Source organism: Hoplias malabaricus, chromosome 3 (assembly GCF_029633855.1).
Source record: "Hoplias malabaricus isolate fHopMal1 chromosome 3, fHopMal1.hap1, whole genome shotgun sequence".
Taxonomy (NCBI): domain Eukaryota; kingdom Metazoa; phylum Chordata; class Actinopteri; order Characiformes; family Erythrinidae; genus Hoplias; species Hoplias malabaricus.
This window is the reverse complement of record NC_089802.1, coordinates 30,677,919-30,747,518: the sequence shown is the minus strand read 5'-3', so window position 1 is coordinate 30,747,518 and position 69,600 is coordinate 30,677,919. Positions and strand designations below refer to the sequence as shown.

Sequence of the window (69,600 nt, the reverse complement as noted above, 5' to 3'; positions counted from 1 at the left end):
GTGTGTCTTAGCCACAAACAATAACCGGAAGGCTATTCCAGAGTTGAGAGCCTTGTGAGAAAAGGCTCTTTCTCCTGCAGTGTTTTTCTTAAAGCGAGGAACTAAGAGTAGACAGGCCTCCTGTGAACAAAGTGTAAGTAACGGGTGATAAGGTATGAGAGGTTCCGAAAGATACTGCGATTTAGAGCGATACAATCGCAGCGATTATTTTATCGCGAGGAGTATTTTATAGTCAATGTGAAATTTTTAGGGTAGCCAGTGTAGGGACGAGAGAACTGGGGTCATATGCTCCAACGTTCTAGCTTTGGCCACTCTGACTGCTGCATTTTGAACTTACTGAAGTTGTATAATGTTTTTCCAGGGTGTGTTTGCGCCCAGTGATTCCAAGTAGACTCCGGAACCACTGTTGCCCTGAACTTGATAACATGAATAAATACATGTTAATTTATTTTTTAAAATAACATTTAATTAAAATGTACATTCTTTAATAACAAAAAAAAATAATGTTCTCTTTTCAACTTTGTTTTTTGCTTTTTGAATTAATTAAATATTAAAATCAAGAACATAAATTGAATGGTTATTACCAGACACACATTTTGTCAATCCAAATCCAATCGAAATGTCTCTCTCAACATCCTGCTCATAAAAAAGCTTTGAGCCTTTGGAAAATAAACAGTAAAATGAGTGTGTGGTAAACAAATAGGCACATTATCATTATATGATCAGAGAACCCTACAAACAAGGAATGTAAAAAATTCAAGATATTTTTATAAGTGGGAAAACATTTAAACACCTAAATATGTGTCTAATTCTGTGGAATAGCCAACAATACATCAATCTATATGTAAAAGCTGCCAAAAGTGGTACAAAAGGATTCGCAAGGAGTGCCACTACAATATACATGGATTTATTCACAGTCCTATGATGAATTACAACATAATCAATTTCTGTACCATGTTCTAACATACTAATGCTACAAGTTAAAAGTATTTGTGGAACAGATGTCAGTCTTGCTTTTAAACAAACACCAATCTGATAACATCAGAAAATAAGATTGTTGTAATAATACATTACCAATCTGTCATAGAATACCTTAATTGGTAAATAATTTTGCTTTTTTGTTAGTGTTACGACCTGATCTAGGGCAGACCGCAACACAAAAAAAATGAAATAAATGCAATGTGTGATGAGTGCAAAAAAACCTACAACATAGGACAGTTTTGTGAAGTGTATTGAGGCGATTGATACAGTTTTGTGACCAGAAAAGTGACTTCAGGAGTGACCCAGGCTAAAACAACAAACAAACCCCACACTAACTACTTTTATGTACACTAACTAACCTGTGAAAGACGACAAAAACAAAGACAATGTGCTAACCTTACACCCTTGCTGTGTATAAAAAGAGACAAACCCCAGTTCCCAAAACAAAACGGCAGCCACTCCCTACAACTGGTATTAGTTACAAATGTGTACAATGATAGACAGGCAACACTCACAAAAACATTCAACAATTAACAATTCAAACACGAATCGAGTTTTAACCGCGAAAAACGTAACAATTGAGTGAGGAACCATTCCTCCTGGGTGTGACGTAACTCTCTCTTTTATGGCTGATGGTTGAAGCCAAACCATGGACACAAATTCCGGCATCCGGCATGCAGTCAGTCAGGAACCCAGGACTGGATCCTAGAACATATGGACAGGACAGGACAGAGATACGAGAGAAACATCCATGCCCATAACATCAGTTTATGGGTTTTTTCTTTACTCCAAACTTAACAAACTGAGGTAATTTTCTCCATTTCATGGTAGAAGTAGTGTAGTGTAAAAGTAGTCTTTATCCTGCTTTGTTTCAGTACACGGGGAGATGTGGTTAAACGAGAAATCGGAGTAAGTTACACACGCAATGGAAAGCCCTTAATACTGAGATTTCAAATTCCTTTAACACTTTTAATCCAGTTTTCAAGAAATCTGAGAATGTTGTCTAAGCAGGTTTCAGCAGATACTTGCTCAAAATAAAGTGATGACTGTAGTGTAAATACACTAAAGAATGAAATGTAAAATATATTCTGTTACGTCTATCTGTGATCTGATTTTGATCAATTTCATAACATTTTAATACACATATGACATGCCTTTTGTTCTGTCTGGTTTGGAATCTGGTGATTATGGGATTATTGTCAGTAAATGCCTTTGAAGGCATGGGATTTGTAAGATTAATCTGTAAACAAAGGTTAGGATGACAAATGACTTTTGACATGCATTCCTCCAGTTTTTAAATGTCATACAGCTACGTACAAAATACCAGGCACACCCTTTGTCTGTCAAATGTCTTTATTCATATGCTGTTTCTTGGAAGATTCGACACAATATGTGGCCAAGATCTGCAGTTACTTGCTCATAGAGTTTGTACTAAAATTAGGGGTATTCACAATTTTTGGCAGCCATTTTGTTTCAGGTGCTACTTTCACATTTCTGGGAAGGCTATGCATGTTGAATGACACCACTCAAGTCTTTCTGAAGGTACTGGATGGATCTTCACAGCCCAGTGATGTGGGTTTATAACCCTCTTCTTGGTACTGTGCATGGTTATTTTTGGGGTAATGTACAGCTTCTCCAGAGTGTTATAAAATTGTGCATAATTCATTGCATAAGTAAGAGGAAATGAAGAACCACTTAATCGAGAAACTGTGCAGATGTTCACTTTTTCATTAAATATATTTGAATCATTTAAAATGCAATAAAGGGGCGGCACGGTGGCGCAGCAGGTAGTGTCGAAGTCACACAGCTCCAGCGACCTGGAGGTTGTGGGTTCGATTCCGGCATCCGGGCGACTGTCTGTGAGGAGTTGGTGTGTTCTCCCCGTGCCCGTGTGGGTTTCCTCTGGGTGCTCCGGTTTCCTCCCACAGTCCAAAAACACACATTGGGAGGTGGATTGGCGACTCAAAAGTGTCCATAGGTGTGAGTGAATGTGTGTGTTTCTGTGTTGCCCTGTGAAGGACTGGCGCCCCCTCCAGGGTGTATCCCTGCCTTGCGCCCAGTGATTCCAGGTGGGCTCTGGACCCACTGTGACCCTGAATTGGATAAGCGGTTACAGATAATGAATGAATTTTCTGAATAAAAATGCAATAAAACCTGTTAAAGCTGTGCTTGAAGGAAGTGATATGAGATCATAAATAAACGTGACAAATGTTTTTACGGTTAAGCAAGTTAATAAATAGATAATTTGTTGTTGCCTGTTTGATAAAGTACACAAAGATTTATTTAATTAATACCGTTGAGACACACACAGCACTGCCTGTCACAGATTTCCTTATTAAATGTTACAGTCTAAATAGTTATGTGCAATTTTATATTCATTTTTCTGCATCAGGAAAAATAACCTGACAGAAAGTCAGCTGTTCCTTCACTTTTTGTGTCTTTATTATTTTCTCAGTAAGGCTGTCTAGAAAGAACCATATCCTTTCAGACCCACAGTGTTGTGTTGTTCTTCTCACAGTGGAAGGGCAGTCGTGAATGTGTTCAGATTTAAAGTGAAAGTGAAGATGTATTTTCTTATCTTATTAAACTTCAGATAAGATCACTTAAATAAATTAAATCTAAATTCCTGACGGTTTAACTGGAAGTAAAGAAAATACAGTCTTTGATTATTAGTCACAGATCCTGATTAGAACATTACACTGTTGCAGTAAGTAAAAAATAAAGGCAGAAAAATTGTAGGCTGTTTGCGTTTGTTTTAATTAGTATGGCAGCCATTTTGTGGAGCAGTCAGCATCTGACATCAGTTGGTTTGTGCTAACTATATACTGTAGTGCAGTAATAAAAAACATGAGGGTATAAAATGCTGTATGATAGCCCTAACCCTTAATAAATTGTGAATTCAGCTACCTGAAAGTTCTTCAAGACTATTTTCAGCTGCACACACACTTTCTATAATTTCTAAAGTAAAGCATGGAGTGAATGGAATGAACTTAGGATCTATAAAGCCATCACTGCCTTCACTGAGCCCAGTGTTCTCTAGTGACAGGGCTCCATTTTATAATTTGGGATGAGTTGAATTGGTGTTTGTTACACAGATCTAATCTGGGTAACCTCCATCAGTATTTGACCTCACTAAAGTTTTTGTGCCTGTGTACCACTCAGCAATCCTGGAAGTGTAGGTTGTAACTGCAGTAAAAGAGAAACTTGATCAGGAACATTTGGCCATATATGGTGCTTTTTCACCTTGATTTGGCTTGGTACTTCTTCGTGACCACGACAAATCTGGTACCTGAACCATGGAAGCAGGTACTTTATTAGCCTATTCTCGCACCTGGTACGAAGTGAGCTGAGTAGATAATAAAGGTGACATGTAAACCTTGCAGAGCACTGACTGGTCAAAGAGACTTGTCAGCAGCAGTTGCATTTTGTTTTTATCTGTCTCACAATGGCAGCTCGTAAAATTAAACCTTGGTGTTTTGGAAATGTTTAAATGCTCTTGGAACAGTGGTCAATGATAAACAGTTAGAACCGGGTGTTCATCAATAAAAACTGTGAGAACCGGAGTGCAGAGCCATGTTCAGTGAAAAAAAAAAAAAAAAGACCACAACAATTTTAAATAATGCCTAACATTATCGCCACTGTTGTTGTGATTTGCAAAGCTCACAATTCCAATAAGAGGTGAGATTTTGTGACATCACCACCTATATTTTGCAGGAAAAAGTGACCAGGTAAAAGCATGTTGAGCTATCAAAACTATGTCAAGCCGATACCATGCAGTGGAAAAGCACCATTTCTGAATGTGTAAATTGTTGTATGTTTGAATATTTTTGCATGACACTTCATTAATTGCACAAATACATTTTAAAAAGCATAGTATACATTGAATTATATCAAATTGAGCAGCTGAATAAGTAAACAAAACATCTTTAATCATCATCATGACACTGAAGCTCAAAAGATTACTCCAAAGAAATAGAGAGAAATATTTGCGCTGCGTAATGGTATATAATCTTCATCTGTGAAGTTTTTTGCCACTTGCAAACAGTTGCTTTCTAGTATTTTAGCAATTCAGAGCTCTATTGTTCTGAAATATTATCTTTAAAATTTGTTTACGAGTGCACCCAACTTTCATCATCAATCAGAAACATAATTCCATATGTAACACTTATGACAGCTAACAGCTTATGTTGATTTTATTGTGCTAACTGATGAGGGGAGAACGAAGAGACCTGTATATCCACTCAGACATAGATAGATAGATAGAGAAAGAGAGAGAGAGAGAGAGAGAGAGAGAGAGAGAGAGAGAGAGAGAGAGAGAGAGAGAGAAATCAATTATAATATTTTGTACTGCAGACTTTGCCTGTGAATGGCATAATAGACTCTAAGACTAGACTCTATAGGCATAATAGACTCTATAGACTCTACTCAGCTCTAGGCAGATTTTGTACAAGCCAAAAATAAACATTAAATCATGAAATCTTGTTGAAGACATAGTATAGTTTATGTTTGTTTTTTTTTCCATAATTGGACACACCAATTGGGGGTGGGTGATCATGAATCGACACCCCATTATTCTGACTAGGTTCTGGACCCACCTCAACCCTCACCAAGGTGAAGCAGTAGGCTCCGGACCCACCACAACCCTGAACTGAATAAGCAGACACTGATGATGAAAGAAGGGCGGCACAGTGGCGCAGCAGTCAGTGAATGAATAACGATGAAAGAATGATTGACAGTCAATCATCATAGATCACACACGCTGACTTCCTAAGCAACCAGGTTTCTTACAAAAACAAAAACATCTGGCCTAGCTACATTATTTCTTGTCTTTTTGTTCCTGGTTTTGTGTAAAGAATTTTGGCCTAGAGTGCAGCCCAAAAGAATCTGCATCTGTTTGTATGTAATCAAACATTTGGTATTTATTACTAAATAATATTCGACATATGGAAAAAACAACAACAACAAAGTTAGACAAAATAAAATAAAAATCTACACCCAAGTAAATTTTTCACAATTTACTATGGCCTGGCAGCTGTTTCATTTCTTGTTGTCATTTGTTCATGACTTTTCCCCGTTTCAGAATATGGTTTATGATCATTTACTGTGATGTGAAAAAGTGTTTGCCCCCTTATTTTTTTTGCATGATTGTCTTAATGTTAAATGTTAATCTTAAATGTTTCAGATCATCAAAAAAAATTAAGAACTAGTCAAAGACAACACAAGTAAAACAAAATGCAGTTTTTAAATGTAAGTATTTATTATTATGGGTGGGACAGCAGGTAGTGTCACAGTCACACAGGGGACCAGGAGGTTGTGGGTTCGAGTCCTACTCTGGCTGACTGCCTCTGAGGAGTTTGGTGTGTTCTCTCCGTGTCCGTGTCGGTTTCCTCTGGGTGCTCTGGTTTCCTCCTACGCTCCAAAAACACATGTTGGTAGGTGGGTTGGCTACTCAAATGTGTCCAAAGGTGTGAGTGAATATGTGTGCGTTTGTGTCACCCTGGGAAAGACTGGTGACCTATCCAGGGTGTGGCCTTGCACCCAGTAATTCCAGGTAGGCTCCGTACCCACTGCGAACCAGTACTGGATAAGCGCTTACAGACAATGAATAAAAGAAAGTTTCCATTTTCTGCAATGTACTCATCTGCATCAGGGAATATTGGGTGGTTTATTATATATGTTGTAATATGGGTATTTATACATATTAGTATTTTTTTGTTGTTAATTTTAAGAGGTAATGCATTTTTGCCTTGTTTCCCTCCTTCCTCAAGCTTTAATTTTCTTCATTCATTCATTCATTCATTATTTGTAACCGCTTATCCAATTCAGGGTCACGGTGGGTCCAGAGCCTACCTGGAATCATTGGGCGCAAGGCAGGGATACACCCTGGAGGAGGCGCTAGTCCTTCACAGGGCAACACAGACACACACACATTCACTCACACACACACCTACGGTCACTTTTGAGTCGCCAGTCCACCTGCAATGTGTGTTTTTGGACTGGGGGAGGAAACCGGAGCACCCGGAGGAAACCCACGCGGACATGGGGAGAACACCCTAACTCCTCACAGTCAGTCACCCGGAGCGGGAATCGAACCCACAACCTCCAGGCCCCTGAAGCTGTGTGACTGCGACACTACCTGCTGTGTCACCCCTACCTGTTGTGCCACTGTGTCGCCCCTTTAATTTCCTTATCATCTTAAATCCAATAAGTTTTTTCAGTAATCCATCCTCACAAGTCCTGTCTCAAAAACCAGGTGCATTTTTCCAGCTATTTTAAATGAATTCGTGAAGTCACCATGTAATGTAACATTGGGAGCTAGACCCCAATTACCTCTCCACGGCTCCATTTATTCCCCTTCACTCTCTCTCCATCCCAGTGTCGAACGACATCGCATTTTGTCTCTAATCCACCTGTTTTTCTGCCACCAGGGATACTGCTTTCATCGCCTCCAATGACAAAATATTTCCTGCAACACCTGGTACCTCATCTACACGTTCACAACCTACCCCTAGGCTTCATTCGGTGGTCGAGGTTCCAGACACTCAGGCTCCGGATCCAGCTGCATCCAGCTGCTCCTCCTTTATGCCGCTCTCTTCGTTCCAGACGCCGAACTACTTCTCCTGCCAATCCCGTTGCTCATGGCAGGCCCTATGTTTCTCATGTTTCTCCCATGTTTCTGCAGGTCAGCCTGCAGAATGCCTTACGAGACAGCGATATCCTGGTATCCCGGATTTCCTGCTCAGCCAACAAGAAAACACTCTTTTTGCTGCTCCAGGCTTCCTCTATCGGCCCTAGGCATGCAGCAGCCCAGCCCACCGCACTCTATAAGGACACATCGATTCTGCCTCCTCACTGCAGGGGCTGTCCTCGCCGGCCACCCCCTGGAACTTTCACACTACCTCCCAATGCAGCAATCCCAGCCTCGGACCCTGCAGCCACTACAACACTATAGGGCCCTTCAATCTTCAACTAAGTTCCAAGCTCGCCCACTGCTACTCCTGCCCCATACCTGTTCATCCATCCCCTGCTCCTTATTTATCCCATCCCAACCACTCCCATTTCAGGCTGCACTTTCTCAGGCCCCTCACCGTCTCTCTCTCTCTCTGCCTACAGGTGTCGCTGCTGCCGCCACTTCATCCACAACTACTATTGCGCCACATGTTACTACTTCCAGCTTTTGTGATGGAAGCTCTTGTGACACCAGATGATTTGTAACAACTTTAACTCAGGAGGATGTTTCACATCCTCATGTAGATTCCTTCACATCTGCACATACTGTCCCAGCTGCCCCCTTAGACCACCTAGATTCGGCAGCAGCTGACTGCTTCAGCTGCTTTTCCCTCCCATCAACGTGCCGGAATTCACCACCTGACTCTCCCATCATCCCGACTCCACTTTCACCCGTTTCTTTCTCAATGACCTCCTCCTTGGTTTCTCTCTCAGCCTGGCAGTCTTCCCCAAATTCTCTTTTTCCGCTCGCAATCTGCTATCAGCTGAAGCGTAACCTGAGTGTCCTTTCGTCACTTCTAGACAAGGAGGTCTCAAATGTTTTTTATGATAGGCCCCTTCTGCATCAACCCTAGTGGCATTGGCACTCGGGCAAAGTATTCCGGCAAGAAACGCATCATCAGAGATCTCTCAGCTCCCCACTGCTCCTCCATGCCATCCATCAATAGTCTCACCTTCAGGACAGATTATTCATGCGTTTGGATGGCCAAAGCAGACATCGTCTCCGCCTTTAAAATTCTTCCACTTCATCCCGATTTCTGGCACCTTTTTGGCGTGCACTGGCACGGCTTATGTTATTTTGCAGTCTGACTGACTTTTGGTTGTAAGAGCAGCCACAAGATTTTTGACTGGTTTGTCGGTCCTATCTTGAATATTGCTAAAGGTATATCACTTGCCCTATGCCATCCACCTCCTTGACAACTTACTGTTGCTCGACATACCATGACACCACCTAGGTGTTCCCCTCTCAGCAGCGAAAAAATGTAGTCCCATTAACACACTCAAGTTCCTTGGCATTGCCCTGGATTCTGGCCTATTCCAAGCATCACTCCCACGTAAAAAAACAAGACTGCATCATCCAGTTCCTCTCTGACTTTCTTACTCAAGCTAATTGCAATAAGCATCAGCTCCTCTTTCTGCTGGGTCACCTCAACTTAGCTTTGTGAATCATCCCCCAAAGTCACACTTTTTTTTTCACACCTCTCCCCCCTCTGTCTACTCTCTGTTCCAGGACATTAATCTAGACTCTGCTTGTAAATCCGAGTGGAACTTCTAGCTCTTCCGCCACTGGAATGGCATCTCTTTCTTCTATGATGATGCTCTTTCCAATCCCGAAGACCCCTCCATATTTATGGATGCCGCTCCTTCTATAGGTTTTGGTGGCTACTACAACAGCCACTGGTTCGCATCTCGTTTGGCATTAAGTCATGCACCACTTCATTTTAAGGGCTTCTCACATTCCCGGCCATTCCAATCCAATAGCTGACTCTCTCTCTCGCTTTCAATTTCAGAGATTCAGAGCACTGGTGCCATATCGGACCCTCATCCCACGCAGACACTGCCATTTTCATCTTCCCACTTCATGCCAGCTCTGCCATCTTTCAATCATCTCACAAGACCTCATCCTCCAGGCCATAGCGCCCCACACCCTCTCTACATACTGGACCGGCTGGCTAACCTTCAGATGTTTCCACGAAATTCATAACATTCCGTTTCCATGCTTTCACTTCCAAACCACCACCTCATTCATCCCTTTTGCCAGCATACACTTCTCTATCCGGTCATCATCTATCAAAGTCTACCTAGCAGCCACCAACAAACTTTTTTCACAAATTCATCCATGGTTCTCCATATCCTTATTCCCTTCCCCATCAGGTCACCCTGCTCCTCTGTGGCATTAAAAGGAATGAGCCCGGTTTTCACCCATGGCCCAATGGCTTAGTTCATACATCTTAGCTACGCTCAGGATACTATTACACAGTTATCTGTTATACACTCAAAGCCATGTTCCTACTAGCTTCTTTGTCTTCCTCCGCTGCTCCGAATTCATAGCAGCTTCTTCATCCTACAATCCTTCATGCCATCCCAACCTCACAAATCTTCACATTTTTGACACAAACAAATTGGTCTTCACTATAAAACACAGCAAAACTGACCAGTTTGGCAGAACCCCTCCAGTATATCTGTTTAAACTGTCTTCGCTACTCAGTCCATTTGAACCACTCCTTCGCCATCTTTAGACCCGTCACATTCAAGCCTCATTTCAACACGAACCACTTTTTACAACCAATTTCGGATCAGTCGCCACTTGCCCTTGGTTCCATCTCCGCCACATTCCTTCTCTCAGTGGTTTTAATCTCACTTAATACTCTGCTCACTCATTTAGAATCAGGGCAGCTTCCTCAGCCTATCACCAAGGAATTCCTGATCACACAGTCCCTGGTCACTGGTCTTTGCAAGCCTACCACCGATATATCCATACCCATGCTCACGTATGAATTTATTTTAATTAAATTGTGACTGGAAAGAGAAACAGGTCAACCTTCATACTGATGGCATGACTTGATTACAACAAGGTGTAGGATGAGAAAAATATGTTTTATCAAATTTTTTTCTTATGCTGGAACAGCAGGTTTATCAAGTTTGATGGCTACATATTTCAGGTGTGTTTTACAAGACAACATAAATATATAAAGACAGGGAATCATAGCCCTATCCTCAGAGGTTGAACAGAGCTGCTTTACACACTGACCTATTAACTGGTAAGTGTTTGTTTCATTTCGTTGACTTGCAAATACTCTCTTAATTCAATTTTCATTGCTTCATTTGTATATTAGAAATGCTTATTACATCTAGTATCAAAGCGTATTATCTCTTCAATGTAAATGTATGTTTCGTTGTGTTACGTTTTATGTGGCACTTTAAGTGATGCTGAGGTCTGAGTTTCTGAGAAATCCATCTGTTTAATTCCTTGATTTCTAAATATTCTTTTGCGTTTGTTGCCTTTTCTCAGTAATGGCTTATTAACATTTTCATATCATAACAATTTAAAATCACAATAGCAATATAAATAATATTTGTTATCATTTTACTGAGATTATTATGCCATTATTTTGTAATATCTTATGAATACTGGAAAATGCAGCTATATGAATTTAGTTTTCGTAGATTCCAGCCACTGCTAGTTTAGATTGGGGAAATCGTTCAGAGAAAAAACTGATGCATCATAATTGTTTTTTTTTTTATATTTGTTTACAAGCTAAAATTAACATTTTCTTAAGGAATGCAAATATTCTGTTTAAAATACCCTTACTAAAATCCCATGGCTGATATCATGTTGTTAATTATGAAGTGACTGGAACTAAAAAGCACTGGGTGGAACAGACTGTTAGTATTTACTTTCTCAGAATTTGATCTATGACCTGTTAGTGTTAACTTTGTCTTGAACACTGGGTAGGACCTTGAACTGGACAGGATTATCTATAGAAAAATAAAAGAAGAAATATATTACTTGGGAAAAAGGCAAAATATTATAATATCTATCAACATTAAAGAATTAAAGTATAGTTACAAATGTATGACAGAGGATAACAGTATGATTTTAATAATTTAGAAACAGGACATTTTCTTTGCAATTGGCAAAGGTAGGAAAATGATTAAGTATCAATAATTTTCCTTATTTCTATACTAGAAAAACATGGGGGACCACAAGAATGCACCATTGATTCATTGTCTGTAAGTGCTTATCTAGTTCAGGGTCGTGGTGGGTCCAGAGCCTACCAGGAATCACTTGGTGCAAGGGAGGAACACATCCTAGAGGGCGACACACACGCACGCACACAGGAAAAACACACCAAACTCCTTACAGACAGTCACCGGGACTCATACCCACAACCTTCAGGTTCCTGGAGCTGTGTGACTGCGACACTAAAACAAATATGAAATTTACTATACTAAGTCACCTGAAACACAATATGATTTTGTACTGTAGTACAAATCGTATTTGAGGACATATTAATAATATTGATTTTATTAGAATGAAACATCATCCATTAGGTAATTCAGAGCAGTATAAGCACCTTTATAATTAAAACAAGATTTACATTACAATTTATTTTGTAGCATATCTATAGGAGTGTTTACTTTGACATTTTAACTTATAGTAAACAAATGCTAAATGTATTTAAATATATATTAAACCCTCACAGACACGGGGAGAACACACAACCTCTAGGTCCCTGCGACGCTACCTATATTTTTGTAAAAAAGTAGCAAGTTGTTTTGTTTTTAACAAATTTGAAGAACTTGGTTTGGTTCCAGAATTTTCTCTATTTATCTGGTTATTTTTCAAAACAGGAAAAGCATGCTTGATATAATATAAAAAATAATGTATTGGCCAAACTAGGTGTCAGATGATCACTATGAATATAATTTTCTTTAACATAGCTATCACACAAAACCCACACTGATACACTACATCAGAGCGAAGTGATTAGTGCAATCCATCAAATGACATGTTAGAATATTATTTTTGAACTAATTCACATGAAAAACAAATTCCAGGAACTTGATATATAGACAATCTGTGTGATCTCAATTTCCTTGTTCCTGATTATAAGACTGCTCATAAAATTTCTCACATCATTATCTAGACAACAATGCATCATCTGACTTCATCTTATTGTTCCACTGGAAGATGTGGGATGTGGAATTAATTACAAATTGAATTATGCATATATGTGTATATTTATATTTATATTAAAATATTAAACATGAACAACCGGTTAGTTTATTATCATTAACTCATAAAAAGCAGTGAGCCTTTGAAATTAAAGTGTGCAATGATGTAACTGTCAACGTTTTTCTTTGTTGTAGATACTTTGCAAGATGAGTCCTCTGCTTCAGCTCAGTTTGGTCGCCCTACTCTTTGTGGGTAAGTATGTACAACATTCATTCATTCATTGTCTGTAACCCTTATCCAGTTCAGGGTCGCGGTTGGTCCAGAGCCTACCTGGAGTCATTGGGCGCAAGGCGAGAATACACCCTGTAGGGGGCGCCAGTCCTTCACAGGGCAACACACACACACACGGACACTTTTGAGTCGCCAATCCACCTAAGAATGTGTGTTTTTGGACTGTGGGAGGAAACCGGAGCACCCGGAGAGAACACACCAACTCCTCACAGACAGTCACCCGGAGAAGGAATCGAACCCACAAGCTGTGTGACTGCGACACTACCTGCTGCGCCACCGTACCGCCATGTACAACATATCATATACATACAATATATTAACATTAACATTTTCTAGTCTTATCATTTTAATTCAGTGCATGAGTTTAATCACCAAGGAAAATTCAACTCCTCAACTGCCTTCTAGTTAGCAGCAGTCTGACATTCAGAGGGAAATGTCTGCACACCTTTTATATATTTGTTCATTTATTTTAGTGTGTTAAATAGTGACTGTTACTAAAATACTCTATATTTCTCTCACTGAAACTAGAGTTTAAACCTAATAATCCGAATATGGGCACTGTAACACAGGAAATGAGTCTGCGTTTTCAGTAATGACTGCAGGAACCGTTTAACAGTCACTGGATTTCGGCGATAGTCTCGGGGCACTGGCGGACTCAAGTGCTCTTTGCAAAAAACAGCTGGGTAACCGGCGTTAGAGCTCATTTTTCTAAGGTATAAGCTTAGGCTTACTATAGATAATGTTTAGTAACGTATTACTGCACCAATACAACAAGTTATGTGTTTTCTAACGACAAGCCTAAAATAAATATCGCTAACTTTTAGTCAGATAATGTTTAGCAATATGCGCTAATACCATGTGTGCTCTTTTATGAAATGTTGAATGAGAGTGTTGAAATAAAACGGCCAGAGTTGTTACAAAAAGCTTGTAATTAAAAAATCTAAATATGCATAGGTGTTACGCACTGCCATAATATTTAATAACTACTTATTTTGATACTTAGTTTGGGATTCTCACCTTCTACCAAAAAAGTAGCTGTATGCTTTTAGCCTTCTTTTTCAGGACTTTAATTTTCTCTCCGTTAAGGAGTTTACAGAATTTGTTCCGTAATGCATCCACTGGACTGTATCCGGTGAATTAAAGACTTGTCCTCTGGTCTCTCCCCAAGTGAGATTTGTGGTGGTGAGAAGTCGTTTTCTTACGGATTTCAAATTCAAATTTTAACAGAAAATCCTTCCTACGCATCGACGCAGACCACAACATCTGTGATTGGTCAGTTGTCGGACGGACATTTTTTAAGTTGAATCTAAGAACTATAGAAACATGAAGTCCTCCACACTACAAAGACTGCAGGCATAAACAAATTCACGGTGAGGGATGTTCTCAGACATGGTCTGGACGTCAGGGATGAATAAAAACACTGAACACAGAAATCACAAGACGTCTCTGAGGAAAAAATTAAACGCAAGGCCAAACGTGCCGACTTTTTATTTGTTTCTTTACTGACACCTCATGTAAAATATGCTTTGTTCCAAATAGTGATGTGTCGGTCGCGAACGAACCGGTTCAAAGAGCCGGCTCTTGTAAGTGGACGATGAGAGTCGGTTCCCGTCTCAGACCGAGCCATTTTTTTCTAAGGCTTGTCATTCAACCAATCAGAGAACAACAAGCAAAGCTACCAATTAGCGAAGGGTTATACCACTAAGCAGGGTGCTTGGTGGTGTGTGCAGTGCTCGCACATGGCAAACAGAGAGACACTTGGTTTTCCTGAATGCCAATCTGCCTTCCAAAAAATAGTTGAAGAAAATGTTAAATCAGTTAAATGTTTGTTGACAGTTGTAGTTGTTTTAATCATTACTGTTGAATGCTGCTGTTTTGCACTTTGCAGAGTATTTGTTTATTTTATTACCCAGAAATGGATGATTATTTAATTTAATAAGCTATTTTGTAGTACCTACCTTTTGGGTTCCATTGGCTATATTTCAGAGTTTACAAGTGATTTTTATTAATGTGTTTAAATAAAAAACAGTTATTTATACAATTGAATGTGTGAGTGCAATCAGTGAGTTATTACAAAACAGCCATAAAAACAATTGGCCATTGCAACACTATTTATTATTTTTAATATTGAACAATAATATGTTGTACATATAGTCATGTAAAATTTAGGTAATATTGTTCTGTACCAGTGGAAACAAGTGGTAAAACAAAGAGCCAAAAGAGACGGCTCCCCAAAAAGAGCCGAAATTCCCATCACTAGTTCCAAACAATGTCCTACTCACTAAATAGTAGACTTTAAAGATTTATAATAATAAAAATACAACACCAACACTACATTGAGTTCGTTAAATTCACTGCATCCACTGCACGAGGACCCATTTATTTATGTAATATGAGATATTAAAATTGGGTAATGTATGTGTATAATTAACGTCTGATAGTGGTAGTTTGTGGATTTAAATGTAAGGATAAATTAATCTACAGTGCACTCATTATCTCTCTCTCTCTCTCAAATTAGGTGGAGTGACCAGGACCTATGGAAAAGGTAAACTATTCTCAACTTAGTTACTATTTTTTGAACATTTTTGAGAGTTATTATAAATAATTATTATAATATTTTAAACATTAAAAACTTATTCTAAAAATAGTCACTGGTTAGAAGATCATCTCTTATTTGTTTAAATTTAAATATAAAATGTCTCTGCAATAAATGTCTTAAATCTGACTTTTATTAATTTTGCATCTGTTTTAATTTTGATACAGCAGTATTTGTACTGATTCCTCATTAGAAAATAGATATTAAATGATTTTTCTTAGAGCGGTGTCACATTTGGTTGTGTGTGTGTTCAGGATTATTCTGAAGGAATAATCAGAATATTTTATCAGATGGGTTAGTTTTCGGAGGTAAATTACATGATATTATTTAATATTGTCAGTCCAGTAAATTGAATAATCCAAAGAATAAAATTTATGTGCGTCTTTGTTTGAAAGATAAGTGCAATGTTATTAATAATTATTCAAACCTTAAGGTTCATGTTTAATGATAAATATCACACGCTGTTTGTATTAAAACAATGTTAATAAATAATCATAAAAAAGTAAAAACATTTAAAAATTGCAGAAGGGTATTCAAATTTCACATCTAAATTCTAAATGTAGTTTATTTATTCTTTGTCTTTCTCTTATGCCCTATTCTGACGTAAATCATTTTACCTGGGACAGTAGGGTAATGTTATTGTTACCAGAGTATCTCCATGATTTTAGTCCCATTGAAATAAACCATTTTAGTCATTTTTCCTGAGTGCATGCTCCCTTTTCAGGAAAGATTCTGGAGGTTTTCACCTACTAAGATTCAGAAAAGATTCTAATCTACAGAAAAACAAACAATAATAATAACACTGTACAAATTGATATATGGGAGTTTTTTTCTGGTTTACTGAAGAAAGGAGGTGCTTGAGGAACTCTAATGTACAGCACACTTCAGGCTACAATTGTGTTCTAAACGTATATATCCTACTCAGTAAGACACTACTACCATAAAACAGTTTTATAGGTATATATACAGTAATATAGGCCTAGAAATCTAGAAATTGTGTGAAGGATTATAACTGAATGAAGTTTTTTTGCAATCCTCTCTAGAACAGGAGTCATAAATAAGCGGCCTGCAGTCCGAGTCCGGACCCATGCACCTGTAACTGATAAACTATTAAGAGCTGTTTAATTTTGAACAGAGATTTAAATAATGTGACTCTTCTAGTTATTACAGTTCAGGTTTATGGCTCCAAGAAACTCACAGACTAATCACATGCGTTTCTCCATATTGCATGTGAGGCTACTAGGCCAATCAGATCCGTGCATTATTATGAGTGCTGTGACTCTATTGAGTGAGACATACAGACATATGTTTTTTTTCTCTCTCTCTCGTGACCATAGGCGGACATGGAGGTTTTGGACAAGGTAAACTGACTGTTAATTTAATTCCTTTCTGTGTATTTCCTGTTAAAACAAATACACTGTGTCTTCTATGAATACTTCGACAGAAAAGGGAAATTCTGATTCTTCCTGCTAAAGAGATAGTAAATGTAGTGGAACAAAGCTTTTGTCACATAAAATCATCACCTATTGTCTGTAAAGAGTGCAGGAGAATATATAAATTCTTCATATACTTACAGTATGTTTATCCTCTCTCTCTCGTGACCATAGGAGGACATGGAGGTTTTGGACAAGGTAAATTGATTATAATTTTAATTCCAAATATGTAAATAATCAAAGCATTATATTACATATTTTCTGTGCATTTCCTGTTAAAATAAATACACTGTGTCTTCTATGAATACTTAGACAGCAAAGAGAAATTCTGATTCTTCCTGCTAAAGAGATAGTAAATGTAGTGGAGCAAAGCTTTTGTCACATAAAATCATCACCTATTGTCTGAAAAGAGTGCAGGTGAATAAATAAATTCTTCATATACTTACAGTATGTTTAAATAGTATAGTGTAGCAAAGCTTTAAAGAAAGTCAACTTTCAAAAAGCCATGTAATAATTCAAATATGTAAAGGGTGCTAAAGGGTACAAAATATCCTGCATGTATTTACAATATATTTATTCTCTCTCTCTCTCTCTCTCTCTCTCTCTCTCTCGACCTTAGGAGGTTATTTCGGATCAGGTAAATTGATTGGTATTTTAATTTACAAAAATGTAAATAATCAAAACATTTTATTACATACATTCTGTGCATTTTATGTTCAAATAATACAGTGGTCTCCATAAATACATAGATAACAAAGAAAAATTATTTGATTATTCCTGTTAAACTATAAATATGGTATAATAAAGGTTTTGCCATAAGTAACATCACCTAATGGTTTGGGGGAATAATGATATTCTGTATCATTTATGAATATCATAGATTCGTAAAATCTAGATGATAATGTAGCCCAGGACTACACAAAATGTAGAAATGGGATCTTCCACTGAAAAGAGGATATAGTCCTGGACTAGGCTTAATCCTTGTCTGGGAACTGCCCCTAAATATCTTTAAATACTGAGATAGTGTGATTAAAGTCTTTGATTATTCCTGTTAAAGTAAATAAGGTGTTAAAACATCACATATGGCTTGTACTACAGTGATATTTAAATTAACTTTATATAGTATTTGTATCTTAAAATTAGAGCTTAATTAAAGCTTCTAATTTATTGTGATGCTGTACTGTGGTGTAATATGGAAAATAGAGCCCCAGTTCTTGCTACTGCAAGCTCAGCACTGCAGGAACTGCACTATGTAACTTTTGGACGCGGTTAGGAAACCAGAAATGTGTAATTTATGTGTTCTGTGTCATTCTATATCCCCCTCTCTTACTTTCTCTTTCTCACATTAGGAGAGGGCTCAGGTTATGAACAAGGTAAATTCACTGATATTTCACATCCAATATCTGAATTGTTTAAATAATATATTGCATATCAGATTCAGAAATATGAAGAATCATGTAGTTTATTTATTCTCTATCTTTTCTGTCATTTTCTCTCTTTCTTTTAAGATGGGTCAGGATCATCTGAAGAAAGTAAGATAACAGACTTTTAAACTGAATTACATTATTTCTGTGCACTTCATCTACAAAAACATACCTACATTGTCCTCAATGAGTGCTGGAACACTGAGATTACATAGTGCACTAAAGCATTTAGCCCAAACACCAATAAAATAATGTTGAGATTTCATACCTTAAGAAAATCAAATGCTAAAGGGTATCGATATCAGGAAAACACACACTCCCAAAAATTAGAAAAAGTTGGAGTTTTTTAGAGAATGAATAGATAAAAAGTAATGTATGATTTATGTCTCAGATTTTGAAATTAAGGCCTGTTTGTGTTTCTTTTATCAGAAATATGTGAGGATCTGAAATGCACTTATGGTGAAATATGTCAAAAGAAAGCTGGACAATTTGGCTGTGCCTGTGCTTTGCCTGCATTAAGGAAGAACCCTGACACTTTCGGTAAATGTTGTCTTTTTTTTATTATTCATTATACTGTTGTACCTGTTTTTAGTGTTAGGGGTATATGAGAATATCTGTTTACAATACCAGCAGGATGTACTGGAAATGATTTAAGTGAAATGTAACTTGCACAGATACAGAAATAGCATAAAGTTGTAATATATTGGATGAGCCAAATTGTTGCCTCTGTTTAAGTGAATTAATATTTACAACATGGATATGGTGTAATTCTGAAAATGAGGGAGATTTGTTTGTCTCAGCTTCCAACACACCAGAATTTAACAAAACTCTAAACTACATATGAACAGGCGCAGATAATAAATCATGAATTCACTGTGTTCACTAACAAACCAATGGACTCAAAAGGTAGAGATTACATTTTCTCTGCCCTTGTACTGTGTTTTTATGCTTTGTTCTGCTTGTGTTTGCCACTGGGATTTTGTGTGCGGTCATGTAACGGATTGGCTCTGATTGGTTGGTGAGATGCAGTCATGTGACAGAGCCTCAGTCGATAAAAATAAGTAGTGAGCAAAATTTAGCTCAATGCAACAGAGTAAAAGTACAGCTTCTTCTTCACAAATATTCTTAAGTAAAAGTGAAATGTATGCTGCATTCAAACTATTCATTAAGGTAATTTATCCAAAATGTTACTCAAGTTACCCATATCTGAGTAAATGTATGTTACCTCTGCCCACCAGCAATTTTTTTTCCATTTAAAGTTAGTTGTGACTCATTTCTCATCCATGAAAAAAACAACACCTAACAGATGTGCCGTCAGAGCGGTGGCATCAGGGTTTAGAAAGATAATGTGTCCTTAGTTCATTATAGGTTAAGTACATTTTAATGTTAAATACCCCATAAAATGCCACATTTTAGAGTTTTTATTCCTTTGCCTTGTCATTACTCATTTCTTTTTCATTTGCTGATTCTGTTTATCTCAGATGCCATACAGCACTGTGAAAGTATTTCTGGATCTCTCTCACTGTCCCGCTGTCAGCTCTTTGAAGCTGGATATCCTGCATATACCCTTCATCTGAATGATCGTGATTGCAAAGGGGAGGTCTCAGGTGGCAGAGTGGAATTTAATTTTAATGTTGAAAAAGAAGACTGTGGCACAGAACTGAAGGTACAGTATCCTGCTGAAGAAAAATATAATTGTTCACCCGTGATCTATGGAGGTATATTTGGTGCAATACCCCTGAGCGCCTTTGACAGTGAAATTTGTAGTTGCAGAATATAGTCACATGTGAATCAGTAAATTTGAAGTCACAGAGAAAATCACTTCAGGAGTTGCAAAGATTTTTAGAATCTTTTTTTTTTTTCAATGTCCTGGCCCTAAAATTCCGTCGTAGGTGTCAGCAGCAATGCCGAATGATTCTTTACCTTCTCAGTTTGGCACCAAGGGACATGTGTACAAACTCCTCTTATTGGTCAAAGGGGTTCATCTCTGAACACTGCCTGCCTCCCAGGTCTACAGATGCACAGATTAGTTCTGTACCACATTCCATCTGATATATTTGATGCAAATGTGAGAGTGTGCGGAAGTAGTCACGTGTAAGTGAAGAAGACAGCATTTGAGACTCGTAGCCACAGGTTCGAGCAGGTGCAGTCATTGACATGTTGTTTGTGCAAGAAAAATATCACCTCCAAAAAAAATTTGAAAAATATATATATTTCGGAGGAGACTTTCTACAGGTGTGTAAATCGCACTGCACAGATTCACATTTTGGTTTGCGAATGTGCAAGTTTTATAAGAGTGTGTGAATGTGTTATGCACCATATATACCGCTACAAATGATCCAAAACTGTGAGCGTATGATATTTTTGTACTTGTGTGTGTAGAACTGGATTTGTGCAACTGCAGTGAAGAGTTTGTGAAGGTGTAACTGTTAAGCTGTACTTGTGGGAGAGGAAAAATTGTACAGTTTTGCAACTCCTGAAGTGACTTTTTCTGTGACTTCACATTTACCGATTCATGTGTGACTATTTTCTGCAACTACAAATTTCACTGTCACAGGTGCTCATGGGTTTTGCACCAAATATACCGCCATAGTGACCCTTTATTTAGTGTAGAGTTGTGTTCCTGTTTGTCAGGTAAAAGTCCATAGTGTTACCTTTTACTCTGAATATCTCAAAAGCTAATACTCATTCTGTCTACAGACTAACAAGACCCACTTCATCTACGAGAACTCTGTGCGGAAATCCAATAGCCATAACTCACATGAAGTGATCAGTCGTAAAAGCTGGCTGAACATTGAGTTCTCCTGCGTGTATCCACTCATTAAGACCATCTCCATGCCCATGTCCATTGAGGCAAAAAAAAAGTAAAAATATTTCTAGCATCAGGCTTTTATTTTATTACAGTTTCTTTAAAATTTGACACGTTCTTTAAAATTTGTTCATTTTTCCCCTCAGTGTGGTCAACAAGGACCTGCCTGGTCTAGAGGGTACATATACGGTCGAGATGTACCCCTGTGCTGATTCTTTATGCAAACACCCATACAGTGGTGAGCTGACGATTGAAGTAAATAAGCCAGTCTATGTGGCAGTGAATGTGGAAGGAGTCGACAAGGATGCGTTTTCTGCTGTGCTGGACAGATGCTGGGCCACTCCAGACAGTAACAAAGATAACAGTGTGCACTGGGACCTGATTGATAACGGGTAAAAACAACACAGTAACTTTCCTCCTACAAATGTATCTGCTTCATTTTTATCAGAGTCACGCTGGGTGTGGAACCTCCTGAGATTCATGTGGCCCAAGAAATCAACACACCGTGGACAGGGCTGTAGCCCATCGCAGGGCACATCAGATTTTAATTTGGTCCTCTTTTTATTGCGAGGACTGTAGATTGAAGAGTTTGTTCCCCAAAACATGTCCAAGTTAATACAAAAATTATATTATATTGAAATGTTCACTTTTGAGTGTCCCTTAAGCAGATTGTCGTGACCCTTAGTATTAATTAATACTGTCGCTCCCTCCTCTATATTAATCTTTAAATCTTCTTTCACTCTCTAGATGTCCCAACCCTCATGATGCCACTGTGCAAGTGTATAATAATGGGGCCTCAACATTCAACCGATTCTCCTTCAGCATGTTCACCTTCACGTACAAGTCAAATCGAGTTTTCCTGCACTGTGAAGTTAAACTGTGCCGACAGAAGCATGGACGCTGCGTTCAGGTGAGCTGGGCTCTAATATTTAGCTAGTAATTGGCCAGTTATTTTACATCAAAGATCTTTTTAAAGACACTAATTTGAAAGCAATTATGTGGTATTCAGTTCTTACACTGATTTCACAAAGCGATAACCACAGCAGGATACATAAAATAATCCACTTCTTTTTATTTCATGTTCTCAATTTTTTATTTTTTTTTGCAGCGCTGCGACAATAGTAGTGAGGAAAAGGATGACGATGATTCAAAAAGACACCGCCGATCTGTGGATTTCCATGACACAGCTGCCATCAGCATGGGCTTCTGATTTGCTCATTTACAACCTGCACTCTATTAGTGTTATAGTATCATTATTTTAGGTGTTCTATTGTTTACTCTCTTTAATCAAATATGTAATTACTTACTTTGAATTTAATATTTTGATAATTTTTGACAAATGTATGTCACTGTCATCACACATACTGGTCCCTTTCTGTGAAATTTGAAAATAAAATAAATATCTATCTTCAGCATTAATATTTTGAATGTTTGCATTTATTTATTTTTTTTGTAAAAATTTTCATCCCATCTTCAGAGATTACTGTTCATTCAATGTCTGTAACCGCTCATCTAGTTCAGGGTCGCAGTGGGTCCAGAGCCTACCCGTAATCACCGGGCGCAAGTCACAATCCTTTACAGGGCGACACATTCACTCACACAAACACATTCACTCACACCATAAAAAAATACATACCTAAGGACAATATTAATCATAGCAAATATGTAAAAGTACAGCACAAACACAAATATACTGTTTGAGATGAAAGCAGAATATTATTGCATTTGTTTATTGCTACATGGAAACACTTGCAAATATACATCAAATCCTTTATATCTAGGGTTGCAAAGAGGTGGAACATTTCTGTTAAATTTCTAGTAATTGTTGGTAACTTTCCATGGAATCTTTTAAAATATTTTAAAAATGTAAACTTTCCATGGGACAATGAATGAATGAATAATTCTTTTTTTACAAAAACCCATTGAGTCAAAAAAAAAATATAGGGAGTTAGCCTATGCTAACCTTACTAAGCTAAACTCTTGCTAGCCTGCTAGCTTTGGTAAACTAGTCTCTTAAATGAAATTGATTACTTAAGATTTCTGATTTACCAAATAGCAAATATCTGTGATTACACTTTGATTTAATAGTTGCTTAATGCAATTACTGTAAAAAAAATGAACCTTATCAAAACCTACATGATTATTATATTATTCTAACTGCTATACTAGTCCTCTAGTCCAAATGTATGCTTCAGTATGTGAGTGTCAGGTTTCTAGAAATCATCTGGACATATGCTGTACACCAGTGGTGGATGCTGGTCTTTCAAAGAGGGGAAGCTCAATTTCGGCCTACATCATAAAATGTGTCGGTTTATTTATACGTAAATTCTACCCTCCGTTACTTTTCAAGAAAATGATCTGTGACCCTGTCGTACCAACAAGGCGTCTTTTCCAGGGACTTGACTAGTGTCCTCTCAATGGCCAGCAGAGCTAGGCTGCTTAAACGGCCTTGGCCCATGTGAAGTGTGTCTGCCTGTGAGTGCTTTGTGATGGTGGAGGGGCTCAGCAGCACCCGCTAGAAACTGCCATAGAAGTCAGAAAGAGTGATAGAAGTCAGTCTCCAAACACAAGCAGCTACAAAAAAACCACCAGAAATAGAAGCTCGATTTGTCGCTAGTCGTTTTTAACAAAGAAAATGCATTTAGGATTAAGAAAGTCTCAGAACTGGTTAAGAAAGTCTCAGAACTGGTTCATCTCAGAACAAAACGAAAATGTAATCGCTACACAAAATGATCGCTGATTCGCTCATTTCGCTGTCAATCAAAAAGGGATTCAACCTCAGACAGATCATCCAATCATCATGCCGAAGCTGAGCGTCCGGGCCAGCGCACTTCCCCATAGACCCCCAGAGACGCTGAGCGTCCGAGGGGCGGGACAGAGCCCAGCATTTATCCAATGACTCGTCTCGTTTCGCTGCACGTCGCTGCTTCGCTACTGAACTCTGTGGACGCTGTTTAAAGCACTGTGAGGCTGTAATGATTGAGAGGAAAGCCGCGTCTTTACCAGTGATAAGAAACTGATTCTGAAAAAAAGTTAATCGCGCTGTAGTGCATATTTATTCAGTGACATGTACACACAACAGTATATATTTGATCACTTATTTTTTGACATTTTAGGGGAAGCTGAGCTTCCCTTGCAGTCTTGGAGCAACTGCCTCTGCTGTACATGTGATTTAGGAATGAACAGTGCATGGTCTCAAAAGTGTGTAATATCCCTTGTGCCTGGGAATGAGGAGTAGCTTTGCTATTCAACAGATTTGGTATCTTATCTAATTATTTTAGCCAAGTTTATGCTTTATACCTGTTGACAATAAAAACCCGTTTCTGAGACCAAATTTCAGAAACTGGTGCTGAAGGAACAGAAAAGTTAGAAAATAAGCTAAATGAGACATTTCTAAACTGTTTAGAAGCTCAGGAAGTGCTGACAGGCTAACACCACAACATAACTTTTTAGCCGACTTTTAAAGACTACGAACAGAAATTTCAACCACCACACACATGCCATAAATACCGCCCTCATTTTGAGATATTATGGTATACAGTATAATCATTATACCGCCCAACCCTAACTCAAGCACACATTAACACATCTAGACATCTAGATCTCTTTGTTTCTCACTCACTTACACACAACATAACACACAATATCATTATCTGTGCCTTTTTTTCTGCACAAAATGAAATGTTTAGAAACTTGTTAATTGAAATGCTGTAGATACTAAAACTGGATTGTGGTATTGTGATATTGGTTTAATTGTCTACAAAACAAATCATATTTGAACATTGTTGAGCTCATATTTACAACCAAAATCACGCACAATTTTTTTAAGTTGCAAATTGACCATTCACATTATGTCATGTCCGCTTGGCTAGCTCATCTCTCATGGTGTATGGTCTTTCAGTATATGGTGTATGACATGTATCAAACCAGAGTATCTGTGTACACACTACAGGATTCTGAGTCATAAATTTTTAATATTTCATATCTACAATTCACAATTCCTAACAAACTTGGGAGAAGTTCAGAGGAGTAAATATTAGATATTAGATACTCCAAACACTACATGATAATTTGGGAAGATCATGGTTTACAATCACATTAAAATATGCAATCATCATGAGGATCAAATCAGGTTCAATTTCAACTTGAACAGAGACATTTGCAAAGCCAGGATGACAGAAGTTGGACTTCATTGATTTTCTGTAAAAACTGCAAAATGTAAAGTAGAAATATTTGATATTAATTTCTGTTTATGATTTTATTAATAAAAATAAAATATTTTAGTTTGTTAATTGACGTTTCCATCTACTGCAATGTTCTCATCTATATCAAGGAATTCTGGGTGTTTTATTATATATTTTATTATATTTATATTAATATTTGTTAGGTCACTTTACCCTCTTTGAAATCTTTCTGTTTAAAAAGTTTATAAGTTCTGTAACATTGCATCATACCTTTACTTTTTTCCTCCTTCCACAAGCTTTATTTATATCTTCTTAAACCCAGTCAGTTTGCTCAAAGTAATTTTTACAGCAAAGTATTCCCCATCTCAAAAGTTCAGTCAAAGAATTTGTGAATTTAAAATATATAAATACAATTGTTATTTTTGATTGCACTGAAAGAGAAACAGGTTCAACAACTTCATACTGACTGCATGACTTGATTCTAACAATGTGCGGAATGAAAAACTTTTATCAAAGGTAAAATATTTTCTTATGCTGGAACAGCAGGTTCATCGAGTATGATGGCTACATATTTCAGCTGTGTTTTGCTAGACAACATAAACATATAAAGACAGTAAATCATAGCTCTATCCTCGGAGGTTGAACAGAGCTGCTTTACACACAGATCTATTAACTGGTAAGTGTTTGTTTCATTTTATTGACTTGTAATTATTCTCCTAATACAATTTCTGTTGCTGCATTTGTATATTAGAAATGCTTATTACATCTAGTATCAAAGTTAATTATTCCTTCACTGTAAATGTATGTTTCCTTGTGTTACGTTTTATGTGGCACTTTAAGTGATGCTGAGGTCTGGGATTCTGAAAAACCCATCAGTTTAATTCCTTGATTTCTAAATACTTTTTTGTCTTTATTTGCCTTTTCCCAGTAATCGTTATTAACATCTACATATCATAACAATATAAAATCATAACAAAATAAAAATTTGGTAGATTCCAGCCACAGCTAGTTTAGACTTTAGGGAAATTGTTCAGAGGAAAATTTGTTGCATCACAATTTTTTTTCATAATTGTTTCCAAGCTGAAATTTTCATTTTCTTTTAACCAGGAATGAAATATTTTACTTAGTGAAAAGAATATATGTAATATAATTATATATTATGTAATATATAATATAATATATTATATCATTTCACCATAGTATTAAATAAAATCTTAATGTATTTATATAGTGCTTTTTTACAATTGATGTTGCCACAAAGCAGCTTTACAGATTTGGTATCAAAACAGATAATATGTATCGAGTGCAACAGTGGCAAGGAAAAACTCCCTTGAGTCCAGAGGAAGAAACATTGGAAGGAACCAAGTCTCACAAGGGGACCTTCTCTGGTCAAACTACTGATAGAAATGTATCAATAGTATTACATATTCCTATAATAGAGGAACATGAGGGTGACCACAAACATGCCACATCATTTTCACATAAAAACAATGTGGGTTTCCTCCGGGTGTTCTGGTTTCCTCCCACAGTCCAAAAACACATGTTGGTAGGTGGATTGGTGACTTAAAAGTGTCCGTAGGTATGTGTGAATATATATATGTGTATGTGCCAATCTGTGCAGGATTGTTGCCCCCCCCTCCAGGGTGTGTTCCTGCCTTGCACCCAGTGATTCCGGGTAGGCTCCAGACCCATCGCCACCCTGAACTGGATAAAAAAAGAAAAAGACTTGGTTTGGTTACAGAATGTTCTCGGTTTACCTGGTTATTTTTTAAAACAGGAAGAGCATGCTTGATATAATACAAAAAAACTCATCATCATCATCTTCTTTTCCGCTTTTCCATTTCAGGGTCGCGGTGTACAAAAAAACTACACTATAAATATACTTTTCTTAAACATAGCTATCTCAAAAAAGCCACACTGATACACTACATCAGAGCGAAGTGATTAGTGCAATACTCCTGAAAACAAGTTTGAATCTTTTTGCACTGATTCGCATGAAACGAAAATTCCAGGAATACCTGTCTTTGACAGGAACTCAATACAATGACTGAATCTGTGTGATTTCAGTTTCCTTGTTCCTGATTATAAGACTACCTCTAACATTTCTGACTTCAGCTTATTGTTCTACTGGAAGAGCAGAAATGTCTAATGTGGGATTAATTGCAAATTGAATTATATAAATATGTGTGTATTAGAGGTAGGCAATATGGCCCTAAAATAATATCATAATGTTTCAGTTTTTTTATTATTTTTTTTTTATAACGATATTCTTGGCGATATGACAACACACTGAAAACTACTTTTATAAATTTCAGGAACACACTATTGCAACAAAATTTTATTTTAATATTAATTATATTAAATTTTATATATTTAAAATATATGGATTGTATTAATTGATTTTATTCATTAAAAAGTTATTTTTTCTTTTTTTTGCTACATTTTCAAATGATTATTATTTAGAAATCTCTAATCATTTGCTTGTTTTGTAAACAACAGTAACTCATCAAGGCTCTTACATTGTATAAAATAAATATTGTAGCATATAAATCTACCACACAACCAACATGCAGACAATTTAGTGCATGCATTTAAACAGCAAACGTAAACAATTATACAAAAAATAATCTTAAAGCATCACAGAATAGTTGCTGTGCTGAGTAAATATGGGCTGTCTGCTTTGGCTCAGCACGGTGGTGCAGCAGGTAGTGTCGCACGCTCCAGGGACCTGGACGTTGTGGCTTCGATTCCTGCTCCGGGTGACTGTCTCCTCCGGGGGCTCCGGTTTCCTCCCACAGTCCAAAAACACACACTGGTAGGTGGATTGGTGACTCCAAAGTGTGTGTGTGTGTTGCCCTGTGAAGGACTGGTGCCCTCTCCTGGGTGTATTCCCGCCTTGCCTACCTTCCAGGTAGGCTCTGGACCCACTGCGACCCTGAATTGGATAAGTGCTTACAGATAATGAATGAATGAATGCTTTGGCTTATTCTAACTGCATTTTTGATTTCCCTCATCCTCAACCAGATGCTTTTGCTTGAGGTGGTAAAAAAGATTAGTTGTGTTTCCCCCTTCTGTTGTTACAGGCTTTTTTCATTGCTTACATAATATCATGGTTTATTGTACATCTGATATATTGTAATCGAATCACCCACAAATGACTGAGGTCACTCCCTTTTTTGGGGAAATTCCTCCACCTCAAAATCACTTTCCACCATACTTCACTGTGTCTAAATACCCCATGTAAAGAACGTATGCCATATTATAAGAAACTGCATGAGGTCATTACATAAACAAGAATATCGCAATATAGATTTTTTTTTAAATGATGACAATATTGTGAACAATAATATGGCACAGCCCTAGTGTGTACAATGTTGTTTTCCCACAAATTTTAGTGTGCATTTTAAAATAGCTGTGCCTACAATTATATATTAAACATGATCAACAGATTATTATCAATAGCTCATGAAAAGTAGTGTGTCTTTGAAATTAAAGAGTTCAATGGTGTAATTGTTCATTTTTTTCTTTGTTGTAGTTTTTTTTTGCAATATGAAACCTCTGCTTCAGCTCAGTTTGGTCTCTCTACTTTTTGTGGGTAAGTACATGCAATATATTTACATATATAAAAACTTTTACTATTACTAGTCTTATATTAATTCAGTGTAATGAATTTAATCGCCAAGCAAAATTCATATTTCCACTCCTTGTTGGCCTTTTAGTTAATAGGATCCTGTGACATTTGGAGGGAAATATCTGAAAACCTTTTATTTGTACATTGAAGTTAGTCACAGGTTGTGAGAGTGAGAATTTACTAAAATGCTCTATATATATTTCATTAAAACGCACAGTTTAAACCTAATATTCCAAATATGGGCAATATCAGACAGGAAATGAGGCTGTGTTTTCAGCAATGACTGTAGGAATTGTTGGGCGTTACACTGGCGGCCTCTGTTGGTCAAATCATGTAACTGCTTTGTGCAAAAACAGCTGGGTAACCGGCGTTAGTGGTCGTTTTTCTAAGGTAAAAGGACATAGACCTACTATAAACATAAAATTATATAGATATAAAAATATTAATAAACAGATCATATAACATATAATTGCACTAATACCAGAAGGTGTGTGCTTTTTATGACATGGTTAATCTTCAGGTTACAAGCTTAAAATAAATCACTTTAGTCAGATAATATTCAGTAATATATGCTAATAACATAATGTTGACCTTTTGGTGTTTGACCTATGGAATGAACTCATAAGCAATAAATTGTCAGTTTTTAAAAATGAAAAGCTTTAAACTTTTAATTTGAAAAAATCTACATCTACGTGTTGTGCACTGCCATAAAATGTTATAACTAGGTGAGAATCCCAAACTTCTACCAAAATATAGCTGTACTGTATGTGGTTAGCCTTCTTTTTCAGGACTTTAGTTTTCTGTCAGTTATGGAGGTTACAGGATGTTCCGTAATACCCTGTATCCACAGGACTAAATAAAGACTGTTTTCCTCTGGTCTGTAGAGTTTGTAGAGACTTGTGGTGGTGAGCTCCTGGGGACGAATGAATGCTTTAACTAAATTATCAGTCATCATCTTGCAGATTTCAAATTCACATTTTAACGGAAAATCAGTCGAAAACCACAGCCCCTGTGATTGGTCAGCAGTCGGACATTGTTTAAGTTAAACCGAAGACCTAGAGAAACATGACCTCCCCACCACAGAGACTAAAGAGAGAAGCAAATTCTCTCAGCAGCTGAGAGATTTTCTCAGACATGGTCTGAACGTCAGGAATGAATAAAAAACGAAGAAAAGTAAAAGCAACCTTGGCACCGAACGTAAAATACCCAGTGGGCACGGGTCAGTTGAAAAGACAATGGTGGAAATATAGATGAATTCGAAAGGGTTTTTTTTAGACCTGAGGAAAACCCATGCATACAAAAACTTTATGTAATAAGAGTTATCAAAATTGGGTCATGTATGTTCACAATTAACGTCGGATAGTGGTAGTTTGTGGATTTACAGTAACGGTTATTTCACAATGAGTTTCTTGTTGAGGTAAACTGATATAATTAAGGTTAGGAATTGTCTAATTTATAGAAACGTTATAAAAATAAGCAGAACTGAACCACATGAATGTTTCCTAGGTCATTATTATGTAAAAAAACAACAACAAACAAACAAAAACTTACACCCCTTGTCCATTCTGCTAGTAATAGAGTAGACGCACGGGTTGGAAATTTGTTTTAACAAATGACTGGCCGATTACGATTTCCTTTCTAAGAAAAGAAACCTTTTCAACTTTTTATTTGTAAGAAACGTTTTAAATCTCAACATAAAATTGTGCATAAATGTTGTGTTTGATCATACCCTAAATAAAATGAAGCGCAAGTGAAAACAAGTGCACCAGGTAGTACAATAGAATGTACTGTGCAGCTGCTGCCCTCCCGTGGTCCGCATGTGTAAATGCGACCGGCCCATCACTTGCTATTGTATAACATGCTAAAAACCAGCCTTTTGCGGTCACGGCTGACCAATAGGTGCATCTCTAGTAGTATTAATATGACTACAACCTATTCATAATATTTTTTTTTTTTCGAGTGTTGAAGGTTATGGAAAGCTAACAATGTGAAGTGCACTCATTTTCTCTTTCTCTCTCAAATTAGTTGGAGTGACCACAACCTATGAAGAAGGTAAATTTTAAATGGTCTGATGTTTGGATGTTTACTGAAACTTATAAATTATAATATTAAAACATATTCTAAAAAACAACCAATATGTCACCTTAGGGGCACTAAGGGGCACATATTAATGCATTTTAAAGTCACTGTTTAGAAAATAATCTACAAACCGGATTCCAAAAAAGTTGTGACACTAAACAAATTGTGAATAAAAACTGAATGCAATGATGTGGAGGTGCCAACATTTAATATTTTATTCAGAATAGAACAAATCACAGATCAAACATTTAAATGTATAATTTTAAGGGAAAAATGTTGTTTCAAAATTTCATGGCGTCAACAAATCCCAAAAAAGTTGGGACAAGGCCATTTTTTACCACTGTGTGGCATCCCCCCTTCTTACAACACTCAACATACGTCTGGGGACAGAGGAGACCAGTTTCTCAAGTTTAGAAATAGGAATGGTCTCCCATTCATGTCTAATACAGGCCTCTAACTGTTCAATCGTCTTGGGGCTTCTTTGTCACACCTTCCTCTTTATGATGCGCCAAATGTTCTCTATAGGTGAAAGATCTGGACTGCAGGCTGGCCATTTCAGTACCCGGATCCTTCTCCTACGTAGCCATGATGTTGTGATTGCTGCAGAATGTGGTCTGGCATTATCTTGTTGAAAAATGCAGGGTCTTCCCTGAAAGAGATGACGTCTAGATGAGAGCATATGTTGTTCTAGAACCTGAACATAGTTCTCTGCATTATTGGTGCCTTTCCAGACATGCAAGCTGCCCATGCCACAAGCACTCATGCAACCCCATACCATCAGTGATGCAGCGGAGAGTTGATAACAACTTGGGTTATCCTTGTCCTCTCTGGTCCGGATGACATGGCGTCCCAGTGTTCCATAAAGAACTTCAAATCGTGACTCATCTGACCACAGAACAGTCTTCCATTTTGCCACACTCCATTTTAAAAGACCCCTGGCCCAGTGCAAACATCTGAGCTTGTGGAGCTTGCTTAGAAATGGCTTCCTCTTTGCACTGTAGAGTTTCAGCTGGCAACGGCGGATGCCACGGTGGATTGTGTTCACTGACAATGCTTTCTGGAAGTATTCCTGAGCCCATTCTGTTATTTCCTTGACAGTGGCATTCCTGTTTGAGGTGCAGTGACGTTTAAGGGCCCGGAGATCACGAGCATCCAGTAGAGTTTTATGGCTGTGACCCTTACGCACAGCAATTGTTCCAGATTCTCTGAATCTTTTGATGATGTAATTCATGGTTGATGATGATAACTTAAAAGTCTTTGCTATTTTATACTGGGTAACACCATTCTGGTATTGCTGCACTCTTTCTGCGCAACAATGATGGATTTGGTGATCCTCTTACCATCTTGGCTTCAGAGAGACACTGACACTCTGAGAAGCTCTTTTTATACCCAATCATGTTGTCAATTGACCTAATTAGTGTTAATTGGTCTTCCAGCTGTTCATTATATGCACAGTTTCCTTTTTCCAGCCACTTATTGCTACTTGTCCCAACTTTTTTGGGATTTGTTGACACTGTGAAATTTTGAATCAACATATTTTTCCTTTAAAATGTTACATTTACTCAGATTAAACTTTTGATCTGTCATCTATGTTCTATTACGAATAAAATATTGATATTTGCCATCTCCACATCATTGCATTCAGTTTTTATTCACAATTTTTTTAGTGTCCCAACTTTTTTGGAATCCGGTTTGTAGATTATTTTCTAAACAGTGACTTTAAAATGCATTAATATGTGGAAATCTAAAGTGCCCCTAATGTGACATATTAGTTATTTTTAGAATATGTTTTAATATTATAATTTATAGGTTTCAGTAAACATCCAAATATCAGAACATAAAATTAAATATAAAATATCTCTGAAATAAATGTCTTAAATTGACCTTTTATTAATTTTGCCTCTCTTTTGATATTGATATAGCAGTATTTGTACTGATTCCTGCTTAGAAAATAGATATTAAAGGATTTGTCTTAGAGCAGTGTCCGATTTGGTTGTGTGTGTTGAGGATTATGGTGAAGGTTGTTAATTTCCTGCATGTTTTTAAGTATTCTAATTTTATTCACTCTTTATTTGTTTTGCCCCCCCCCTTCTCTCTCTCTCTCTCTCTCTCTCTCTCTCTCTCTCTCTCCATCATATGGGTTAGGTTTCAGAGGTAAATTACATGATATTACATTATATGTTCAGTCCAGTAATTTGAATGATCCAAAGAATAAAATGTATGTGTCTTTGTCTGAAAAAGAAGTGCATTGTCTTTAATTATTATTTAGACAATAAGGTTCATGTTTAATCATAAATATTGTGTATAAGAAACTATCACGCACTGTTTGTATTAAACCATTGTCATAATAATAACTAATCATAAAAAAAGTCAAACATTAAAAAATTGTTGAATGGTATTAAAGTTCCACAACTAAATTCTAAATGTAGTTCGTTTATTCTGTGTCTTAAAAACAACCTACTCGATATGTGCCAAAGAATGTATTGTCCAGGAAGTGGAGACAAGCTGACAGTTAGGCTGGAGAGCCAGGGACTTTTGTATCTGAGCAGTTTGAACTGGAATTATGGCTAACTTGGAGTAACAGAACGGGGGCACATGGCCTCATTGGCTAAAGTGTGTTAGAAGTTTTTGAGAGCAGTGTTTTGAAAACAGTGTGTGTGTGTTTGTGCTGTGTTTTCCTATTTGGACTGTGAAATTTCAAAAAGACTTTTGCGTGTGGTTGAGTTGGGTTTTGTATAATCGATGTGTTTTGTTTTATAAAGTAATATAAAAGTCGTCTCTCTGGTTTCGGATCATGTGAATTGATCACTGTTTTGATCACTGTTTTGAATCGATATCAGTTTTGAATTATCCTAAGATACTATAGCATCATTTCTATGCATTACGTTTTCAAATAAATACAGTGTTCTCCACAAACACTGAGACACCGAATTCATAAATACAGAGACAGTGAAGTGTTTATAGAGATGTGGAGGATAGTCAGAAATATGTTGAATTTTATTCTTTTTCTCCCTCATTACTTTTAAGACAGAAACAAGGCCTACTGTATGTAAAGAGTGTATAAGCACATAAATATCCTCCATATATTTACAATATATTCTCTCTCTCTCTCTCTCTCTCTCTCTCTCTCTCTCTCTCTCTCTCTCTCTCTCGTGACCATAGGTGATCGAGATTTTGGATCAGGTAAATTGATTTTTATGTTTATAATGTAAAAAATCAAAGCATTATATTACATAATATCTGTGCATTTTATGTTCAAGTAAAACAATGTCCTCTCTAAATTCTAAGATAGCCAAGAAAAATTCTTCCTAAACATAGTGTAGCAAGGCTTTTGCCTTATAGAACTATCACCTACCTGTTGGTATTAAATCCATTTTCAAAAAGCCATGTAATCATAAATTCAACTCTGTAAAAGGTGCTTAAGGCTATAAATATCCTGTGTTTGTATGTATTTTCTGTTGGGGTGCCCAAATTTGTGCACCTGCCTAATTTTGTTTAAATAATTATTGCACACTTTCTGTAAATCTCTCTCTCTCTCTCTCTCTCTCTCTCTCTCTCTCTCTCTCTCTCTCTCTCGTGACCTTAGGTGTTCAAGATTTTGGATCAGGTAAATTGATTGGTATTATAATTCCACAAATCTAAATAATCAAAGCATTATTATGAATAATATCTGTGCACTTTATGTTCAAATAAAACAGTGTTAGCAAGGGAAAAGTATTTGATTATTTGATTTAAATATTATGTTAAAGAAAGTATAAATATGGTATATTAAATGTTTTGCCTTAAGTACCATCACCTACTGTTTGTATGAATATGATATTCAGAAAATCAAATCCTCATAATGAATTCAAACATTTAAAGGATGGTGAAAATTATAGATTTATTCTGTCACTTTTACATACAATCTCTTATTTTATTCTCTCTCTCTCTGTCTGTTTTAATCTGTTTTCAGCATCTGGCTCAGGTAATTGATTGATATATTTCATTTAATATATTGAATCATCCAAAGATTGTAATTTCTGAGAACTTGGATTTGAAAGACACAAAGGGGTGATTTCCCAGACAGGGATTAAGCCTAGTCCTGGACAACACTGAATTATGATCTTCCACTGAAAAGAGGACTAGGTTTAATCCTTATCTGGGAAACTGCCCCTAAATGTCCATAAATACTAAGATAGCAAGGGAAATGTATTTGATTTGATTATTATGTTAAAGGAAATGTAAAAATGGTATAATAAATGTTTTGCCATAAGTACCATCACCTATGTATGAATATGATATTCAGGAAATTAATTAATTCATTCATTATCTGTAACCGCTTATCCAGTTCAAGGTCAAGGTGGGTCCAGAGCCTACCTGGAATCATTGGGCGCAAGGCGGGAATACACCCTGGAGGGGGCGCCAGTCCTTCACAGGGCTATTTAGAAAATCAAATCCTCAAAATGAATTAAAATATTTAAAGGACGGTGAAAATGATAGATTTATAAATATGTGGCAGGTAATGAGAAATAAGTATGTGATTTATTCTGTCACTTTTACTTATAATCTCTCTCTGTCTGTCTCTTTTTCTATCTCTCATTAACTTTAGGATGGAATGAAGGGTTTTCAGGATCTGGCTCAGGTAAATTTTAGGGATGCACCAATCCGACTTTTTCAGTTCTGATACCGATACATATACTTTGCATATTAGTCAATACCTTTACTTTACTTTACTTTATTACATTTAGCAGACGCTTTTATCCAAAGCGACTTACAATGATAGTACAAATAATATAAAAAATTAAAACATTGAACAATGCAACATTAAAAGATTATGTCTATACGCATCAGATAGTTATACTGGCTAATGCAGGTGTTCTCTAAAGAGCTCAGTTTTTAGGAGTTTCTTAAAAGCGGCGAGAGACTCCGCTGCTCTGGTGGAGATAGGCAGCTTGTTCCACCATCTGGGAACTATAGAAGAGAACAGTCTGGATTGCTTAGTGCGGATGTTGAGTAAAGCAAGGCGACGTTCAGTGGAGGAGCGCAGTGGCCGAGGCGGGACATAGGCCTTTAGGAGCAAATGCAGGTAGTAGGGCGCCTGCTCTGTCATCACCTTGTAAGCAATCGTGCAGGCTTTTTATTTGATGCAAGCAGCAACCAGAAGCCAGTGGAGCTCAGTGAGCAGTGGGGTGACATGTGCCCATTTTGGATTGTTGAAGATCAGACGTGCTGCTGCATTCTGGATCATCTGTAATGGTTTTATAGCACAGGCTGGAAGGCCCGTTAGCACTGCATTGCGGTATTCAAGACGCGAGATGACCACAGCCTGCACTAGGAGTTGAGTGGCATGTTGGGATAGAAACGGTCTAATTTGTCTGATGTTGTAAAGTGCAAAGCGACAGGAGCGTGCAACAGAAGCCACTTGATATGAAAATGATAGCTGGTCGTCGAACATAACTCCCAGGTTCCTAGCAACCTTCGCCGGAAACAGTGAGAGTGAGTCGATTGTTAAGGTTAGGTTATGTTGGACCGACTGTTTAGCGGGAACCACCAGTAGTTCAGTCTTAGAAAGATTAAGTTGAAGATGGTGTGCCTTCATCCATGAGGATATATCTGAGAGGCAATGAGATATCCGTGCTGAGATCGAAGAATCATCCGGCGGGAATGACAGGTAGAGCTGAGTATCATCGGCAAAGATGATGATAGTGGTGTGCCTGAAATACCCATGTTTGAAAGTGTAGATAGGAGTAGGTCATGATTGACTGTATCAAAGGCTGCTGACAAGTCCAGCAGAATGAGCACTGAGGACTGTCCAGCAGCTCTGGCGGTTTTTAAGGCTTCAGTCACAGACAACAGAGCCATCTCTGTGGAATGTCCCTTTTTAAAACCAGATTGGTTATGATCTAGATGATTATTCTGGAGAAGAAAGTCAGAAATTTGATTATACACTGCCCTTTCTATGAGTTTAGAAATAAAAGGCAATAGTGAGACCGGTCGATAGTTGTCAACCAGGGCAGGATTGAGAGAAGGTTTTTTAAGTAAAGGTGTCACCTGGGCCTGTTTGAAGGTAAGTGGAAATTCACCGGTGGATAGGGAAGTATTAATCACATGCGTGATGGCTGGGATAATTGTGGGTGCAATGGCTTGTAGAAGGTTTGTAGGAATCGGATCTAAAGGGCATGTAGTAGAATGGCTACGTGTTAGGAGGGCCAGTGCTTCCTTCTCAGAGGGAGGAGTGAATGAAGTGAATGTACTTTCCTTGACTGATAAAGACAGAGGAGCAGAGACTATGGGTGGATCTGTGAACTGACCGCGGATGGCTGCCACTTTCCCAGAAAAAAAAGAGGCAAAAGTTTCAGCTGTGAGACAGGTAGGCAGAGGAGGAGGTGGGGGATTCAGCAGCGATCTGAATGCTGTGAATAATCTTCGGGAATCTGTCAGCGAACTAAGTTTCTCATTGTAAAATTCAGTTTTGGCAGATGTGAGACATTCTGAGAAGGAAGCCAAAAGTAACTGATAGTTAGATAGATCGGACAGAATACCCTTATTATGCCATTTCCTTTCAGCAGCCCGGAGTTTGGAACGTAGCTTCCGGAGGGACTCATTTTTTAGCCAAGGCCGTGGCTTATTAGTATTAATGATGCGAAATGTCGACGGACAGAAACTGTCCAAACAGGAACTCAGCGTTGAGCAGAGTGTATCTGTGGCAGTGTTCAGACTGAGAGAGGAGAATGAGCCTAATAAAGGCATAGTATTGGCAACCAATGATGAGTACTGATCTATAGGAAGGTCTTTGAGATTGCGACGGAAAGTGACCATGGCTGGTACAGCAGTAGGTTTCCTATAAATGCAGATGCTAAGTTGAATAAAAAAGTGATCTGAGAAATGAAGTGGAGTGACCTTTAGTGAATCTGTATCACAATAACGTGTGAAAATTAAGTCCAGGTTTTTACCAGTTTTATGAGTCGGAGGACTGGGGACTAACTCTAAATCAAAAGAGTGCATAAGAGATTTAAAATCAGTAGAGCTAGGGCTATCAAGGTGAATGTTCATATCACCTAGAATGAGCGTGGGGCAGTCATTCTTCAAAATGGAGGACAATAACATGTCAAGTTCATTTATAAATTCACCTTGTTGTCCAGGAGGACGATACAAAACAATAATACCAAGATTGACTGGAATACTAACCAGTACGGCATGGTATTCAAATGAGGTATATGTAGTTGACCGTGGAAAAGTAGTGTATTGTAAGCTATTAGCGATTAGCAAGCCTGTCCCCCCGCCTCGTCCGGATGGACGAGATGTGTGGCTGAAGGAATAGGTATTCGAAAGAGCCGCTGGAGTAGCAGTGTTTTCAGGCTTAATCCAAGTTTCAGTCAGAGCCAATAGTTGTAGAGATAAATGATTAGCATAAGCTGTGATAAAGTCCGCCTTATTCACAGCTGATTGGCAATTCCATAGCCCCACAGAAAGGGTAGTAATAGTGGGTGAGGTCAGTGTAATTGGCCTGAGATTAGCATGATTTTGGTGCCTGTGGATTGTTCTGCGCTTTCTGTCCGGCCCGGCGATAACGGGAATGTGATTGTAGCACATACCGGACGGCTGTAGGACTGGCTGCCTTGAAGGTGGCCTTCCACTGTGGACTCACGCAGGTAGACTCGTAGGTCTTCAGAGCTGCAGTCGGCTAGGCGGAGTACAAAGCAGAGCGACCCAGTAGTCGTTGCTGCTGGGCCTGGTAGTAGCTGCTGCTGGGCCTGGATGTTGTAGTAGCTGCTGCTGGGCCTGGTGGTAGCTGCTGCTGGACCTGGATGTTGGAGTAGCTGCTGCTGGGCCTGGTGGTAGCTGCTGCTGGGCCTGGATGTTGGAGTAGCTGCTGCTGGGCCGCAGCAGCTACCTGATACAGATCCGATACCATTGTTGAATTAATAAACCATATACCTCACCTTGTTGGTGAGAGTTTAGGCTAAAGGAATGACTTAAATATTACTAACAAAAATATTAACCAAATAAACATATACAGAAATGCTATTTATTTGTCACTGAAATAAACAGTTGTGCAGGACCTTGGCACAGCAGAGTCAGACTTCTTGAAATAGATTAAAATAAATATAATGTATGAGTCAAAAATGGAGAAAAGTAGCTTCCCTTTGTCTAACACAAACCGTAATCAATTTTATTTTTAAATATTTAATGTAAACAGAAATCCAAAACAAAATCTAGCAAATGAACCTGAGTATTAACAAAGACCTTGGCCAAATACATTCAGCAATCAAATATTGTAAGCATGTAAACAATTAATAATAACAATAATACATTTGAATTATATAGCACTTTTCAAAAATGTTTATAATATTAATAAACAGTACAAAGAAAATCCAAAGACATAGCATTACAAAGAGTACAAAACAACACAAAAAATAAAATAAAACAAAAATGAATAGCAATGAATGTGGAGGATCATCAGAAATGTGTGGTTTATTTACAATTTATTTTATTCTCTCTCTCTCTCTCTCTCTCTGTCTGTTTTAATCTGTTTTCAGCATCTGGCTCAGGTAATTGATTGATATATTTCATTTATTAAATTGAATCTTTATTAAATTGAAAGATTGTAGTTTCTCAGAACTTGGATTTGAAAGACACAAAGGGGTGATTTCCCAGACAGGGATTAAGCCTAGTCCTGGACAACACTGAATTATGATCTTCCACTGAAAAGAGGACTAGGCTTAATCCTTTTCTGGGAACAGCCCCCAAATGTCCATAAATACTGAGATAGTGTGTTTAAAGTTTTTGATTATTCCAGTTAAATAAATAAGGTGTTAAAACATCACATATGGCTTGTACTACAGTGATATTTAAATGAACTTTAGATAGTATTTGTATTTTAAAATTAGAGCTAATTAAAGTTTCTAATTTATTGTGATGCTGTACTGAGGTGTAATATGGAAACTAGAGCCCCAGTTCTTGCTACTGCAAGCTCAGCACTGCAGGAACTGCACTTTTGGAAGCGGTCAGGAAACCAGAAATGTGTGATTTATGTATTCTGTGTCATTCTATATCCCCCTCTCTTACTTTCTCTTTAGGAGAGGGCTCAGGTTATGAACAAGGTAAATTCACATCCAATATCTGAATTGTTTAAATAACAATTATGTTATTGTCCTCAATTATTGTAATGTCCTCAATGAGTGCTGGAACACTGAGATTACATAGTGCACTAAAGCATTTAGCCCAAACACCAATAAAATAATGTTGAGATTTCATACCTTAAGAAAATCAAATGCTGAAGAGTATCGATATCAGGAAAACACACACTCCCCCAAATTAGAAAAAGTTGGACATTTTTAGAGAATGAATAAATAAAAAGTAATGATTTATGTCTCAGATTTTGAAATAAAGGCCTGTTTGTGTTTCTTTTATCAGAAATATGTGACGATTTGCACTGCACTTGGGATGAAATATGTCAAAAGAAAGATGGACAAGTCGGCTGTGCCTGTGCTTCACCTGTATCAAAGAAGAACTCTGAATCTTTTGGTAAATGTTGTCTTTTAACTTTTTTTTTTTCTTTGAATTATACTTCCCCTGTTTTTAGTGTTAGGGGGTTATGAGAATATCTGTTTACAATACCAGCAGGATGTACTGGAAATGAGTTAAGTGAAATGTAACTTGCACAGATACAGAAATAACATAAAGTTGTAATATATTGGATGAGCCAAAATGTTGCCTCTGTTTAAGTGAATTAATATTTACAACATGGATATGGTGTAATTCTTAAAATGAGGGAGATTTGTTTGTCTCATCTTCCAACACACCAGAATTTAACAAAACTCTAAACTACATATGGGTGGCATGGTGTTGCAGCAGGTAGCATCGCAGTCACACAGCTCCAGGGACCTGGAGGTAGTGGGTTCGATTCCCGCTCCGGGTGACTGTCTGTGAGGAGTTGGTGTGTTCTCCCTGTGTCTGCGTGGGTTTCCTCCGGGTGCTCAGGTTTCCTTCCACAGTCTAAAAACACACGTTGGTAGGTGGATTGGCAACTCAAAAGTGTCCGTAGGTGTGTGTGTGTGTGTCTGTGTTGCCCTGTGAAGGAGTGGCGCCCCCTCCAGGGTGCCTTGCGCCCAATGATTCCAGGTAGGCTCTGGACCCACCGCGACCCTGAATTGGATAAGCGGTTACAGATAATGAATGATGAATGAACATGGATATGGTGTAATTCTTAAAATGAGGGAGTTTTGTTTGTCTCATCTTCCAACACACCAGAATTTAACTCTAAACTACATATGAACAGGCGCAGATAATAAATCATGAATTCACTGTGTCCTCCCCTCAGTGCAAACAAAAGACATATGCACCAGCCTTATTAGTTGAGAATGTAGTAAATACAGAGGTGTGTAGAGTAGTCAACAATTGTACTCAGAAAAAGTAAATTAAAAGTAAAAAGTAGTCACCAAATGTATTACTTGAGTAAGAGCAAAAAATACTAAGTGAAAAAATTACTCCAGTACTGAGTAACTGCTGAGTAACCTCTTTGTTTAATAATCAGGACGTCAAATAATACACCTGAATGCACAAAAATATAAAACAGCAATGAACAAATTCAGAGCCAAGAATATCTCTTAAACAACTAAAACAATAATAAATGAAATCTTTACAAAGCAACATGAATTCAGTTCAGCAATAACTTAATAACAAAACAATGGACTCAATAAGTAGAGAGTTTTCTCTGCTCTTGTACTGTGCTTCTATTTTATTTTTTATTTTTTTGATTAGTGAAAGTCAAAAGTCTCTAGTGGCTACATTTGATTGGTGAGACTCAGTCATGTGACAGAGCCTCTGTTGGAAGACTCTACAAAACAAAACAAAGAGGGCGGTCAATAAAAATAAGTAGCGAGTAGAGAGCAGAATGTAGCTCAATGTAACAGAGTAAAAGTACAGCTTCTTCTTCACAAATATTCTTGAGTAAAAGTGAAATGTATGCTGCATTAAAACTACACATTAGTATAATTTGTCCAAAATGTTATTCAAGTAAATGTAGTGCTGTTACTACCCACATCTGAGTAAATATATATGTTTTCCCATTTAAAGTTAGTTGTGACTCATTTCTCATCCATAACAAAATACAAACAACTAACAGATGTGCCGTCAGAGCGGTGGCATCAGGGTTTAGAAAGATAATGTGTCCTTAGTTCATTATATGTTAAGTACATTTTAATGTTAAATACCCCATAAAATTCCACATGTTAGAGTTTTTATTCCTTTGCCTTGTCATTACTCATTTCTTTTTCTTTTGCTCATTCCGTTTTTCTCAGATGCCATACAGCAATGTGAAAGCCTTTCTGGATCTCTCTCACTGTCCCGCTGTCAGCTCTTTGAAGCTGGATACCCTGCATATACCCTCCACCTGAATGATCTTAAGTGCAAAGGAGACATCTCAACTGGCAGAGTGGTATTCAAATTTAATGTTGAAAAAGAAGACTGTGGCACAGAGCTGAAGGTACAGTATGCTGCTGAAGAATAATATAAATTGTTCACCTGTGATCCTTTATTGGTGTAGAGTGGTGTTCCTGTTTGTCAGGTAAAGGGCCGTAGTGTTACCTTTTACTCTTTACCGTCTGAGAATGCTAACACATTGTGTTCTTAATAGGTCCAATATCTCTGCAGGAAAATTTATTATGACCTACCAAGAACTGAATATCTCAAAAGCTAATACTCATTCTGTCTACAGACTAACAAGACCCACTTCATCTATGAGAACGCTGTGCAGAAATCCAATAGCCTTGACTCACATGAAGTGATCAGTCGTAAAAGCTGGCTGAACATTGACTTCTCCTGCGTGTATCCACTCATTAAGGCCATCTCCATGCCCATGTTCCTTAAAGCAAAAAAAAAGTAAGAATTTTTCTAGCAGCAGGGTTTTATTTTATGGCAATTTCTTTAAAATTTGACACGTTCTTTAAAATTTGTTCATTTTTCCCCTCAGTGTGGTCAACAAGGTCCTGCCTGGTCTAGAGGGTATATATACGGTCCAGATGTACCCCTGTGTTGATCCTTCATGCAGCAGCCCATACAGCGGTGAGCTGACGATTGAAGTAAATAAGCCAGTCTATGTGGGAGTGACTGTGGATGGAGTCGACAAGGATGTGTTCTCTGCTGTGCTGGACAGATGCTGGGCCACTCCAGACAGTAACAAAGACAACAGTGTGTACTGGGACCTGATTGATAACGGGTAAAAACAACACTGTAGCTTTCCTCCTACAAATGTAACTGCTTCATTTTTATCAGAGTCACGCTGGGTTTGGAACCTCCCGAGATTCATGTGGCCCAAGAAATCAACACACCGTGGACAGGGCTGTAGTCCATCGCAGGGCACATCAGATTTTAATTAATTTTATCAACTTAATCCTTTAATAAACGTCTTTTTATTGAGAGGACTGTAGATTTAAGAGTTTTTTTCCCCAAAACATGTCCAAGTTAATACAAAATAAAAAAATAAATATTATCGCAAAAATCATTGAAATTTTCACTTTTGAGTGTCCCTTAAGCAGATTGTCCCGACCCTTAGTATTAATTAATACTGTTGCTCCCACCTCTGTATTAATCTTTAAATCTTCTTTCACTCTCTAGATGTCCCAACCCTCATGATGCCACTGTGCAAGTGTATAATAACGGAGCCTCAACATTCAACCGATTCTCCTTCAACATGTTCACCTTCACATACAAGTCAAAAAGAGTTTTCCTGCACTGTGAAGTTAAACTATGCCTACGGAAGAATGGACGCTGCGTTCAGGTGAGCTGGGCTCTAATATTTAACCAGTAATTGGCCAGTTAGTTTACATCAAAGATCTTTTTAAAGACATTAATTTTGAAAGCAATTATGTGGTATTCAGTTCTTACACTGATTTCACAAAGCGATAACCACAGCAGGATACATAAAATAATCCACTTCATTTTATTTCATGTTCTCATTTCTTTTTGCAGCGGTGCGACAATAGTAGTGAGGAAAAGGATGACGATGATTCAAAAAGACACCGCCGATCTGTGGATTTCCACGACACGGCTGCCATCAGCATGGGCTTCTGATTTGCTCATTTACAACCTGCACTCTATTAGTGTTATAGTATCATTATTTTAGGTGTTCTATTGTTTACTCTCTTTAATCAAATATGCAATCACTTACTTTGAATTTAATATTTTGATTAATTTTGGTAAATGTATGTTATTGTAATCATACTTGCTGCTTTCTTTCAGTGAAATTTGCAAAGAAAAAATACAAATCTTCAGCATTAATATTTTGAATGTTTGCATTCATTCATATTTTTAAAAATGTTGATCCCATCTTCAGGGACTGCTATTTATTCCAGGGTTTCCCGCAGTGCTTTACAGTGGTCGCCTTGACAACGTTGTCCACCCCCTCCCCTACAATTCATTTCATGCAATCCTTCTGTTCCTTAACAAGGCTTCTGGTGTGTTTGCGAGTGGCTTTCTGCTATGTTTGAAAATTGCACTTTGTTTTCTAAGAGTTTTCTTAGTTTTCACCACGAGTGTAGCATTAATTTTCTTCAACCAAATGAGACCCCGGCGTTTAACACAAAAATCTCACCTTGTTATCTTTCTCAGCTTATACAAGCTAGCTATACAAGTCCTAACAAGATTACTTACAAGATTTACTAGGTTTTTACTAGTAACATTTCAGATATCAATTACGATATTTTTAATACAGACCTATATATACCAGAGGCGATTGCTCTAAGACTGCAAGGGAAGCTCAGCTTCTCCTAAAATGTCAAAAAATAAGTGATCAAATATATACTGTTGTGTGTACATGTCATTGAATAAATATGCACTACAACGCGCTAAACTTTTGTTCAGAATCAGCTTCTTATCACTGGACGTGGCTTTCTATCACAGTTTCTGACCAGCGGGTGCTGCTGAGCCCCTCCACCATCACAAAGCACTCACAGGCGGACACACTTCACATGAGCCAAGGCCGTTTAAGCAGCCTAGCTTTGCTGGCCACTGAGAGGACACTAGTCAAGTTCCTGGAAAAGACCCCTTATTGGTACAACAGGGTCACAGATCATTTTGTTGAAAAGGAACGGAGGGTAGAATTTACGTATAAATAAACGGACACATTTTATGTTGTAGGCCGAAATTGAGCTTCCCCTCCTTGAAAGACCAGCATCCGCCACTGATATATATATAATTAAATTCTGAATAGTCACATTACTAGGAGGACATATCTTTAATGTAATTCTGTCTAGTCATAATTCTCATATTGAATTTCAGTAGTAAATGTAAATAAGGGCCATTCCTGATAGGTGAATAGATGGCGGACCACTGTTGACCCAATGAGGGCAAAGTTGGAGGTCTACTGGTGTTTTGCAAAGCGTTTTCTGGGCAGACCGCTGGTGATTAAACAAAATTTTAGACAAAATGCCACATTTTAGCACTTTTCCATTCACAGTCCAATTTACATTGCACCCAATGATTCCAGGTAGGCTCTGGACCCACCGCGACCCTGAATTGGATAAGCGGTTACAGATAATGAATGAATGAATGAAAAAAGGTCTCTGTGAATGTAAAATCTGTTTGAGTAAAGAATTTATCCCTAAGACAGAGACGTAGACGTGCTCTGACAAGGTCTAGGGACTTGTGATGAGCGGTGTTAGTTCGTCTGTGAATTCAAATAGAGCTGTAATTTACTCCTCTGGCCACAAGGCTACGCTCTTATTCAGAGAGACTTACAAGGGCTTTTCATTACCTCAGAACACCCAAACACTGATTATTAGCTTCATAGTTACCAAATGCGAATAATTAAAATACACTGCCTGTTTTTTTTTTATCAAGTACAATCTTATCTATAATTATGTATGGTATTTTACATTAAATTATTTAAAAACCTTACAATCTGAATGCATGTTTATTATTTATTTTACAGCAAACAACAATTATTAACTAATGTTTCATACTCAAACAAATGTTTTATCTCATTTAGTATTACTAAAACAGTACACATACTGTTAACCTACCTTTTAAAAACAAAACACATCACTATATCACAAGAAAAACAGCCAAACTGGAAATCTATATATTAATAACTTAATTTACCCAGATGGAAGCAACTAGAACATACTGCCACCTCAATCAACAAGTACCAGTCATTAAGAGGTTTTTTGACAACACCAGTGACCTTCGGCCTGGTTGAATAATACTATGTATTGTGTCAGTCCATAAGTAGTGTACATTGTTTGTTCACTGGATTTATAGTGCATTGTGGGTAATAATCTAGTGTACTATATAGAGAATCAAATCGCTCCCGAATTCAGACAACCCTACAAAATGGCTGACACACTAAATAGTACACAAACCAGCGAATAGGGAACGATTTCAGACACAGCCTGAGAATGGTCTTCATCATCCACCCCACACCACACCACTCCAGAAGAAATACACAACACTCATTACAGGCTTGACCAGACCATAAATGCTCAGCACCATCATCTTCAGTCAATAGGATGGGAGCACTGTTTCCTGTAGCATTTTCAGGTAGCGCTGATGTAACCGGTGGCGGCTTCTTCTTTTCTCTGCATTGTGTTGGTTAATAATGGCCAGACCACCAACGTGTTTTGGAGTGCATCTTCATTTATTTGCAGACAAAACAATGATCAAAATATCACACTCCGGTTAGTGATCACTCACTCTAAGCCCCGCTCCCGCCAAATGCCACAGAGAAAAGGACTTTACAAAGGGGTCCCTGCTGAGAGCATCTGCCACCACATTCAGACGACCAGAAATGTGTTTGATCTTGAAGCAGTAAGGGGCCAGTTTGGAGACCCGCTCACAAGCATCAAGTTTGGGTTTTGTTAGGATGTATGTCAGAGGGTTATTATCAGACCATACAGTGAACATGTGACCCTTAAGCCAGTGGCTGAATTTGTCACAGACAGCCCACTTAAGGACTAAGAACTCTAGCCTGTGAGCAGGATAATTTGCTTGGCTTCGGGAGAGAGATTTGCTGGCAAAAGCAATTGGTCTTGCCCTCTCCTCACCAGCAGGCACCTGGGAAAGGACAGCACCCAGACCATCCAGGGAAGCATCGGTGGAAGACCTGTCAAAGTCTGGGTGTGCCAACACCACACTGTTGAGGAGGGCACTTTTGAGAGCCTCAAATGCTTCCTCCCAGGCAGGGGTCCAGCCCTGAGGAGACAGCTCTCGGAAGGTACCAGCTCTCCACCGTCCGGGTGATCCCTTAACCTTCCTCTTTTGCCCAGCGGTCAGAGCATAAAGCATCTTTGCAATGGAAGAACAGCCAGGGATGAAATGTTGATAATACACCATCCTAAGGAAAGATTTGACCTTCCTCTGAGATGGTGTGAGCCCATCAGAGTCCATGAGGTCCTGTTTCCTGAAGGCTAAGATGACCTTAACTTTCTCCTGGTCAACTGAGACACCGCTGCTATCCACCATATGGCCAAGAAATGTCACAGACCTTTCGAAGAATGTGACACTTGTTCTGTGACAGCTTCAGATTGCTTGCTCTGAGCTATGAAAAGATCATGTCCAGACGTTTCAAAGCCTCCTCCTCAGAAGATGAGCAGATCATCAAGGTAGCAGAGGAGACTTGAAAAGTTCAAGTCACCAAACACACTGATCATCATCCTCATAAATGATGCCGGACTATTGCACAGACCCTGGGGAAGCCTTTTGTATTCGTACAGGCCTAAAGGTGTTGTGAAGGCCATGTACCGTCTGTCAGACTCATGGAGGGGGATGTTGTAGAACCCCAAAGTGAGATCCATGGTGCTGAAGAAGGCGTTCCCACCAAGGTCAGCAAGGCAATCTGCCTGGTGGGACAATGGGTGGGCATCTTTGACTGTTTTGGCTTTGAGCCAGCGAAAGTCAGTGCAGATCCTTAAGTCACATGACTTCTTCCAGACGAGGACCAATGGTGAAGCATATTCACTGACTGACTTACTGATGATGCCTTCTGTTTCCATCTCAAAAGGAACCTCTCTCAGCTTGTGATAGTGCGCTGGAGGCACACAACAATAGGGAAGCTGGAAGGGGCGGTCATCTGTGAGGTGAATGCGGTGGACAAAGCCCTTGGCTTTAGAGAAGACATCCTGGTAAGTAAGTATGTAATTGAACAGCTGCTGTATCCACTCCTCTGACACCTCACACCCCTCCAGGTCAATATCTGCCAAACCCCATTCCTTCAGCCGTTGGGATGAGGTCCGTTCTGAATTTGCGACATGTTCAGTAGTCGAATTGGTCTGAGGTCTACAGACACCCTGAGAGATGGGCAGCTCTTCCACAGCAAGACATGGAAAGACATCTGCCACGTTCGCATTGCGCCGCAGCGCCACAGGTGTCTTTGTTGGGTTCAAGATTTTCATTGGTACCCAGCGATCACCCCACATGGATGTCACTACTCGTCCAACAATTATATCTCTAGGGGCTGAAAAGAAGAGACACAGGCATACAACCCGTAACAATAGATAAAAAAAATTGTCAGTGGCAGAAGAAAAAAGAATAAATAAACAAATAAACAAAAACAATCATTCTCTCTATGGTGACAACACACCTTGCATGCACAGCGAGCGGATGGTGCGCGGGCCGCGCCGCCATGAAGCCAGCAGCAGGAGGAGAGGAGACGAGGGCGACTGCAGCTACACCTGGAGATCAGATGAGCGCTGATCGGCGATGCAACGGGTCTCACAGCACCAAATGTAACCGGCGGCTTCTTCTTCTTTTCTCCGCGTTGTGTTGGTTAATAATGGCCGGACCACCGACTTGTTTTGGAATGCATCTCCATTTATTGGCTGACAAAACAGTGATCAAAATATCACACTCCAGTTAACGATCACTCACTCGAAGCCCCTACACAAACCAAACAAAGACATTATTGTTTATTACAGATGGTTTAAGATTACTAAACTTCCCAAACTTTCACTCACCGCTCCCACCAAATGCCACAGAGAAAAGGGGGCGTAAAACTACTTATAAAGGAGCTGTCCCCGAAAACCGAACGCAGGGGTACAAAAGAGAAGACTAACAAAAGAAAGGTTCCACACACCAACCGGACTTACACAGACACGTCAGGTAAGTTAAATAAACAAATACATTTTATGGAATTCTACATAAATAAACATGAAAATAACAGATAAAGACAGACTATAACTGAACACTATTAACAAGGAATTGGCATTGTTACACTGAGCATTTAAGGTCTGGTCGAGTCTGTAACAAACAACACAAGTTTTGAAATGTCTGTGGTGATAACGATTGAACCACAAGAGATTAAGCAAATCTAACTGCATGCAGATATTTCCCGTTTCACCTTAAATGTTCCTGCAGCTGCTTTCTGTATTTTAACCCTGAAAAAAAAGGGCAAGTAAATAAAACACTGTGTAAACGTACGAAACATAAAGGAAAACACAGCAACAGAACCATTATAAATTAAAGCACGATTTAATGTGACATATTTTATTCTGAAACACAATATTACACTCCAGAGAACATTATATCATGGAAGTGGCATATTACACTTAGGAGCCCACTACTGTATCCTGGAAGTGGAATGTTTCACTCTGGGACACAATATGCCACTGTGGTAGCAGCATATTTCACTCTGTAGAACCATATTACATTGTGGTACTGGCTATTTTATCTTTGTATAACAATTTTACACTGTGGTAGTGGTTATTTTCACTCTATAGAACAATATTACACTGTGGTAGTGGCTATTTTAACTCTGTATAACAATATGCCCTTGAGGTAGTGGCTTTTTTCTCTCTGGAGCACAATATGCTACTGAGCTTGGCTTGTGGCATATTTCACTCTGGAGCACATTACAACACATGACAGTATGATATTAAACCTGGAAACAGTTGGATTAGTTAAGTACCATTTTATCAGACAATCGCTGTCATATTTTAGTTAAAACCGCAGTGGTATATGCAAAATATCCTTGCGTTTTTTGCAGTTACACTGCTAGTCCCCTTAGCATTAGCATTAGCACTGCAGTCAAACTAGGTATTTAAAAGCGTAAAATCCCTAGTTAACACATGTAAACGCAGTGCTGCACATCACTGTATAGTGCACAACATGCAAAAATCCACTGAAAGATGGAATGATTCACCTAAACAGTGGTATATTGCACTTAAACACAAGAATATGCCACTTGAAACCGGAAAGTTAAGGTGGAATGTAAAACGTCACTTCCTGTCATGCCAGTTGCAGAAAAATGCAAAAAGCCTGTAAGCCTGTAAAAGAACTGTACAGGAGGTCCTTGGGTTACGTCAGTCCCGAGTTACGATGTTTCGTGGTTACGACACATCTCCCATTTACTGTGTAAAGCCTTGTTTCGACTTAAGTGGTTTTGCGTAGTAAACGTTGTAATGCAAACTTCGTTTGGTGTGCGTGGCGAAATAATACACGGTTACGTGGCTCGGGACTGAGGAGGATAGGTGTTAGGATAGGATAAGTGCTTACAGTATGTTATTTAGGTACAGTATGTACGTATGTTCCGACTTACACCGAAAATCTGTTTACAATGCGAAGTAGGAACGGATCAATGTCGTAAGTCGAGGACCCCCTGTATTAGTTTATTTAGTATGAGGTATATTTATCAGACAGCCTCATAAGACAGTATTAAGAAATGTTCAGTGTGTTTTTATGCTCAGCCATATGAACATAAGTATGTGCGCTACAGAGAGGGATGTTTAGGATGAGCTGTCAGAGGCAGGAAACTATTAATTTTACACCCTCCCTTTAGAACATGCTAATGTAAACTATTCTCTATGTTTGCCTTATTTGGAAAGGAGAAAACTATAAAGACGAAAGGATCCGAGCCAGCGACAGAGAGAAGACCCGAGCTCAATTGAACACAACCTCTCACGGGATCCTTAAGAACCCGTAAGACACTGTTTTGGTAAATAAAGATGTATTTACACTTTTAACCGTGTCTGCGGAGATTCTTTTCCATCACCTATCTTCACAACACAGCAAGAGTTAACAACATAAGTTTGGCGACGAGGATGGGATTTGAGCTGTGACCTGTTTGCTTCAGATGACCCCTGCATTCCAACTCCCGCTTAAAAGCCGGCAAATAGAAGGTGAGATTTTCACAAATTTGAGCGCTGGTTGGGTGTTTGGGCTGTCTGATGCAGAAAGAGTTGCACCGAGATAGACTCATTAGTGTATGCAGTGTTGTGTTGGAAATGGTGTTGGATAAAGATTCTCCGTTCTAAATTTTAACTATAGTCATAGTAATAGAGAAATGAAGAAAATAAAAAGGAATAGAAGAAAAAGGTTAAAAAGGAAAGGAAGTATAAGTGTAGAATAGCTTAATTAGTAACGATAAGGTGAGCTGATGATGACATGCACGTTTGGGTAAACAGGGCCCTATTTTTGCTTGAAACTGTAAGACATGAATCACAGTCATTGCGTGAAAGTAAGCTTTGAGTTTTTTTTTTTGGAATTGGATTGTATTGAAATAGTGAGAAGCCCTGGGCCCAGTGGCATTTGGTTAAAATTTATTTAAGGTTAAATGGAATTTAAGGTTTTAAGGATAACGAAGAGAAATATATGGAAAATAGAGGAAAAGAGAGTTAAATAAAGAAAGGAAGCCGCTGATTTGAATAAGCCCTCGTGGAGGCGGGATAGCCCGGCCGCAAATCCTGAAAAATTCACTAGGCGATTTTTTGGGTCAGTTTGATGAGAAACTGGAGGTGTGATGCAGAGATTTAATTAGGGGTGCCCACTCGAAACACTGTTGACGAACACTGTATTGATGCTGCCTCTTTTTGAATTATTACACCTCATAAGGTAGCATAAATTAAAAATAAGGAATAAGAAATAAGGAAATAAGGTAAGGGCGGCAATAAAAAGCATGCTGTTAATGTGTGAATGGGTCGACTATGAGAAATTGTGTTGAAAATGATGAGTGTGTGTAAGCGCTGTTTGGAGGATGATGAGTATGTGTGTGTGCCTAATGAGTTAAGAAAAAAGGAGTGTCTTGCTGTGCATGTGTGTGTGTGTCAGCTGAGTGTGTGTGCCTCACCCCCTCCCTTTTCCCTTTTCAACGTTGTCCCTTAGTCTGTAACTATGTGTGTGTGTGTCAGTTGAAAGAATTTTTTGGGGGAGAAAAAGGGGGAGTGATCAACCCCCTCCCTTCTGTGGTTGCATATTGAGTGTGTGAGGGGGAGAACTGGTTTCTCCCTTGCGCTGTAAAAAAGCCATGAATTTTCTGTGGGAGTGTTTTTAGAAAAAGGGGGAATGTGATAAAGAATGAGAGATTTAGAAATTAATAGGGAAGAAAATTTGTAATGGTAAAAATTATGAGCTTCGTTCAAGGACAGTTATTTAAATGAATATGAACCTCAATAAAATGAGGGGTTTGTTTATTTATGACAATGAGCCTGAACGGAAGACGTTTTTAAAGTAAAAATATATAAAGTAAAAATAAATGAGCTTTCTGGGAGACAGTAAATTAAAGAAAACAGTAGAAAATGAGCTCCAGAGAGACGATTTTATGAGCTTTCTTGGAGACTATACATTAAGAAAATATAGACAATGAGCTCCAGAAAGACGTTTTTAGATGCTGAGAATAGGAGAAAGGAGAGCAAGGTGTAAAGCTGAGTAATTAATAGAGTACATTGGAGAAACTGTAAGGTTTAATCATGGGAATTAAAGGGAAAATTGTTATTGGGGAAAGGAGAAAATTTTTTTGAAATCTCCATATGATGACTTTTTATTGAGAAAAAAAAAAAAAAAAAAAAAAAAAAAAGGGGATCATGGGTCTAGTTCCTCTCATTTTATTGAGATCTTATGCTTTGCAAGGGGGGTCTCTTTCTGCAAGTGTGTAAGGCCTAGAATTCACTTTTGAAAAAGAGAGAAATGGTAGGACTTTGATTTGTGATGTACTGATAAAAGCCACGTTGATTTGATTTAAATAGAAACTAATATTTATTGGGCAAATCAGAAAATATTGATGTATAGTGCTGTGCAGGGGTTTGGAGCTCCTGAGATTGGGTGCGTTTGAATTGAATTTTTTCTATGGGTGTGGTGCTTGTGTTGTGCTTATGATCTAAAATAAAAGGGAATAGAGGATTAATTTAACATAGTGTGTGAGAGTGAATTGGTGGAGCAGTAATTTGGTTGTGTTCTCTTTGAATGTAATAGTTTGATGAAATTGAGATACATTGAATGGGGTAATTGTTTTAGGCCAGTGGAACTGAGGAATGGCCTTATATGGAGAGAGCTGCTACAAGATGGAAATTAGAATTGAATTAATAAAGTGTGTTGGAATGGTGTTATTTCAGTTGCTCAGAAAAAGGGGTGAATTTTATAGTCTATGGTGTTGAGATCTCTGTGAAGCACTGTTACTTTATATGAGAAAAATAATAATTTTTAGCTGCCAACTGATAATTGAAAAATACTGCAAATGTGTGAATATTGGATAACTCTGAGTGTTTGGCATTGGTGCTTTCTGGGGTTTAAACATACCACTGCGATGTTTATATGTGAAGAGTACAACATAGTACATTAATCTTATCTTAATATATACATCTTAGGAACCAAGATGCAGGGTTGGAAACTTACTATCATGTGGTCATAGAATAGTATATGAATAGTATGTGAAATGTTTATGCTAAACTGGTTAAGCCGAACCAGATGTTAAAGGGAGCTGCATTAAGGATGAACTTATTGCCATCAATCACTTTAGACCCTTTTAAGGGGGGTTGAGATTAAGGTCGTTTGGGCTTCAAGCCAATGAAGAGTTGTTGGAGGTGTTTACAATATTGAATGAAGGGTAAAAATGTTATGAATGAACTAAATGTTGGTAAATAAAATACAAATAAGCATATTGAATGTTTAATTACTAAGAAGTAAGCTGAATGTATTAAATTTCTATTTGTCTTTTTATCCTGTGGGGTGTGTGTGTGTGAGTTCTCAAATTTTAAAGGAGACGGTGAGAAGAGGACCAGGAGGAGAAAAGGGGGGTCAAATTTGCCCATAGCAGAGCAGACTGCACAAAGGCCAGTCATTTTATCCACAAACTTCTTTCACAAACACCTGCATTGATACATTTAGATTAAATCATTAATAGGTCTCATTATTAAAAGGTAATAATTGGAAATTCATTGATTTGTTTATCTATTTGCATTTAGTCCATTATTGGTGCTATAGTACATGACAGACTTCTTCAAAGAAAGCTTGGCAACAGGTTGTTCATTTTTAAGATAATAATTTGATTATAAAGAATTAACAACGTGGTATATGAAGAAAAATTATTATTTGAAAAGGGGTTTCTGATCTAAGCTTTGCTATAAGTGTATGGGGTTGCAAATATTTGGTGGTAATCATATTTAGAAGTGCTTGTTGAGTCTTATATAAGTTTGTATATTCTTTAATTACAAGATAGTTACTGAATGTTTAATAAATCTAGGTTTATGGTGCATTTAGTAGTTATATCACTTAGTAAAGGGGATTTAGTGGTGTGAATTGTATTGCATATTAAGGTTTGATTTCTCTGAAGTTGGCAAATTCAATTGGGGATTAATTTTTATTGACTGTGGTAATATAGTGGCATATAAACAGAGGAAAAAGGGAAAGAAATAATTAATAAGTGTAAGTTGGGAACATATTTAGTCATTATTATGCCAATAATGGGCACTAATGTTTCAAAAGGGGTTACTCCTGTTGATATAGTTAAGAAAAATAATCCTCTAATAAAAGGCATTGCAAGAATATCAGAAAAATGTTATAAGCGATGGCCTGACATAGACCAACCATGGCCGGTAGAGGGGACACTTAACCCAGATGTAATTAAAACAATAGAGGTACTTGTATCAACATATAAAGCAGGACAGAAGAAAGGGCGTCAAGGTGAAAAGCGAAAGGAAAAAAGAGAAATAGAGCTTGGCATTCTCCAGTTATTTGAACAAGAGAGTCAGAAACTGATGAAGGCAGCGAAGGACAAGAGGGAGAAGAGTGTAGACGCGATTAACCAACTTACGAAAAAAACCGAAAGACAGATGGCCGAAGTTAATGTGTCTTTTTCACATGTGGACTCAGTTAAGACACCACCACCTTATGAGAAGGAAGTGAAAAGTGAAAAAGCCTATCCTCAGCTTCCAGTGATTAGTCAAGGAGGAAATTATCACATTGAAGATGAAGATGAATGCATCATTGAAACAGGACAAGCAGAGACAACGATAAAACTGTATCCAAGTTCCAAAAGCAAGAAGAAAACTCGACGTCTGCAGACTAGAGGTGAACTGAGAATGAGAAGGAGGACCATTGAAGATGAGGATCTGAGTGACCAGGAGGAGGCCATGGGTGGATATGATCCAGCCATCAGACGAATGCTGGCTAAAGCAGAAAAAAGAGAAGATGTGAGTAGAAGGAAAGAGAGATTCAGGAGATGGAAGTTCTGATGAAACAGTGAATGAAGAAAGTGATGATGGATGGAAGAGTAAGTTACCGTTCCCAGGTCTGGTCAGATGATTCGGACAATCGGGTTTGAGGGAGTAAAACAGCTGATTCCTCTCACAGAACCAATTGAGCTCTGCTATAAACATCTGAAGACTACAATACCCATACTGGTATCAGAACATACACCTATTGCACTTTTGGGAAGAGATGCTTTGTGCAAACTGAACTGTACAATAAAATGCACACCAGACGGCTGCCTGGTAGAAGTGCCGAGTGAAATGATTAATCAACTGATGATGAAAACAGAGACTGATGCTTCTTCAGTATTTTGGATTGGAAATCTTAGCAAAGAATTCTTGGAACCAGCCAAGATGTGGGAGAAGTTTATTGTAGCAAACATGCCTGATGCAAAGACTCCAGAGTATCCATTTCATTGTACACTGAAATACTTTAAGGATGCTGAACAATCAGATGGAGAACAATGGCTGAGTCATCAACCAAAGCAAGTTGAATTACGTTCATGTTGCATAATTTTGGGACCACAAGGAGCTGCTATGAAGATAGACAAAAATGATTACTTGCATAAAGAGTTTGAGATGGGAAAAAGTGTACCACATGTGACTTTGCTGGTGTCTGAAGATTGTGAGCAGAAACAAATAGGTGAAATGATGGCAGAAGCAGAAAAAGTTGTCTTTAAACCGCTTAAAGAGAATCTTTCCATCTGGAGGAGTGAAGATCAGCGATTTATTAAGATTATGATTACTGCTCAAGGACAAGGACAGCCACAAGTCGTCAGGATGACACATGAATCACTTTACAATGAGAAGATGGATTCAAACTCTTTGAAAGAGGAAATGCTGAGATATGTTCCAAAATGTTTATGGTCACAACATAGCACTGACATTGGATTTGTGAAGTCAGCTCAACCAGTGAAAGTTGAACTCCGACCAGGAACAAAACCTCCATGGAAGCCTCAGTATCCTTTGAATGAAGAAGCAATCAAAGGGATCGAACCACAAATTGAAGGTCTTGTGAAGGCAGATGTTCTGAAGATAACACAGAATCCGCAGAGTAATACACCTTTGTTGCCTGTGAAGAAGCCAGATAACTCTTATCGTTTAGTACATGATTTGAGAGCAGTAAATGAAGTAGTCGCAGATTTTCCAGCAGAAGTGCCAGATCCACATGTTTTGTTAGCCCAAATTCCTCCGAATGCAAAGTATTTCACAGTATTAGATTTATGTGGTGCATTTTTTAGCGTTCCACTAAGTGTAGAAGGTCAGGGTTTATTTGGGTTTACTTACAAGGGACAATTCTATGAGTATAAGAGATTACCACAGGGATATAAACATAGTCCTCACATTTTCAATAAAGTATTGAAAGATGATTTAGTTGGGGTAGATCAGAAGTTAAAAAGTACTGTCATTCAATACATGGATGATATTCTTCTTAGTGCATCAGGTGAGGAAATAGGTCATAAACTAAGTGTAAGGATGCACAAACGGTTGCCAAGTTTTTGTGTAGAGAAGTCATAAGCAGGTGGGGACTTCCAGATCGAATATCCTCAGATAATGGGAAAGAGTTTGTGGATAAAACGGTGAAATTAATTTTGCAAAGAAGTTGAAAATAACATGCAAGAAACAAATCAGAGTAGATCTCCTGAAGAGGAGATTGTCCCTGGTTTGGATGATGCTGATGACTCTGTGTATATTTCTGATGATGCCAGACATGACACAGCAGATTGTAAACGAGACAAAAGGTTTGGAGAAATTGAATTTCAATATGTCCCAGAAACAGCAGGTCCTATTTCAGAAAGCAGTAATTCCATTTCAAAACAGTTCAGAGACTTGGATCAAGAGAAGAGTCCAAGACCAGTTCGGAAAAAGGTTAGACCTAAATGGTATGAGAACTAAAGAGAATGAAACTTTAAAGAATTTTACTTTTTCAGTGTCAAAAGTTAGTGAGGGGGTAAATGGATCACATCTAACTACACTAATGCCTTTGATAATTTCAACAACATCATCACCTTTCAAGACAGTGGTTAAAGCTAAATTAGGTAAAGCAGTTCATCTTCCCTGTAAATGTGGAAGATTTAATACAGGGGGTAATAGTCCTCCTGAGTGGAAAAATAGTCGTGGTGAAAAAGTGGTGTTAACAGGACCTGAAGTTGATGATTTGCCTCATGACCAGAGAAAGTATCTTTTGTTTAATGCCTTTAGGTGGTTCAGGGTTAGAGATGATTGTTCAATTCTTTTACGTAATGTTACATGGGAAGATCAAGGGGAATACACTTGTACTTATTTGGAACCAGAGCTTAAGTTTGTGCCATTTCAAAATGTGTGGAGAGAAGGGTACATAACTCGTACAGTGATAGTGATGATAAAGGACCAGAGTCCTATTGAAGTTTTTACATCTATTAAAAGAGTTCAGGACCAAACCACTATGACAATGACTCTGAAGGTTACTAAAGAACAAATTAAGCCAATTACTTTAGCTCCAGAAATAAGTAAAGGAAATAATGTAACTAATCGGATTACTACTTTAGATATGCCATTAAAGGAGATGAATAGTACTACACTGACAATGATGACTTCTGCTTCGGGTACATCTGAGTCTAGCACAACTGTTGAAAAGGGAAAAATAACAAGATCACATAATGTTGTAAAAGTAACCCAGACTCCAGAACTAATGTCCTTTCCATTGCAGAAGGAAGTAAACATAACACAGGGTCCAGAGTTAAATATGGAGCATGAAGTGAATATCAGTCAAGTGACTTTTGAAGCTAGAAACCCAATGGAAGACATGGATTCAAAGGGTTTAGTAACCACTGAGAAAATCACTTTAGAAGGGCAGAGTGAGTTTTTTGATTCTGACTGGACATCTGAAGAAATGACTGACCATTACCATGCATTACAGAAAAGAGAAGCAAAATGGAAAGCATATGGATTTGATTCTTCAGTGTTACAAATCACAGACCCATGGGCATCTAGAAATTTATGGTTTCAGCAAATAACTCATTCCGTAAGAATGAGTACGAGGTTGACTGGTCCATGTGTGGTGAAAGTTCCATCACCAAGCACATGGCCATCAATTTTAGAGACAGTACCAGAACCATTGCATTCTATGTGTAAATCTTATGCTTTATCGTGGTTAATATATCAGCAAAACTCTGAAGAAGATATAATAATGGCTTTATCAGTGCATTTGTTTAGACCTAGTTTAAATTGTACATGGTTGATGAAGTTACCATATGTGAATTTCCTTAATCAGCATGAAAATATACTGACAGCACGGCCTGATGCGATGGAAGTAAAATCTGTGAAGACTAAAGACTGTTTTTGTTCCAATGATACTCACAATGGACAGGGGATGTTTATGGGAATATCTGATTGTGCTCGTTATAAGATGAATTTTAAAGAGCCTAAACCTAAGGACGTTTTGTTTAAAGTGAATTTTCATACACCAGATAGCAAACAGAGTAGAACATTAATGGTGCAGTATGACATTTTGCCTGTAAATGTGACTATAGGAAATTTTAAGGATATTTGGTGGGTTTGTGGAGATAAAGCATACATATTTCTACCATATGGGTGGACAGGCTGTTGTTATATGGCAACATTAAAGCTTCCTTATGAGGTTTATACTCTCCAAAAAGTTGAAGCAACTGATGAAGGGAATTCTGAAGGTAATTCTGTAAGAAGAAAGAAAAGGGAAATGGCTCAGTTTCATAACTTGGAAGCATATCATTGGAGAATCAGTATAGGAGAAAAATGGGGTATAGGATTATTCCCATGGTATGGTGTGACATTTTTAGCAGATCATATAGATAATATTACGTACACTTTACAAGGGTTTGCTAATGAAACAATAAGAGGGTTTCAGTTTTTGTCAAATACTCAAAAAAGTCACAGGTTAACTTTGTTGAAACATGACATGGCTCTGGATTACATTTTAGCTAAACAAGGAGGTTTATGTGTAGCTTTGAATCTGACAGGGGATGCCTGTTATACTTTGATTCCAGATAATTCTGATAATATGACTAGTGTTATAGAAGCATTGAAGCATATAAGGGAGGCGTTTGGTCCATCAAAAGGAGCTGGATGGTCTGTGAATGCTTGGTTATTGGAGAAATTAGGACCACTAGGAGCAATGTTGGCTCAAGTTTTTGGAGCAGCTCTTTTAGCAGTGTGTATAATGTTTTGTTTTTGTACACTGTTGTTAACTTGTGCAAAAGCTATGATTTTGAGATGGGTTGGAGTTGTAATGCCTGGAAATCAAGTACAGATGCCACTATTAAGTAGAACCGACTCAGACAAACATGAGGAGGAAATGTTGGAAAACAACCTGGTAGAAAGATATCCATTTTGAATATCCACTATTATATATTTTTCCATTCACTTATGATATTATACTATTATTTTGTTAGGTTTATTATTTAGTAATCAAGTCTAAAGATTGTAGGATGAAGTATACACTGTAGCTTATAAACCTATTAATCCATTAATGTTACTATTATTAAAGTTTTATTTGATGTTTATTTGCATCTGTCATTTTTGCAAAAGATACTGGCTGTTGTTTCTTTCTTCCAGAAAGAAAAAGGGGGGAAGATCACTGTAAGGGAGGATGGTTGTTCGAGATTCCTGAAATGCTACAGGGATCCAAAAACTCAAAAGAGGACAATAAAACAGAAGGACTTTGAAAAAGAATTGTGAAGACTTGCTGAAGCTCAATATGTCATCAACATCACATCAGAAGACAAAATTGCTGAAAAGACAATGTTATGTCATATGTTTCTATTGAATTGTTTATTATTAGTAATCTTTGATAGTGATAAACCATTATATGAGTGATATTAAAAATTGTAACAACTGTGTATTATGAAGATTTATAGACTGATGAAATGTAATCTGTGTAAGTGTATTGAAATCTCAGAGTTTTTGTTTGTTTTATCGATGTTAGGGCCAAGGGGTGTGTCAGGTAGGGACAGGTCCACTGGAAGGTCCGATGGGTCGACCAGCCTGAATTTGGACATTGGTTTGATTTTATTTTCTGAGATTTTAATATACATTTACTTAAGTCAAATCCCTACACATATAGAATAAATTTAATTGGATTGAAGTACAATTTTATGATCGCCTAGGAGAGGGATCGTTGAGGGAATTTTTCCTGTCTAAAATGTTTGAAGGATTTTCAAGAAAGATTGCTGCCGGACAGGTTTTTTCGCCCTCACACTCCATGAAATTTTGTTACATCATAATGCAAGTGATGTTAAAATTGTGTGTAGGAAGGTATCACTTATTTGTTATGACATTTACATGTATGGGTTGCTTACATTTTTACGAGACTTTAACAGTCTCGAAGGGAGGAAATTATGAGGTATATTTATCAGACAGCCTCATAAGACAGTATTAAGAAATGTTCAGTGTGTTTTTATGCTCAGCCATATGAACATAAGTATGTGCGCTACAGAGAGGGATGTTTAGGATGAGCTGTCAGAGGCAGGAAACTATTAATTTTACACCCTCCCTTTAGAACATGCTAATGTAAACTATTCTCTATGTTTGCCTTATTTGGAAAGGAGAAAACTATAAAGACGAAAGGATCCGAGCCAGCGACAGAGAGAAGACCCGAGCTCAATTGAACACAACCTCTCACGGGATCCTTAAGAACCCGTAAGACACTGTTTTGGTAAATAAAGATGTATTTACACTTTTAACCGTGTCTGCGGAGATTCTTTTCCATCACCTATCTTCACAACACAGCAAGAGTTAACAACAAGTACTTTGTTACTTAAGAAACAATGAACATTTATAAATATGAATAAATGCATACATTAAACGACATGTATATGTTTATACAACATATGCTGTATATGTTTATAACACCAGGTGTGCATGTATGTGATCACTGCCAGAGCTTAATTATAAGCAGGCTCTGATAAAAAAAAATCCACTCTCACTAAACTGTGTGAACTAGAGAGTCAATTTCCTTAGAATTACCAGTTCTTTTTAGGTCAGGGCGGGATTTCTTCAAACAGAAAATACCTCTCTTCTTCAAAGAGAGGTATTAATACACTTGTTCACAGTACAACAGTGTAGTGTGGACTTTACCAAACATCAGTCAGTGTTGTTTTTCCACACTAAGTCACATATTACTTTGAAAATAACCTTGGAATTTACACTCCATGTGCACTTGCTGAATCAGTCCAGTCTCCGTGTGCCTTTACCTCATAATTTACAAATAAAGCACTGCTTACCACCGGGATGATTTTAATGGAGTTATGAAATAATTTAATTTTGGGAGAAGGACCACGCCCAGACTCCTCCTCTTCACCATTATGCACCCTATAAAAACCACTCCTCTCTCCTCACCTTCTCGTGACGAATTTTGCACCGAAGAAGCTGTCTCCCGTTCAGCTGCGTTTTCTCTCATCAACCTTTCAGCTCCACGTGGTGCCTCTGAACAATCCATAAACTCATTCCCAGTTCTCACCCCACTATGCGACCGTGGACCATGCCATCACCTTAATCAAATTTGCCGGTCGTGGCACCTGGCTCACTAAGGCTGACATTGTTTCTGCCTTTAAGATTCTGCCTCTCCACCCAGATTTTTAGCATCTTTTTGGGATCTGCTGGAACAATAAATATTACTTTGCCGTCAGTCTTACATTTGACTGCAAAAGCAGTCTAAAATATTCAGTACCATCACAGAAGCCCTCTGTTGGATTCTGGCTCAATGTACAAAAACTGCCTTTTGTTCTCCACCTTCTCGATGATCTTGTTAGTGATCCCCCTTCTCCTCCAGCTCGAGGCCTCACTGCCCTATCCAGCACCTTTCACCGTCTTGGGATTCCTCTCTCCAGGGAAAAGACTGCAGGCCCTTCAACCTCTCGAGTTTCTTGGCATCACATAAACTGTCTCCTTCCAAGCTTCCCCTCCCCAGGATAAACTCAAACGTATCACCTCATCGCATTTATCGACACTCCTATCTGTACAAAAGAGCAACTCCTCTTTCTTTTTGGCCACCTCAACTGTGCCATTCAAATCATCCCTCAGGGACACTAATTTATCTCCCATCTCCTTCATCTTGCCTTCAGTCTGCTCACTGCACTATTCAGTCACCTTAGACGACTCCTGCCTCTCTGAGCTGAAATTCTGGCTCACCCTTCTTCGCCACTGGAATGGCATCTCCTTTTTTACAACGATACTCTTTCCAACCCCTTGGATATCCAGCTTTTTACAGACGCTGCTCCTTCGATCTGCTTCGTGTTTACTATGGAGCCCATTGGTTTGCTTCTCCTTGGCCTGGGCAATTCGTCAGCTTTGCTGCCAAAACCAACAACTCTTCTGCTCTTTGGGAACTTTACCCCATTGTCATCACAGCACTTGTCGGGGGCCACAAGTGGACAAGAAACACAGTTCTAGTTCACTCAGACAATTCCACAACTGTTCAAATAATCAACAAATGTCGTTTCACATCCCTATCATTCAGGCCCTTCACAAGTCGCCTCACTTGGCACTCCATACTCCACCAATTCATTTTTATGGCGGTTCATATTCCCGGCCACTCAGATGCAATAGCTGACTTGCTTTCCTGTTTTCATTTTCATTAATTCAGAACCTTGGCACCTCAAGCAGACCATCAACTCACGCCAGTGCCACCATTTTCGGAAACCATACACTACCTAACTCCCATCAGCAACAACTGATATCTCAAGCACAGGAAACAATACTTTCAGCTATCTCACCACAAACACTCTCCACCTACTGGTCAGGATGGAAACTCTTTCAAAATTTCCATACCCTGCATAACATCATCTTTCCTTCTAACAACCTCTCCATAACTGCGGCCTTCCTTACCTCAGCTAATACACAACACTCAATCCATTCCTCTACCTTAAGAGTATATTTAGTGGCAATAAAATTCTTTACCAAACTTATATCTGGTACACCTCATTCTTCCTCCAGTCACCCTCAGATTACCCTTCTCCTCAAAGGAATCCGAAAAGCCGAACCCCATCTTCCATCTCAGAGATACCAATCACTTCAGACATTTTATTACACAGCCTGACCATGCTCCGCAGAAGCCACCCAGAACTCCAGCCCAAGTCCTTCTGAGTTCCCCTTCCTTGCCCTGCTTACATCAGGCGTGGTCCTCACCTCGCAAAATGGAGTTATGATAACTTAAGTTTGGGAGAAGGACCGTGCACAGACTCCACCTCTTCACCATTACGCACTCTATAAAAACCACTCCTCTCTCCTCACCTTCTCGTGACAAAATTCGCACCCCAACCCCACCCCCACCCCTACTCTTTCACTCACCTTGCAAAAAGTATTTTATTTGACAAATTTCTGCAGTGAAATTAGGGAAGTTCCGCTGGATTTTAACGTCGTTAAATTTAGGGCACCTTCAAAAGCGTTCCAGACGCAAATGCGTCTCCATTTAAGTTGGCCCGCACGTCCTAAAAAAACAGTGCCACCTGGCGGAAGGTCGTTCGCCTGCTGGCCACATTTGTGGATCAGGCTGCGTTTGTATTAGGATCGGTTGAAATGCGAAAGGAAAGTCTCAAAATCCAAAAAACCGCGAGAGGATATGAAAAAACGCACGTCACGTGAGTGACTTGATCAACAAATGCAGATTCTACGTTTTCCAAATACATTTTAAATTTGAGACTTTGACAAATATTTGCAATGTAAATTTAAACAAATGTATTTATTTTTGCATAAAACTGTGATATCTATGAAAACCAAAAATATGTATTTATGAATATAATTGTATTTGTACAAACTGCGGACTGTGAGACAGATTGGGATGTATTCATTTGTGAATAGTGAAACATATTTGTGACTTATTTATGAATTGTGTTTTATTTGTAAAGTATTTTGAGACTAATCTCTCTCCATATGGTTTTAGTGCTGAAGTTTTGGGATTGGTGTACTGTATTCTTTTGTTTTCAGTGTTCAGAGTTGCAGTCAATTTGTCATTTTTTTTTTTTTTCACTTGGAGCTCTTTGTTTTCAGCTTGATATTGTATCATTGCTCTGACTGCTACTTGTGAGCATATCTTAGCAAGCCCTTTTTGCTCTATCTTTAGTTACCAACTTGCTCATTCCCAGCTAGCAAGGTTTATCTGGGCCGATTCTGGCTCAGGCTCGGCACTGTCGGCTGGCTGCCGTCTCGGCGTGAATGCGGCACGCCGCGTCTGGCCCAATTCTGGCTGCACGTTGGCACTGTCGGCTAGCTACTGGAGTCAAGCTATCCGCACTTTTGAAACTGACGGTCAAGCCATCCGCGCTTCAAATCCGAATGCACGTATAGGCGCGTCATTACGGTTTTTCATTGCGGAGAACACCACATCCGCTTTGGGACAGATATAGAGTCTGAAACCCGCGTTTGAGCAGCGATGTCTCTGTTACTAAATAAATGCACGCAGTGCTAAAATGGACTAAATGGGCTAAAATTAACAAGCCATTAGGAATATATTTCGTTTTAAATCACTTTAAAGAGGCAAAACACGCTTTGATTATTTCATACATTTACGTATTTTTTTTTACTTTTCTATAAACACTTAACTGGCTTTGAATAGTAATCCTGGTGGACAGTAGAAATACAGATTACATTTTACTGTCATTAAACAGAGGTAGCTCACTATAATATTCTCATGGATTTATACTGAATACCTACCAATATGGATTTCTCAAAAACTACCCATAATGCCTAAACAATTCCACTGTCATTAAACAGAGGGGCCTCTTGGCTATCAGCTGTATGATTTTGGCAAACTTTCACTGTATACTTTTCTCATAAAATCATACTGAATACATTCCAATATGGATTTCTCAAAAATTACCCATAATGCCTAAACCATTCCACTGTCATTAAACAGAGGGGCTCCTTGGCTATCAGCTGTAAGATTTTGGCAAAATTTCACTGTATACTTTTCTCATAAAATCATACTGAATACATTCCAATATGGATTTCTGAAAAATTACCCATAATGCCTAAACATTCCACTGTCATTAAACAGAGGGGCCTCTTGGCAATCAGCTGTATGATTTTGGTAGAATTTCACTGTGTACTTTTCTCATAAACACATATTACATACTTACTGATATGGATTTCTTAAAAATTACCCATAATGCCTAAACCATTGTACTGTCTTTAAACAGAGGGACCTCTTGGTTACTACCTGTATGATTTTGGTAGAATTTCACAGTGTACTTTTCTCATAAACTCATACTGAATATTTACCAATATGGATTTCTCAAAAATTACCCATAATGCCTAAACCATTGTACTGTTATTAAACAGAGGGACCTCTTGGCTATTACCTGTATGATTTTGGTAGAATTTCACTGTGTACTTTTCTCATAAACTCATACTGAATACATTCCAATATGGATTTCTCAAAAATTACCCATAATGCCTAAACCATTCCACTGCTATTAAACAGAGGGACCTCTTGGCTATCAGCTGTATGATTTTGGTAGGATTTCACTGTGTACTTTTCTCATAAAGTCATATTACATACTTACTGATATGGATTTCTCAAAAATTACCCATAATGCCTAAACCATTCCACTGCCATTAAACAGAGGGACCTCTTGGCTATTAACTGTATGATTTTGACAGAATTTCACTGTATATGCTTCGCATAGATAAGAAAGACATTTTCTGAAGCCCATGGGAAAGGACCTTGTGCAGTTTCATATCATATGGCAAAAGCATTTGAGTTACAGTTGTTTTTCTGTGATGCTTGGAAGGCAGACTGCACAGCTGTTTTTAAACAGAATCTGGAAATACACAGTAATTCAAGTTCTTCATAATTTTGATAATTATTAACGTTCAAGTTGTTAGGATGTTGGAGTTGGGGGGGTTAGAGGTGGTTCGGTATAGGTTGGAAACTAACCCTAGCTGTCTATGTTTTTGAACATAACCTACATGACAACCAATCAAATGAGAGCATCATTTTTGAAAAGTTCTAGGGGGCCAAATACTTTCGCAAGGCACTATATATTCTGCTGTTGCATCAGTGGTCTCTTCCCTGCAGTTACATAAGCATGGCATGCTGTACTCTGGGTTGCTCTGTAGTGGACGGATGCTTAAAGTTAAAGTTAAAGGCAACAAGTTTTATCGCACACAACACTTGTCATGAAAGCGTCCCAAAAGAGGGCTATTTTTTTGGCCTTGGGATGACGGGATGGTTTTAGTCTTGATCCCTGCATAGCTATTATCAACTGAACCAGTGTTTGTCTAGAAATGTACAGGCTCTGTACATAATGACTGATAATCTGTATTCTCTATTGTTCTCTCTCTCTCTCTCTCTCTCTCTCTCTTTCTCTAGATATGCAGTGAGTTTCGTAGAATAACTGCCATCAACCTGAAGAGTCAGTTGCATGGTGCACTCGACACATGTGCCAAAACTCCTTAAACTGTACAGGAATAGAAGGACAGCCTTTGGAGGAGATTTCCAGGCCATTCTTGATAATCTAGATGAAAAGGTTTGTTGCTTATTTTAAGCACATTTGTTGCTACTGCATTTCAACATGATTGGGGCATAGGGATTGGAGGCTGAATAGACTACAGGTCATAGTGTGAAGGCTTTATAGTGTTGTATAATTATTCAATTTTGCCTTCAAATTTATTGCATTCAAAATTATTGTACAGTATTTCTAACTCACTTTTATTATTTTTTTTTAAATGATTGCCATTTTTTCCCTTTAGACATCGGTTATATTGAAAACGGTAGAAGCCTATTTACTGAGAGAAAAATGTGATGTTAGTTAAAATTTTCAAAATTAACTATGAACAGGAAATAATTCATTTTCTTTATGTAATTATGTAAAGATGGACTGCAGTAATAAAACTAGTGGGGCAGTGAATAATGCAGGTGGGCAGGGAAAAAAGCGGATAGGAGGTTAATTTAATTTATTTAGATGAGATCTTTAGCATCAGTTGTAGCAGAATCGTTTGTATGATCGTTTGTACAATAACCTGATAATCTTTTACATTTGAAGTTCTGTAGTTAATGAATCTGCATGCATAAGCAGTTTAGTTTTTCATTCAATATTTTTATAGAAAATATATTGAAGAGAACAGAACACGTACATAGTCTCTATATGTTTAATTATAGAGCTGGAATTCAACAAGGAGTACAACTGAGGTGACTACACTTGAGTGTTCTTTCACTTCACTGCACGTCCTGAAGATCCCTGTTGTCCAGGCTGACAGAGATGAGGATATGGCTGATATTTCCATCATTGTTGAGGGCAGTGAGGTATTGACAAAGCGTGACAAGACAGCAGAGGCTTGCAAACTGTTGATCAAACTGATGTGTGCCATGAATAAGTGTCAAATGTGTACTATTGTTATATGGCCTTAGCATAGTATATTTTTAAAGAAAAGTCTGAATTTAAACCAATTTTTTTTTAAACAGTATTTGAATGTTAATTGGATTTAGGAAATCATGACACTGCCAATTTCAAATTTCAATGCCAGTTACAAATATGTTTTCTATGTATTGATTTTATGTACTATTTGTATACATTGCAATTGCTGTATGTTTCTTAAAGGTTTTCATATGTTGTCATTGTGGTGGTACCCTCAATTGTACATTTAATTAGGGAACATGATTATATTATAATTGTAGATTTTAAAATGTGTTGATTTCATACGCCCCGTTTCATCTCTTTATTATGTTTTTTGTTATATGACATTTCCATAATGAAATACTACAAACGTGTCTCCCACCAGAGAAGAGAATGCAATGTACCTTTAAGTAACAAAACTGGACTTTTAAACACTTGTACCTTTTAGTGACCAATAATGAACCTTTTTCTTTTTTTCTGAGAGTGTAAGTTATTTAATAAAGCAATAATTTCACCATAAGCCTGATTGTACCCTTTTCTGAGGGAAGGGAAGGGAGGGGTGTGTGTGTGCGTGCGGCGTATAGAAATAAACTATTAAAACCGATAATGAGCCAGATCTGGGCCGAGTCTGGCACTAATGGCGTGCTTCTGGCTCAAACTCGGCCGTGGTCCGGTTATCGCGATTTAGTTAGGGCTTGCCGGACAAGGGCCGAGTCATTTCAGCCGCGCCTCAGCCACAACACTGGGCCGAGAGTTTCCCAGACTCGGGCCAGAACTATCGGCCCACTCTACGGCCGTACATCACGGCCGAGACAATGCCGACTCCGCGTGCTGGCATCGGGCCGAGTGTTTTTGTTCCAGCTTGCATGATTCGGCCCGAGTGTGGGCCGATACAATTTTGCTAGCTGGGTTAATTGAATTCAGATTATTTGAAGACAATATTTACTAAGAGAAATTTATCAGGGCTTTTTCAACCCCATGCACTGCCAACAACCAAATTAAGTTTTGACCTGCTTCTTTTTAAATATTCTGTGTGGTCAAATTACATTAAAAACACATTTTTAGAAATATGTTATATTTCTCTGTGGCATAATTTATTTTTATATAATGTCAGGAACGAGGGGCGGACGCACTCGCTAAAACACAGTAAATGTTTATTAACTGAAAATAACAAAACAGAGACTTTCAACATAAGGAAAACAGACTAAACTAGACACTAAGATATAAACAGGGTAAACGGGGACAGACGGACAACAAAGCGAAATAACGACAGAGGAAACTTCGGAGACAGACAGAAAACATGACCGACAGGACTGAAAACAACGGAGAAATGAGAAAGGTGAAATGGGAAATGTACGACAAACAGGACGTGAAACAAGAGGGCTTAAATACAGACACAAACGAGACACACCTGGACAGATAACGAGGACGGGTTAACACATGACACGGACGAGGAGGCGGGACGAGGGCAGAGACAAGGATATAAACAAAACATAGCCATGTGCTAAAAGCACATAGCCAGGGACAACAGACATGACAGGACGAAGGCGTGACATATAACAACTTAATGAATTTTCAGCCAGTTTAGGGATAGCCAGCTTTGACAGGTTTTCAAACAGTTACAACCACAGTGTCACAGTGCTTTAATGACTGACCCACTGTGGAGACTAATTTACCCTAGGACTGTAGGAGTCCATCTTTT

The 69,600-nt window shown here is 38.1% G+C and overlaps 2 protein-coding genes and 1 long non-coding RNA gene across 4 annotated transcripts; 2 read left to right on the top strand and 1 right to left on the bottom strand.

Moving 5' to 3' along the window:
* Positions 1-10,692: 10,692 nt before the first annotated feature.
* LOC136690668 (uromodulin-like) lies at positions 10,693-22,634 on the top strand. The gene is made up of 14 exons (XM_066662609.1): positions 10,693-10,751; positions 12,865-12,922; positions 15,480-15,506; positions 16,895-16,918; positions 17,165-17,188; positions 17,610-17,627; positions 18,340-18,363; positions 18,499-18,522; positions 18,844-18,954; positions 19,896-20,080; positions 21,115-21,278; positions 21,370-21,615; positions 21,971-22,133; positions 22,332-22,634. Exons 2-14 carry the CDS (start codon positions 12,877-12,879, stop codon positions 22,431-22,433), a joined length of 1,158 nt encoding a protein of 385 aa, XP_066518706.1. The 5' UTR covers positions 10,693-10,751; positions 12,865-12,876; the 3' UTR covers positions 22,434-22,634.
* LOC136690669 (uncharacterized) lies at positions 11,222-14,636 on the bottom strand. 2 transcript variants are annotated; one of them, XR_010801746.1, is made up of 3 exons: positions 13,979-14,636; positions 11,770-11,916; positions 11,222-11,469 (listed from the first exon to the last, which is right to left on the bottom strand). It is a non-coding gene; the product is annotated as an uncharacterized lncRNA (long non-coding RNA). The 2 variants fall into 2 exon arrangements; XR_010801745.1 differs by having other exon boundaries at positions 11,709-11,802.
* Positions 22,635-26,005: 3,371 nt separating the features above from the next.
* LOC136691950 (uromodulin-like) lies at positions 26,006-45,964 on the top strand. Its single transcript, XM_066664915.1, has 15 exons — positions 26,006-26,083; positions 28,943-29,002; positions 31,064-31,090; positions 34,280-34,300; positions 34,704-34,724; positions 35,070-35,081; positions 35,706-35,738; positions 39,637-39,648; positions 40,177-40,200; positions 40,514-40,624; positions 42,400-42,584; positions 42,816-42,979; positions 43,071-43,316; positions 43,715-43,877; positions 44,069-45,964. Exons 2-15 carry the CDS (start codon positions 28,957-28,959, stop codon positions 44,168-44,170), a joined length of 1,167 nt encoding a protein of 388 aa, XP_066521012.1. The 5' UTR covers positions 26,006-26,083; positions 28,943-28,956; the 3' UTR covers positions 44,171-45,964.
* The last annotated feature ends 23,636 nt before the right edge of the window (positions 45,965-69,600 follow it).

Bases quoted from the DNA above. Each gene is read 5' to 3' on its own strand.
- LOC136690668 (XM_066662609.1), top strand. From the start codon at position 12,877: ATGAGTCCTCTGCTTCAGCTCAGTTTGGTCGCCCTACTCTTTGTGG. The intron at 12,923-15,479 runs GTAAGTATGTAC...CTCTCAAATTAG, and splicing joins GGTCGCCCTACTCTTTGTGG to GTGGAGTGACCAGGACCTAT. The intron at 18,364-18,498 runs GTAAATTCACTG...CTTTCTTTTAAG, and splicing joins GGGCTCAGGTTATGAACAAG to ATGGGTCAGGATCATCTGAA.
- LOC136691950 (XM_066664915.1), top strand. From the start codon at position 28,957: ATGAAACCTCTGCTTCAGCTCAGTTTGGTCTCTCTACTTTTTGTGG. The intron at 34,301-34,703 runs GTAAATTGATTT...TCGTGACCTTAG, and splicing joins TGATCGAGATTTTGGATCAG to GTGTTCAAGATTTTGGATCA. The intron at 40,201-40,513 runs GTAAATTCACAT...TTCTTTTATCAG, and splicing joins GGGCTCAGGTTATGAACAAG to AAATATGTGACGATTTGCAC.